This window comes from Phaethon aethereus (genome assembly GCF_964289735.1).
Source record: "Phaethon aethereus genome assembly, chromosome: 2".
Classification (NCBI taxonomy): domain Eukaryota; kingdom Metazoa; phylum Chordata; class Aves; order Phaethontiformes; family Phaethontidae; genus Phaethon; species Phaethon aethereus.
In genome coordinates, this window is record NC_138582.1 from 39,690,289 (window position 1) to 39,743,766 (window position 53,478).

Here is a 53,478-nt window from a genome sequence, read left to right on the forward strand (position 1 = left end):
CACGGACCATTAGAAAATTACCTGCTGCTTTGCCGGGTTATCGAGCCGGCTCGGGTGCCAGTAGTGACCACAGGGCACCAGGGCAGTGACAAGGTAAATCGTGTAGCTGAGTGCAGCGGAGAAGAGGGGAGGAGAAGCGAGACCTCATTTCTTTGGAGCAAGGAGCTGCTAAACTGGCTCATCCTCCTTTTCAAACTTCACCCTCAACAACCTTGTTTTTATCGAGAATGTAATACCTTCAGTACCCCACAAGATGGTCCAAGACTTGAAGGAGCACTCACAAGCAAGTCAAGCCAAAAGCCGTCACTTATCACAGTAGTCTGGCGAAATCACCGCTGCTGAGGGAGGCAGGGTGGCAGTGCGTGTTCGGGTAGGGCTGCGGTGATTAGCATCTGCCTCCAACAGCTCCTGGCATTTTTCCCTGGCAGCAGGTTAGGTAAATCCCATCCTGCTCCTAAGGAATGGAAAGAAGGGTCATTCATGTTTTTCCATGCTCCCTAGTGTCCAAGGCTGGCTAACTGTGGGTTGTTTTGTTTGTTTGTTTGTTTTTGTGTTTTTTTTTTTTTTCTCCTAATGAATCTAGGGCTAAATATGCAGAATTTGTTTTCAGTAGCCGGGCTCTCTTTGGTACAGACCTGTTGTCCTGGCGTCAGGCCAGAAATCAAACAGCGATCAAAGGCTATCATCAGAAAGAGCCCAGCAGCTCACTGACACCCAGGTTATTATCAGTGATGGGCCAACACATTTGGCGGCCGTAAGGTCACTGAAGGGCTCAGAAAAGCAGGCAGCAAGCGTCACCAAGGAGTCCTGAGTCTGGATCCAAAATGTTAGTAATCTGTGAGGTGCTCCTGGGCTCTCCCTGAAAAAGCAAAACTTACTTTTGCATCTGATTGACAAGGAAAAACTGGAAAACAAGTTTTGGGATCTTGTGGCCTTTGCAGAGCATACCAAATGACCAAGACCACAGTCACCAGGGCACTGGACTCCAGTGGTCTCACCAACACGGTGCTTTGTATGGATTCAAAGGCAAAGCACATCTTGGCAGTCCAAAGAGAATTGTCTGAGCTGCAGGAAGAAAATACGGGGTACAGATCAAGAGTAACTCAGGGCTTGGGGCAGGAACTAACATGCAGGTGTGAGTCAGGCACGTCGTAACGGGAGAGGTATCGGTGTGACAGTGGAGTGGAGGTTACCTGGAAGACAAGGTGCTGATGCTATCTTGGTACCTTCAGAGCTGCCCTTATCCTTCTGACCAGACCAGCTCTGCGCTGCGCCACACAGCCTGTCCCAGCCCTGCAGGCCTTGTCTGTCTGCTCCGGGGTCCTTCTGCGGAGGCAGGACCAAGTGTGGGGTGAAGGTTGTAAATCTCTTCTGCTACAACATTGTGAAAGCAGAGGCAGATCCCACCTCCTCCTCCCAGCAGCTGGGATTCCTCCTCCAGACATAACGGGAGCAGACAGGCGCTGCTGGAGTTTGGGGGAACAGAGTTTAGGAGCGAAGGGGCATGACACACCTCCCAGCATTTGGGAGCCGGATGATATTCCGATGTTTTTATTTTTTTCCTTTCGGCATAGATATTGCAACAGGTGACATGATGTGACTTGTTCCCGGCTTGAACTTGCAAAGCTCTTCATCACGGTGGAGTAACATCAGATAGGGAGCTTGGACCCAGATACCGATGGGAAAATGGAATTTCCACTGCACAACCTCCACCCGCTGCTGGAGAATTTCAGGGTTACCCCCCTCCCACCCAAAAAAACCCAACAGCGCAGCAAAGATTAGGGACGGGAGCAGCATCGGAGGCCCAAGACTCGGGGACCAGGGTATGCAGGACTTTGCTCCTGCCCAGCAGCCACACATTTTGGCGGTGTTGGGGGTCGGGGACGCTCCGGGAGGGAGCCCCGAAGGGGGCGTCCGCGACCCTCAACATCGCCTGCGCTGAACAAGCCTGCCGCTAGGGGCCAGTGGCGCAATGGATAACGCGTCTGACTACGGATCAGAAGATTGTAGGTTCGACTCCTTCCTGGCTCGCTGGCTTTATTTTACCTGCACATCCTACTGAGCATCCTTGGGCCCTTTCAACGGTGTCAACTCCATCTCCATAGAGCTTTATTCTTAAAAAATCCTGCTAATTACATGGATCTTTCCCAAGCCCACTGGGAACCTCTAGCACCCAAGTCTATTCCCAGCATCTTCCAGTTTCCCACTGTTATGTTCCAGCTCGGCTGACCCTGGAGGATGCCCACTCATCCAGCTCCTGCTGCTGAAACAGGGCAGGTTTGGCTGCTCTGGGGAACGTCCTGGAGAGCTAAAAATCATGTCTAATTGTGGGACATCAGCTGAGAGAGCTGCTGTTTAGCTGAGTGATAACTGGATAGATCTGGTGACCCTGAAATCCCACTTAAGCCAGGTGAAGAGCGGGTACAAATAGAAGCACATGTTTACAATATTCAAAATAGGTACGCTGATAAGAGTACCTCAGTCAAGAAATAATAAACTTTCAGATACTAACAAAATCAGGAAAGATACTCTCTCATTTCCAGCAGTTTCCCACCTTTGTGATCAGCAGGACATCTTGTCCACGCACATGCCACATATCTCAAACTCCATCCATCAGCCAGCACCTCATCATGCAGGAGCATTTTCACCATCTCTCCTTTGAAATCCTCCAGGCAGTCTGAAAGTTTTTATCCTCATACTTTTAATGCCCCTGAGATTTATTCTATTTCCCCGTTCTCCAGGAGAAGAGACAGATTTTGCCTGAAATGCAAAGAAACCTTTTCTTACAGCATGGGAGCTGAAAATTTCTTTTTTGGAGCAGGTGTTCCCCCCTGTACCTGTCAGGCTATTTAACAACCCCTGATGCATCTGTTTGCCTGCCCACCTCACTGCGGTGACCCCATGTATCAGAGTGAAATGTCTTATGAATGGGTTTTTTATAATCTCCGGCATCTTTCATTATTAAGTGATACAAACGATGGAATAGGATACATACACCACAGCTTGTTATCTGCCCTTGCTGCAGACCAGATACAGAAATAATCAAGCACTTGCAGCTGACCGGTTGCCAATATTTTGCTCCTAAATGAAGTATTTAGCAAGCTACATCACCATCCAAGCATTGAATAGACTGTTATTGTTTCAAAAAGAATTTAGTACATTTAAATACATGAGCATGTCCTAGAAGAGTGGGAAGCTGAGCCAAGCAGTTACACTAGTGTAAGAGGGCCATAGCTCTTAGCCTATAGTAAGTCCTGAGACTGGTGCCTACATTTTCTGAGGGTTTTTTTTTCTTTTCTTTCCTGGCTTTCATTCTGTTGTATTTTTATCTTTTCATTCTTTTTCTCTGCCTTCCTTTTCACTTACGGGTAATACACAGTCACACAGAAACCCATGCATGTCAATACTTTCTGGGTGGGTGGGAGAGAAAAAGATGTCTCAGAGATGGAGGTGGAGAGAGAAAGGAGATGGACCCTTCTTCAGAAGAAACTCTGGGTGTGTTTTTGTTTTGTGAGCCATCCTTTAGGACAAGTGAAAAGGTTTGCTGCTGACTGAGTGGAAAGGAATGAAGGAGTTCACATGAACTTCTGCAAAAAGTAGGAGCGGAGACACTCATATAGGACTGGGTGAATCTTAACCAAAAAAAATCCAATCTTTTGGCCCTGGTTGGAGTCTGTACCCTGTCCCACATCGGGGAGCGGCACAAGGATGTGCTTTTGGCCTGTAGATTCAGATTTGACTGCTAGTGTGTGCAAACATGTACGGATAGTGGACACCTAAGGAAATGGATGTCCTTCCTCAATTTCAGCTCCCCGGGGTGCCCCTGTTCCAGGCCGGGCAGGTTTTTCACGCCTGGATTTCTCCTGACGCAGTTCCCGGGAGCGGTGCACTGCACCATGCTGGAAGAGAAGGGAAAGGTCGGTGGGGTGGGTGTGGGTGTCCATACACACGCACAGAAGTGTGCTAATTAATAGAGAGGTTGCTGGGGCCAGGGACATGATGCATAAAGTGTGTAACTACAGAGCAGAATCTTGCAGGTCTGATTCCTGCTGAGCTTCCTAAATCTGTCTCCCTGCTGATAATCTTGCTTGTACTATATTCCTACAGATAGCGTGTCTGCCTTTCTCTCATATCTGAAATCTACCCCAGAAAAACACTCTCACACAGAGAAGACTCATTCTGGGTTCTTCTGAAGGAGAAAACTTCCATTCTTCCCCTGCTACACAGACAGACTTGGCCGCCTTCAGACACGTTTACTCTCTCCAAGCCAGGAGTCATTGCCAAGTGTGTCTTTCTGCACACCACATAGCACCTGTAATGCAAAAGAAGACTTGAAGGGAAAAGGAGAGGGGATGGCAATACAACAGAAGAGAAGATGGGGAAAAAAAGCAGAGTATGAGTGTTGGCCCTGTTATTTACAACACCCTAAGCAAGCCCATGTTGTTCTGCATTAAACCCCTTCTGTATAAAGGACGCCTATACCCTCTCCCACTGCCCCACCTTCTCCCAGACCATCCTGTGTACCCCTTTTATGGCACAACCAAAGGCCAGGACCAAACATCACATGGGTCACCTCAAGCCAAGAGATCGTGGAGCACTTTTATCCACTCCCATTGGCCAGGATGCTCAGAGCCCTCATCCGTAAGGACTGTCTGGCACCATGTAAAGCAAAATCAGTAAGGATTAGTTGGCACCACATGAAGCAACGTGAAAAATGAGCCTGTCCAGAGCTGAATTAGCACCCCAAGGATCACCCTAGATAAGAAGACCTAATAAAACCAACTAAGACTGAGCTAAAAATGCCTAATTTTTTGGCTTCACATAGGATAATGCCAAATGTATTATTACAATCTTGTATTACCATTATTACTAATTACATATTGTTAAATTAATTATTATTAATTATATTTATTATTATTATTAAAGAAAATGTTGAAGCACTTCCGAAAGCATCACCGCAACACAGATCTCAGTGTTTACTGCAGGGCTGACACCTCTTTGCGGTACTGTCTTTTTTTTTTCCCCTTAAAAAATAAAAAACATAAAAAGGAGAGATGCGAATTACTTATACATTACATGTGTTTGAAACGGATATAGCTGCCTCTGCCCGGGCGGTGAGGCGGCCGCACCCCCGTCCATCACCGTAGGGGCCGAAATAAATTAAATTCCCCCCGGAAGAAAGAAAAAAGTACTTTGGCGCTTCCTTCGAGCCGGAATCGAACCAGCGACCTAAGGATTCCCGTGGGGCGGTGCCTCTACAGTCCTCCGCTCTACCAGCTGAGCTATCGAAGGGGCCTGGCCACCGCACCCCAGCGGCAGCCCAAGGTGCTGCCCCACCCCGCGCAGAGTTCTGAGCATGCGCCTTGCGGAGGCAGAGGCCGGGAGGAGTTAGCGGCGCATGCGCGCAGCGGGCCTGCCGCGGAAGAGGGGTGTGCTGAGTGGGCGGCGGCGCGGGTGCTTTCTGCGTGCAGGGCCAGTGGCGCAATGGATAACGCGTCTGACTACGGATCAGAAGATTGTAGGTTCGACTCCTGCCTGGCTCGCGCATCTTTTGGTGCCTCGGTTCGCCTCGCCGCGCAGCGTTTTCGCTCGCCCGCGGGGAGGAAAGTCAAACCGACCTGGCCTCTCTCCTTCCTCGGGGGACCTCAGGTCCCCATCACACCTACATAGAAACTTGCAGAGCACAATTCGCTTACGTGTGCCACTTGTTTTCCCTTTTAAATAGACATCTTCTGAGTCATGTATTCTCCAGAAAGTGTTCCAGCGATGACCCCCAACGACTGTTACACCGTGAGCAACAAGCAGAAAAATGAGATGCTCATGGACTTTGCGTGACATGGTGGGGTGCCCTTTCCTTGTGTTGCCTCTCGCCTGCCTGCACACCATTGCACTGTGACCCTCGCCTCGCCCACGCTATCCATGGACATGGCAGAAGAAAGGACAGTGATTCCAAATGATAGCAGCGCTAACAAGCTACCTCAATTATTTATCCATGACAACCTGAATCACTTTTTATATAGTAACCTTGCTCCGAATCCACAGTGGATTCAATGTGTGTGGAGTATTCTCAGATCTGATCCTTGGGGATGCCTTCCTCGCCCCTCCGGGCTGAAAGCTGTACACACTGCATAGCCTTTTACATATGTCGAAAACAGGTTTCTGCAAAATCACACACTTTTCCTTCAACTGCACAACAAGGATGTTCTCGCGTTGCTCAACACTGTAATGGATAATCACTATGAAAATAATAGTCTTTACTCCAGCAGTATCGCTTGCTGCCTTCAGAGACCTCATGGTTATTTCCCGTGATGTCATTTTTAAAGACTAACCGTGGTGTGTCAGGCGAGTGGTGAACACACTGCTCCTCTCCTAGGGCCTAAAGGATTTTCCCCCATGTAATTTACTGGTGTGTTAACTGGGTTAATTCGTTGGCCCAGTTAAGGCTTTGGACAAGGTGTATATTTAGATTGTTTGAATTAAGCCTAGGTGGTGTTTTCCGGTTCCTACCGTTGTCATTTTTGCTTTGGGAGATGCAATAATCCAATGACGTGCCTGGCGTATATACGGTCTTGAACAATGAACTCAGATGAAAAGCTTTAAACGCCTTCTCTGCGCGACAGCAACCAAGGAAAAATTTGTACGAGCCAGGCAGGAGTCGAACCTACAATCTTCTGATCCGTAGTCAGACGCGTTATCCATTGCGCCACTGGCCCCTCGCAAGTATGGGTCTTCCTCGCCCCCCGTACACTCAAGAGCCGAGCGCAGCGCCCCGCCCCGCAGCGCCCCCGCGCGCACAGCGCGGCGCGCCCCGCCGGCGGGAGGTGCTCCCGGTGGATCCTGCCCCGCCCCGCGGCGAGCCCTTGCCAATGCTAACGGCCGCCCTGGAGTCCTGAGCCCCGCGCATGCGCCGCGCAGCGCCTACGCCAGCCGTGCTGGGTTCTTGGGGAGTGGCGGAGGCTGCTGAATCAGGCCCCTTCGATAGCTCAGCTGGTAGAGCGGAGGACTGTAGAGGTATTGCTCCGCGGGAATCCTTAGGTCGCTGGTTCGATTCCGGCTCGAAGGAGGTGTTATAAGTTTTTCTTTACTCTGCCGGTGCAAAAAGTGCTTTTAAGTAGCTTCTCCTTAACCAGTTGCAGTTACACTTGTTTTTCTCCAAGAGATCCAGCTGCATTGCGAACTGAGCCTCATCTGCTGCCACTCACTGACTTGCAGCAGCAGCTGCTGTGACGGGAGCAGAGGATGTGGTGCCTGCTGCGTGACTGCCAACAGCTCGTTAATCATTAAAGACAAACAAGATGTATGTTGTTCCTACTCCAACTTACCATGAACTGTCACAAAGCAAGTTAGTGCAGGAGGATACCTGTTGAGATCCCTCTGTCTCATCACAGTTAATGAGGATGGTGAAATTCTGAGGGGCTTTTTTCCAGGCCTCCTCTCCCCCAAATGTCTAGACACTATTTTTCCAGAAGTATCTATACATTTACATGCTGCCACAAGAAGAATACGTTTCCAAATCCAGCCAGGTGATACTTAGCAGGTGTTAGCTCTCTCCGCTAGTGGGAAATTGCGTGTCTTCACCAGCGTCTTCCCCAGATTATCGTGTAGGTGCCAGCTGCCGCGCGCTTGCCCCATATTGTTGTCTTCCCAACCCTGGGACGGGTGGCCCCGGCACGAAGGGCTGAGTCTTCTTGTACGAAACTCTATTCTCTGAGAAACTCTGTACCCGTTCATCTGTCTCAAAGTCAAAGGAAGTGCTGGACGTGACGGTTTATCTGACTTCAGTTTGTGGAGAGGAGGATGGGGGTTACTCTCATATGCAGTTTTTCTCCCTGCTTTGTAACAGCACAATGAACATTTTATTTTCTTTAGGAAACAACAGCAGAGAAAAAGATCAGTATTTTTAACTGTGTTCAGTTTTGCATGCTTCATCATTTTTCGTTAATGATTTTATTCTAAAAAGAGGCAGCAATGTAATTCTTTTTAATTGAAATCATGCCCGTACTTTGGGTGTTAATTCTGAGGGACGGTAAGCAATGAAATTAAATGACATACAATTATGTTTGATGTTTTTTGGATTAAGCAGAGCGGTTTATCTTATGAACTTTTTGTAGGGAGAAAAGTGCACAACCTACCTAAATAACTGTCTGTGTTGACGGTAGGCCTAAATCTTCTGTGATGTTTCTTCCATTCGGTATTTTGAGTGAATCTGGGTATGAGTTAATACCCAAGCATGCAAAAGGCCAGCTCTTTGAGAATACATCAAGCCAAAACAATTGCCCCTTGTCCATTTTTCAAACGCTTGGGCTTTGGTGGTCACGGAGACTGGATACCATCCTAGTGAAAAATATTCCTGTCCCGTAGCAGGCCCAGGCTGTCTGGCACTCTGCACTGGCTCTTGGAGAGATGCAAAACCCCTGAGCGAGATGCCGGCCCCGGGGCAAGTTGACGGGACGTCTACCGTTGTCCTCAGCAGCACCACGGTTCCACTCCCTGCCCGCGCCCTTTGCTGGGGGAAATCGTTCCGTATGGGAACTGATGTCAGTAAAAGTACTGCGTTATATCACTTCATCACACTGTTGATTTTTTTGATGCAGGCAGGCATTCTGCGTTATATAAAGGACTCGCAATGTGCGGCTGTAGCTGTGGCTGCTTTGCATAGGTAGGTGCGTCTGCTGCAATCCAAGACCAAGTTCCTCTTTGGGGAAACCCTGAATTGCCACTTGCCACTTGTCAGGGTGCAAAGCCATAATTTCGGACAGCTGTCTCAACAGCTTCTCTAGCTCTTACCGGAATGAAATTGTTGATAGCACAGAAAATAAAGGGAGTGCTACAGTTCATACATACAACCTTTATTAGTCAGAGTGGTTGACAGCAAAGGTAGATTTGAATATATAATACTTTGCCTATGAAAAAATGCAGCAAAACAGAAAAACATTTTGAGCATCTGTACACTTTAATAAGATTAATAGGTGTGCGACTGAACTTTAAACAGAAATGTCATTTAAGCATAGCTATGTTCATGTTAAGAACTCTTCTGAAAAGCAAATACATGAGTAAAATTACATCGAAGAGCTAAGTCCTGAAATCCTTATTCATCCTGTCTCCACGTGTCCTCAGAATAGCTGATCCTGACAGCAGTGAGAGAGGCAAATGCTCCGGTACTCTGAAAACTAAGTTTCTTCTTTGGAATTAAACCATGGGTTCAGACACTCGGAGTTTTAGGCTGCAAGTCCTGGAGAACACACTCAGAGCCTTGGTCACTGTTTTGTTCTGAGGTTTTTGGCTAGCTGAGATAATACATTGGGGCTTTTCTGCAGAGATCCCCATGTCAGTAAAAGGGCTTTGCAAGCATACGGCAGCTTGTCTATACTTGTATCGCCCTGCCAGATCAAGTCATAAATCTTTCCCAAGAAAAACCTCTCATTTAGAAATACAGGAGCCACATCTCAAGCCCATGGAAATAAGTTCCTTGATTTCAGTAAACTCTGGATCTGGCCCATAGAGTGGGGTCTGGACAGGCATCGAAGATGTTGCGTGTGGAAAAATTCCCCAACTGCTTTTGCTAATCTGGGATTTACCTTCCCCTCCCTGGCTTTGGGCCTGATCCGTAGCTGTTGTTGACATCAAGGGTGCAATTCTCAGTGACTTCCATGGGAGCAGGAGGAGGGATTTCACGAGGGAAATGGTTCTACATATAATGTGTAACTTTACACTAGACTTTTCTCCCAATGCCTTTTCCATCTCTGCTGGAAATAGTCACTACATAGCATGTGCACACTTTCACAGTGAACAGACAGTAAAACTTAAGAAATCACTTAGCCTGCAGATCCGTCACATACTACGTGCTCTCCCGACTCCTTCGTTTGGTGATAACATCTTACACCAGAGCAACGACCGTGCAAAGGGGAATAGCGAAGAAAGCCAAAAGATGTGTGGGCGTGAGTGAGTGCTGGTGTCCCCCGGCACGTACCCAGCGGGCTGCGCTCTGCCCGTATCGCAGCACTAGCACCCCAACGCACAAGCCGTCTGATCTGGCCACCCGGCGGGAAGGTTTGCGGCACTCAGCTACCGCTGGGAACGTGCCTTCTGGGGTCATGGCTCCTCAGCAGCGGGATGGTGTCACCAAACCCTTCTTCCCTGGGACCACCGGGATGGATAGGCGCATCCCCCTGGCACCACTGGGCAGGCGGGATGGCAGCCTTGATTTACATACATATGAGTGGCCTCCAAAATTATTTAAAACACACAACTGAGGACAAAGAGGAGCCCAGGGCAGGAGGGGAGCGAGTGCCTGTGCACAGCCCCAGCCATGCCAGGACTTCCTCTCTTCTCTGAAGCAGAAAAACAGGACTATTTCTGAGGGCAATGTGAGCATTAGCTGGCCCCAGTGACGGCACCTGGAGAAGAGGTATATAACCTGAACTGGAATTAATGGCTTTTAAAATGTCCATGTGTTAGGGGAACTTTAAAGAAATGTTAAAAGTACTATTTCTTGACTTTGGAGTTATAGCTAGCGCTATGAAACACACTTTTTCCCGTAATATTTAGCTGCCACTGAATGACATTTCATGTGAAAGGTGAGAATAGAAGGAAGACAATAATGTTTCACAATCTCAGAATCCAATTTTAAGGAAGGGAATAACACTTTTGACTAGCTATATATTCACTGGTGTACATAATTTAGTGGTACCTTACATCCCGCTCTGGACTGCAGCATTGTGATTAGAGGAAAAATAGCCAATGCACAGAACTGACAATGATTGATGTAACATGATCAATAAAGAGAAATTCAGATGTCTAAGGCTTTTTGTGTCAAACCAGTGAAGTGCGATGTTTAAGATCTCAGAGGTATTTCTTTAGTTCTTACAAATTAGAGGCCTAATTTCTTCATGCTTGCTTAAGCCACACCACACGTATCTCCACCGATTTGTGCAGTGGTACACCTGGACGTGCAACTCATCCCTACCTCTTTATTGAAAATCACACCATGTGCTCTTAAAGACCCTGTGCATGAGGCAGAGGGGAGGACCCAGGCTCACCCCGATGAGCCAGGCTGTGAGGAGGTCGGTTGCTCCTCTGCTGCTTGCCTGCCCTGCTAAGTCCTTGCTGCTCCCGCAGCCCCGGTGCCAGCGATGGCGCGGTGGCTCCTAGCCTAGTGCCAGCGGGGCAGCGGGGCTGGCAGCCAGGGGCACGGTGGAATAAGCAAGCCAGCAGAAAGCTGTTGGCTGGGGACCAATTTCCAGCACATTGCAGCTGCATCCAGAGAAGCTGGGGCCGCCTGGCATAGGCAGCAAGCCTGTCCAGGCTGGAACAGGGGAGCTTTGCCCTGGGGCTGTCACCAGCTATGGGGAGAGAAGAGAGGCTCTGGGGCAGCCCAGGGCCAGCCTCCCCCTCCGCAGGGTGTTTGCCCACCGACTCCCGGGTTTGCGACTTGTGCATGGGAGGACACAGAGCCTATGTGTGCTTCTGGTGCTAGACGAGGCTCCTGGATTTGGAGTGACCTGTGTTGTAACCATGCGCAGAATGATCCCTGAGCGTTTTGACCTGGCTCAGGTTTATAATTGTCAGTGCTGGGTCCCAGCAAGCCACTAGCTGCTTTCCAAAGAGCGCTTCCTCCCTGGGAAGGACAGCCCCGTCCGTCTTGCCACCGACTTTCCCTCTGAGGTCTGCTAAAGAGAATTTCTAGGGCTCCGTCACAGGAACTTTCACATCCAGCAAAACTGCTGCATGTGAGGAGACAGGGAGAGATGGAGCTGGTGTCCGGAAAGGGGCTCAGGGCTGTGTCTGGGAGGTGAAACCCCAGCTGAGGGCAGGAAGGAGAGCAACTATGCCAAAGCGGGTATTATTAGAGGGAAAGACCATGCCGAGCCTGGCAGTTTGAAGCCATGGGAGACCTGCATGTTTTTCTGTAGAGCTCTGTACTGGCCATTAGTATCTTCTTGCAGGGTGTAGATATCAACCTACTGGAAGTGGCCTAGAGGGAGATTCTGCCTTGATAGGAAATTACTCTCGGGTTACTCTTGATTAGCTTAAAGACAACTACAAATATAGGCTTCAGATCTTATAATGTGTTTTTTCTTGCTGTGACACTCAGTGGAAAGCACCAACAGGTCGTGTTTGCCCACACTAGGAGTCTGTGCGATAGCTCCGATGGCTGTCCCCTATTAGCTGTGTCTTCTCAGTTGCATTAGTTGGCTGAAGCACGACAGGAGTTTCTCCATCTAAATTGGAGAGGAAGACAAAAAATACTTTAAGAATCCTTTGCTTGCTACCAAAGTCAGATGTCTTGTTAGCACCACAACATTTTGTCTGCTGTTGCAGCTATGGCTTAATCTTGGCTTCACAGGCAGCTGTGTGTATACCGAAGAGGCAGCAACGTCCACACTGAGTCTACAAACGCTTTTACTCCTTGTCGATGTGTAATGGCAGATTTCTGGGTGACCATTGTTAAGCTGGATGTTAGCTGTACCTGGTGCTTTGCAGAGACTGCGAGATAAGGGTCCCTGCCTGTTCCAATCACAAGTGCTTGTTCCTGCAAATGTCTGAATATAATGAGCAATGTTCTGAGTCAGCAAGCACTAACCTTGACAGTGTTTGTGAGAATGGGCCAGAAATGAGTCTTGAAGAAGGCAAAGTTAACAGTAAAGAAAGAAGAGAGTTAAAGGAAAAAAATGCATGAGCAGTAATATACTTGTGAGGGAAGAAATCATATATATCCTGAAAGTCAGCTAGTTAAATAAAAATGTTAAATTGCATTTTGAAGTCTTATGTAATATATTTACAATAGGATTTTGAGAATTACTGTTTTAATGAGTTTGGAACTGCCAAAACCTCATATTATCACTATATAAAACCTTACTGCTTTGTACTTTCTCATTCCATGCAGTTATGTGTTTGGTTTCCCAATATATCTGTAAAAAATGTGTTTGTTGTAGAGTGGAGGAAAGTGAAGTCCTTACAGAGTTCCCTGATGGCTTTTGTGTTCCCTCTGGTAATGAACAAGGTTTGGCTGCCCTTCTCTTGGGCCTCTTTCCAATCCACCGTTTTGTGGGGAGGAGGAGGGGACTCAAGACTCAGAAACTGACTTTTAAAGGTTCAGCCATTTCAGTGAAGTGTTTTCATATGAAAAATTTTGGACCATCTATATCTTCATACTAGCACAGCCTTCACAGTAATTGATACAAATGATGACTTTTTTGCCAAATGACCGAATGTTCAGAAAAAACCTCATCTGACATTTCCTCCCATTTACAAGGCAGTTGATGGGATGAATCATGGGCAAAGATGTAATGTACAGGAGTAGCTTAACCCAGAGCAGGAATCTAACTGCATGCCATACGGCTTCCCCTCAGTGGGGGTAGAACAACTTTGATGCTGTCAAGGTGAAAGGCAAGAATGATTAAATGCCAAGCAGCTTCTCTGTATGGGCAATTCCATATTTAGACACAAGGTCAAAGACAGACATGTTTCATAACCTCTAAAAGGATATGAGTAATTAATGCTTAGAGCTCAGCTCGGGCTCAGATAGTTTGGCGGTTCCAATCCATTTTTAAAGCACTATGTATTTTCTAGATTTCTGAGCAGTGCTCCCTCCCACCCTCTGCTGCCTCCAAGTTGTTCATTTTATGGAAGATCGTTGATGGAGGGCAGAGACTAGCAGTTCATTTTGCTGTGATCCCCAGATGTGCAACAAGGGACTAGGACCCACTGCAGATACGTTGCATTGCTTCCAGCTGATCTGCAGACAGCTGTGAGCTGACACCTTCCACAAGTATTTTGCTGCCTGCACCCTTCTAAAATTTATGACTTTTTTATACCAGGGACTCATGGTATAAAAAAGTGTACAAATATAACCTGCTAGTGGAGAGCTGCAGAATGGAGGTGCAGCAGAATTCACAGTTTAAACTGTTTTCTATAGATAGCTCTTGCTCACTGTTCGCCTACATTGGTATCATATGGAGTGCGGAGGAGACAATGAAGTGCTAAAAACTTATTGCTTCTGAATTGGGAAAGTATTTTGTTATTCATGTTCTTTTTTCTTTTTCTTTTTTTTTTTTTCTTTTCCTTTTTTTTTTTCTTTCAGATTTCATTTTATGTAAAATGAAGGTTGGTCTAGAAATGCCTGGCTTTGTTTTTACGATGATAACCAAACAGGAGAGGAGAACAAATCTGCCAAACTGCTTTGACTGCATCATTACAGCCCGAGGTACCAAGGCAGTCCAAATCCCAAAGGGACCTCCTCTGGGACCACAAAAGTCAAGAAAAGGTTTGCCATCAACTTCAGTGGAAGCAAAATCTGGCAACCTGTTCCATGTGTGCAAGTGAAAGTGATGAACCATTGCACGCGTCTGTGCTGCAGATGAGCCAGTGACACCTCCCTCTGCCAGTGTATTTTTGCAGGTCAGCATAACATCATGGCATGATACCACACATTACCCTACTTTACACTTTTTCAGTGTCATGTTTAATCTGAAACGCTAAAAAATTTCATGTTTAAAATGTAACAATCCAAGTATAAGATTTAGTTTTTGGTCTTTAATTGTACATTAGGACAGTCTTTTTGCAGTACAAATCAATAGTCATAAGAAGAAATTACTGTAACCTAAGTACAGGCCAGGTCTTGCAAATCTGTAATTTCCTCTAGTTCTGATGGTAATGCTACCCATGGCAATACGTGCTGTAAAACAAATCTCTCACAGCAGATACACAACTACCTGAGCACTGGAACTAGTCAAATACATTTGAATAAAACTTTCTTCTAGAGGAATATGCCATTTCATCAGAATTGAAGTCTTTGACATGTTTGGGTTGATTTCAGGGACAACTCACTTTACTTTTACATTTTAGGGAATAGTTCATTGAATTTTTGGCCTCACATATCTTTTTCCCTAATAAATATGTTTGATAGTATGTTAATTTGAGGAATGAAATAAACTCTGTAACACCTTTATTTTGTTAAGGAGAAATGTGAGGGACTCTGGAAATTATTACTGTTGTGCCAATTCAAAAAGATGAAGTCTAAATTTCGACTCCCACAACACACATATTCCCTCTTCTGTGCAGTACAACCGGCTCCAAGCAGCTCCCACTGAGCACAGCAACAACTGGTGGAGACCAGCTCTCAAAGATTTTTAGCATCAGGAACGGTGATGTTTTATTGATGTTACATTCCTCAAAAAAGCAATGCCTGACTAAAAAAGACTTGGACAAATTGAAGTATGGCCTTAGCTTGAGAATCTACATTTTGACCTTAGCAAGAAAGTTCTGGCTAGCAATAATACTGGGAACAGCAGGAAGCGAAGAAATTAATTACCAGCTAGAATGCTCAGTCTGTGGGCAGAGGGCATGTGAAGAATTTGGATCCTAATAGGATTTCCTCTTCCAAAATGAAATCTGCTACAGGAGTGATTACAGTCTGTTTCTTAATTACCTACAGGAACATTTCTATTATTTACATAAAGGAAGCCATGAGTATTCATTTCTATGTCCCAACATTTGAAAATATCTGGTGGAAAAGCCCAAGCTTTGCCATTCTAAGTCAGCCTCATCTTTTTGGCCAGCATCCCTAAAATGGGGGGGAAGGGAGAGGAGAAAGTGCAGTTTGCGCTGGTTATCATTCATTTTTCTAAATGTAGTGTCTGTTTTCCTTTCAACTGCAGAAAAGATGCTCACAATATCCTTTTTCATGAAGTTTTTACTTTTATTCCTGATATGTTGCTCTCTTTTAATCTAATTTTAAAAAATAGAGAATTCTACTCTACTGAAGCAAGCTGATTTTGAGTGGTAGGAAAATGTAGCAAGACTGAAGAGAAACGTAGGAAAGGTAGAAATATCTGGTTTTCTCCAAGCCCTACCTATATGCTTAACATTGTCTTCAAAATACGTAATTCCACATTCTGATAATTTTTCTGACTGGTACTTTGCTAAACATTTAAAATTATTTTTAAAGATTGATATCTCAGTGAGAATTGGTGGGAGTAAAGGGACAGGAAGGTGGCCTAGAAACTACTGAACCAAACAACACTTAAACACCACTTAAACACCACTGGTGCTGGAAGGAGGGAGCAATTTTTTACCACTGGGGAATTTTGTGCTGGATTTTGACAGAGAGCAAAATAACTGCCAATTTACAAAAAAGGCAGAACCAAAAAAGTTTTTTCCTTCAAAGTTCCATCTTCATGTTTCAAACTTGGCTCAACCCATAAATACCAAGACCCATTTTAAAAATGCAGTTTTCAGGTGCATATTTCATAGTGTATATTATACTTATTTCAAATAATGCATTGTGGTTATAAAGCTTTCACTAAAAATTTTTGTTGCCTGTGCAGAGGCTGATCAAGTATCATCAGTTTTTAAGCTGACTGTATTTACCTTGATATGCCTCTAGGCAAAACCAATTTAAAAACATCACCACATATTGGCTTATCAGCTATATAAATAGCATTTGTTTCAACTACTACAAGTGTTTTGTTACATATTTATGGAAGAGTAAATTTGTGTGAAAAGTTGGAGGAAAAAAAATTCTTCCTGCCAAGGGAACATGACATTTGCAAACTGGCAGTGCTAATTTAAGCATAATAAACTTAAGAATGTAAGACTGTAAGGCCTTCCATAACAATGGAAGAGAAAAAGATTGAGAAGACTGCTTAGGTTCTTCCTCATGAAAAGCATAATCCTAATCATAGCTCATATAAATTTGCCACTGAAAAGTGGCCTAGGAATTATCCTGATGCCCTGGCCTCTTATAGCTGGAGCAAGGATCATTGCCTCTCTCATCCTGTCCTGCAGGTGCCCAAATCTAACTGCTTTGAGATGTTTCTGCTTCCTCTGAAGATGAAGGCAAAACTCTGCCCCACTTCAGCAGACTAGGACAGGGCTCTGTTCAAAATACGTAATCCACTCAAGTGCCTAATTAGGAAATCACCACCATCAGCCTTTGGTATAGCCAAAACCTGCAAGTACAGCCGGGGGATGCAATGATGCCGAGAAAAGTGGGTGACCTGCTGCAAAGAGGGTCCCGCTGCCCTCAGCCCATCTTCCTGGCTGGGTGCTCTTGCTCCCTTCTTTGAGCCACCATTAGCACTTGGCCTGCCCCACCGTGAGGCACGGCAGGGATTTAAATGGGCAGAGAACTACTCACATTTTTGAGAGGATTAGTTTTTGCCTGGGTCATACCCAAGATCTGGCTCCTGCTAAGGCAGCACAATTGCTACTGCCAGTGCAGAAGAGAGCGAGCAGCTTGGGGGCTGGATGGGAGAGGGGCAGAACAGCGGCAGCTCCCATGCAAACTGTCCGAGGTCACGGCGCAACCTTACTGTTGGAAACTCTGTGTCTTTTCTTGAAGCCTTTTCTTGAATGGGCACAGTTGGCCTGTCACAATCAGCGATAGGTTTTACATGAATGAAAACCAAATGACAGCTTATTCATGCAGATCTGATGTGGCAAGCACCAGTGCAGGCAGAGCCTAATGATAAGCACAGGATCCAGGATATGAAGCAACGTGGGCATGGGGGCTAGACAGTGGACATCGTCTCTTAAGATTAGCCCTGAGACTTCTAATATTTAAGTGTCTCATAAGAGATACAGGAGATTGTTAGTGCCGTAAGTTTAGTTTTTCATTAACACACAACTTGGGAATTTCATCAGGTCATGGTGTTGGCTAGAGTGAATTGGCATGTCTCCACTGATGTCTGGAAGCAGCCCCAGCATCGTGAGCAGAACATCTGGCCTACAGGCTTTGAAGATTATTTTGAACAGCTTTGCCACACAGTAAGCCCCTATAATACACACCTCTTTCCATGTCGTTCTTAATTTGCTCTTCCAAGTCTTCTGGAGAAACACAAAACTCGTGCTCTTCCCCTTCGGGTGCTTTGGGTTTACACTTTCCACAGCAGCAGTTGAAGCAGCAGCAGAGACAGCAGCAGAGGTAGCAGCACGTCAGCAGGCCACAGACTGCAAACAGGCCCTGGGTTAAACACGGTGGGAGGAAAACCCCATGAGCAATGACCTTCCTGAAACTCGTGGCAGCCACTTACAGGTGAAGGCAGAGAGTCAAAGGAACTCCGGTTCTCAAGTGCTTGGCACTCAGAGGAGTCCAGCTGCTGGCCAGGTGCCTAAACAAGGGCCAGATCTTCTGAAGTACTCTTCACCCACCAGCTCCTACTTGCCACTCAGGACTACGTCCACAAAGAAGACACCAACCAACAGGCCCCCGCATGCTCAACATTTGAAAGTCTGTCTTCAGCCTGTGGCCCTCAGAAGAAATTTTCAGGCTGTATGCAAAACCCCACCCACCTTAAAATGACTCATTTCCATCTTAAAAATGACTCATTTGCCCAAGATTGTTTTTGCAAACACTTATTTATTGGCAGGTTCTTGTCAATAACAAAGCTGAGAGAAAAAGAAGGAAAGACCCAGATGCATCCTGCATAACTTCAGGCACTGAACTAAGACACCCAAATTAGGACTGTAGCCCCGGTGGGCTCCCCATGTAGTCAATGGGAAGATAAAAGCCCCTCCAGAGGGTGATTCAGGCCCAGGAGGATTTGAATCGCCCATTGGGGGTGTCTCTCTCTCCCCATTAGCCTGTGCAGGAGCACACAGGTGACAACTCCTAAATTAGACTCTTCTGGCTGTGGCTTCTTCATCTGGGGACTCAGGCAGCAAGAATTTCCCACCTACATTGCCCTCTGCTCACTCTTGTCCCTGTGACATGAAGCATGGAGGCTTCAGCCAAGCCAGCACAACTGCCTGGGGCCAAGACCAGAGATCTCAGCCAGATTCAACAGCCAGAAAACTGCAATTTACAGAGCTTTTCTTCCTCCAGACCAGGTCACTGCCTGGGTTCACAGCACAGCTCCACAGCAGTTTGCGCTGGGGGCTGCGTGCCATGTGGCAGCAGTGGGACGGGGGGCTGCAGAAGGGGAGCCCTTAGGCTGGCATTGCTGCCCTGTGCTCCATGGATGCATGATGGCAGCCTGGCTCCTGGCCTGGGGCGGATCCAGGCCTGCACCCAGATGTTTGTGGCAAAGGAGAAACCTCCATGTGTCCTCGTGGACATAGTGGTGTAAGAGTAAAGGAAAGCCAGTGACAATCCTGAAAAGGGAATCAAGGCTAATATGTGGAATATGTATGTAAAGCCAGCACAGCTTTGTGGCCACCAGCTATATATGTTAACCTGAAGGTACAGCCAGGCTTTAGCATTATAGTTATACAGTCTGCCCTTTACTGTTATATTCATAGGAAAACATGCCACTGCAGAAGCAAGCAAGCACAAACATCAGGATATTGTCAAACTTTGACAATGAAGCTAGGTAAGTAATACTCAGTTATTTATGCATGTCTCAGGCAATGTTAGTAGGGGCTGACTGGAGCATCTTTGAAACTAATAAGACTATTTACATGCCTAATATTAATACAGGCATGTATCAAGAGTGAACAAGGTGGTTTTAAATGAAAAGGAGGACTCCGACTTTTTCTTCTAAAATGTTTTCCTTCCAGTGGACACTCAAAACTATTCAAAATGCCATAACCTTGAAAATAAGTTATCTGACTGTTTATCATCTATGCCGTAATGGAGAATAAATCACCACAATGGATAGAATGAAAAAAGACAGAATAAAAGTTTATAGAGGGGAAAAAATACTTGAATTTTTTCATGATACCTTAAATGTTTCAAGATTTCTTGTGCTTATATTATTGTAGTTGGTAAATCAAGAAACAATTTATTGATGTGATCAATAAATTGTCTTCATGGTAGAGGGAGAACTGCTTTTTGCTAAAACAGTTAAATGAACAACTAACTATAAATGGCCTCTGCCTGCCAGTGGAGAAGCAGTTAATGTTCCCATTACCCATGACAGTATGTTCCCAGTTTAATATGCCTGCTAAGAAGTCTGGCAGTCCAAAAAAAAAAGTAATTTTCACTTTGCATTTCTCCTTTCATTTGAGTTTCCTTACTTCTAATGATGCACCTCCTCACAATTGTCAGATTTTCTGAGTATGAGTGTGATAGGGAAGAGGATTCACCAGGAATGTTCGTAGTTGAAGAGGAAGATAATGAGCAAAAGCTGTGGTCCCTACTGTCTTCTACCAGAGTGGAGGAAATTAGGTGTCCGGAGATCATCTGCAGATGATGCCACAGACTCAAATAGTGTTATGATGGCCAATATAAAAATCTGAAACTGGCTCAACATTTGTGCATGATCTAAAAAGAGATGAGGAATAGTGAGCTCAGCTTGCAAAAAAACACTTGGTGGCCTGTTTATACTTTGGAGGTGGCAAGATTTTGGTTTGGAGAAGGGATACAGAGACCACTTGTGACAATCCTCAAATGAGTCTATATGCATATTTTGGAATTTTTTTGCACAGAATTCTTAAAAACCAGGAAGCAGTGATTACTTTTGCTGGGATATTTATCATATCTCGTCTCACCTCTGGGAAACAGCTTCCTTGAAACAATCCACACATTCCTCCTTTAGCTGTTAGGGACTTAGTAGCTTCCCTCTGTACTCTCCAGTGCTCTCTTTATGAGTCAAAGCCACAGCAGTTATTTCTGTTCCTGATTTCTAACCGCAAAGGATTTTATACTTCATAAAACCTCCATTAGAGATTGGTAAGCAGAAGAGGAAATAAAAGCTAAAAAAGCAGCAAACAGTGAAGAAAATCTTGTTCAACAAGACTGTTAAAAGAGTCAATACTTCTGCTCTCTCGGCTTCTAAGGCAATGCTTCCTGGCATCTGAACCATGACAAAGAGGCTGGAGGAGAGGGTGGACAGCAAAGAAAAGAGGGAATGAAGGCAGTGGCTGTGGTGGGGAGTCCAGCCTGCAGCAGGAGGCAGCTACAGCAGCTGCCCGCAGGCAGCCTCCAGCCTACTTCTGAGGGTGCACCTGCGCCTTTCCACATTCAGTAGTTGCTTTCACTGTTCTGCATTTGAGCAGCTTCCGTCTCGTCTTGATTCAGCAGACAAATTATGGCTTCTCAGAGCCACAAATTGCCCAGGTGACCTCCCAGTTTGAAAGAGGACCGCGGGGCAGTGAAGCACTGGCCCAATCTGTGCTGAACACAGGAATCCATGTTGCATGGGTCTCAGGTCAAAGCTGTCATAGTGTGATTGCCTCACACAGTACAGATAATTTTTCTGTGTGTTCCAGCAGAGTCCTTGCTTTCCTGCACTTCTATTGCTGGAAATAGGTGGGGACAGCATGGATTTTGCACATTTGCAATTCTGTTGTTTTGTTACATTTCTGTAACATTTTAATATTTGCTGAAACACTCAAATCTGACATATGCAAACATCAGAGGACAGCAGTGACATAAGAGAACACATGAACACAACTCCTTGAGGACTAGAACAGCCCATGATGTGTTTTTCCTTGAGCAATATGCCAGTTTTTGATGTATCATTCTCTTCCTTTCCTACTCTCTTCCTCCACTCCACCCTTCTCACATTTTTTTCTACTTCCTTTCTCTCACCCCCTCACCAGGGCACATATATGACATCATAATCACAGAGTGTTATGTATTATTATTGCTTACTTACACCATGTGCTATATATAGCAAAGAACACAGCTAAATTTGTACTGTAATAACTTATTAACTGGTTGTCACATAAGTGGGACTTCTCATTTTTGAACGATGAGTCATTTTTATTTAGTCATTGCTGAAAAGAAAGTAAAAATTAACCTGGAGCACTAAATTAAAATCTAATTAATGTCTGAAAGTGTTACAAAACATGCACTCTATATAACTATTTACCAGGTTAAAAAGAAAAAGAAAACATTCTGTATTAGCAGTCTTACAAGCTGATGTTACATTCTGCCACTGTTGATTTTCCAGATAATGTTGTTGTTTAATTAAGCTTTTAGTAGCAGTTTAGGTTCAGATCCTAGTATTTGTTAAGCCTGTAGAAAGACCATGTTTTTCAGGGGGTTCCTTGTGCATGTAATTGTCTGTGTGCGTTGTAACACTTGATTTCCAACGGAAAATAACAGCTTACCTTTGCCCACCAGCTTGAGAGCATGAAGTAGGTGTTAACATTTTCCTCACCAAACTGTTCTGTGACATAGAGCCCTAATGATCCATACTTGTCATATATGTTTCTCTTGGACAGATCAGTCAGTGTTGCATGAGCATTGTTGATCTCTTTAAATTTTTCTGCAGCCTCTGGATTGTCTGGATTCTTGTCAGGATGATATTTCAGAGCCAGTTTTCTTAAACATGGAAAAAAAACCAAAACAGAAGGAAAATAAAACATTTGTATGTGTGAATGTATACAGACACTTACAAAACATTACAAAATATTTTAGTAGAAATATAATCATTCTGAACAGTGTGTCCAGCCTTCTTTGTTCCAGCTATGATGTATTCAGTGGAATAAAACTGACACAAAGTGATTGAATGTGAAAGTTTTCATAAAAGAGGTGTTCCTATTACACTGAGCATGAACTTTGTGTATTGATACCTAGTCAGCTACCATATTAAAGGAGACAGCGTGTATGCTGAAAGCACAGATTGCAGCATAACGAAACACATGCCTTTGTTGCATTATGATTGCCAACTGATTTGCATCATTTAGCAGGTTTCAACAAAGATAAAGATTTTTAAAAGGTTATTTAAAAACATGATGATCACTCTGCTTACCCCATCAACATTTTCTTCTTTATAGCGAAGGAAATTCCATATTTGATTGCCTATCAATATTATATTAAAATCTTGTAAACAGTATCTGTGTTTACAGAAGCCCAGACAGAGATGATGGAAAACACAGTTAGGAGTGGCAATAGAAAGGGAGCATAAGGTGGAAAAGCATAGTGAGTTAGCCCCCATTTCGAGTGCACCTGTCTTTGGGCCTAATTCCCCACTGTCACCCTTCTGAGAGAGTCCTGGAAGCTGATTGTCAATTGTTTTGGGCTGTTTATGCTCATGGGAAGACTTTGCTCGGTCAGGGCTCGGTACTGTCTTTTTCCCCTGACTGTATGCAGCGCTACAGCATCCGAGGGCAGGTACAGCTTGAAAGGAACAGTGTGGGACTGCGGGCTCATGGACAATGCTGGGGAAGTACAGCTTGGAGAAGAAAGGGTTTGCTTCCAACCGTTTTGGAGCACTGGTGGTGTGAGTTCACACATACCTGCAAGACAAGCATAGACAGCAGCATATCTTTCAAAAAATCTCCACTCCCTTTGAAGAACTGGCAATCAGATTTTTCCAGGACATTTATTTAATGACTAGTGCTGACCTCTAGTGGCATCAAAAGTGGTTTAGTAGTGGTTTAAATTCCATAATCCTCACCGCAGTCGAGCTATGTTGCATTTTGTAAATATTCTCTCTGAGTGTTTCAGGAGCTAGCCATGACTTACACCAAAAAATATTGTTTGTGTTGTGAAGGCAGTGTGCCCACATTTCTTCTAACAAATTTAGCCTCAGAGTAGGGTCTTGATTTTCCAGTGAAGTCCCAGTACAGGTTATTCCCCCAGTAAAATGTAAACGCTTTGCTCCTGATGACAGTTCCTGCCTTGGAGACATTCTGACAATATCAAGACTGATATGAGCCTGTGAACAGCCTCTGCCAATGATCCCTTCAGTTCTGTACACTGAACTTAATTAATCTTCTCATAGATAACAAATAACTCCTTAAACATGTCTCTAATAGCATGAAGGGGTTCACGTTCCATCATATTTAATATTCTGTGCCTGTGGTACCTTAAACATAAATTTTCAGTCATAATTAAAGTGTGGTACCTTAAACATAATAAGAGATTAAATAGGAGAACTGGAAAAACAAGCTAAGTCTTGCATGACTAATGACATTATGTGCAATCCAAGTATTTAAGTAGCTTATGCAATATATCCCTTTTCTTAGCTGAAAACAAACCCCAGCAAATAGATTTTAAAAAAAAATTTAAAATGGGAGAGGTATTACTTTCAAAACCCAAGCGTGGTTGCAGGCATCAATCTTCAGCCTTCCTTTCTTTTTCCACAAACCCAAGGACATCTTCTGTTCACTCCATATACCCAACAATGTCATGAAAAATAAGAATTTGAGCTAAATGTAGTTTTGAAAAGGCAAAAAACATGAGTTGCACACTCACTTTACTTAGTATTGTTTTAGAATACTAACAGGATTATTTTAAACATAGGACAGTTAACAAAAGATGAGCTATAGCCATATTTTGATTTTGTGTGTAAACACAGAAAACTGTTCTCACTAAAAAGAGTGCATTAACAAAACAACTCCCTGAACACAAAGATAACATAAACTCCATCTCATAGGAGTAGTCTACTGAGTAGAGGAATGGCTGCCCATGTGCCTGGAGCTTGAACAGAGGGCAAAAGACAACAGAGTGAAATTGAGTCACGGGAGTTGAAGCAGGATACGAGTAAGCTGGTTTTGGCCCTGAGCAGAGCCCAGCTGTAGAAGCTGATGTCCAAGGAGCTTGTGGAGTTTTTCTGTATTGCAAGTTGGCATGATTTAAAGGGCTAAAGGGTTGAGCAAGTTGATGTGCTGTTGGAGATGAAGCTATTTGCAGCAGGATATTGGAATAGAGCAATGATGCTGTGCAGTGGATAGGAAAGTGTTGGATGAGTGTGTGATGGGTGAGGTACTACAGAAGGCCCCATGATTCCTTCGATAGCTCAGCTGGTAGAGCGGAGGACTGTAGGCTCCCTTGCACGGCCATCCTTAGGTCGCTGGTTCAACTCCGGCTCGAAGGAGTGCCCTTTTGGCTCTGGCCCAGGCCCTGCGGCACCTCTGCCTTTTGGCCCTGCCCGCGGGGCTCCCCTTCAAGGGCTGCCCAGCCTTGAAGTCTTGCCGGAGGTGGAGAAGACGACCAGCCAAGGCTGCCTGGGGTGAACCTTGGGCAGTGGATGGTGGTACCTGAACGCTGGGGTTCTCAGGGGTCACCTCCAGCACGAAAGCCAGTGCGTGCATGGGTGGGTGGGTGGGCGGGGGTGTGAGAGCGAGGCCGATGGAAGGCCCAGGCTTTGGGTGCAGGGCTGCCAGCGTCGGGGTGGGGCCCTGGGTGGGGAGAGGACCGCAGGCAGAGGCCGTGGGCAGGGGAATTAGCTCAAGTGGTAGAGCGCTCGCTTAGCATGTGAGAGGCAGCGGGATCGATGCCCGCATTCTCCAACGCTTTTCCTTCCCCTTGCCGGGACACAGGCCCTTTGCCTGGGGCCCTCCCTGCGCTGGGGGCCACGGGAACTGGCAGTGCCCCTGGCGGCACAGTAGAGGACAGCATCCCGGGCCGTATCTATGGCACCATGGGCTCTGGATTGAGGGCAGGCATTCTCCACTCTTACGCGGCACTTGATTGAGGGCATCTAGAGTAACGTGCCCAAGCTTGGGCCTCTGTGCAGGAGACAGACATTGAGCAAGTGCAGTGACCTCGGAACAAGGCCACTAGGACGGTTGGGAGCAGGCGCGCTTGCCCTTTGAGGAGAGGACAATGAATGTGGGCTTCTCCCGAGCCTGGAGAAGAGAGGGCTTTGGGGGAGATAAGCAGCAGTTTATCAGAATGCCCGTCAGGACGTTATTGATTCAACAGGTCGGCCTTTCACAAGTGGTCATGGGAAGGGGAACGCGAAACAACGGGCCAAAACTGAAACCGGACAGGTTTGGCTTTTTCTCCCCTCAGGACACGCAAGTAAGAGGAGGAGAAGGGTGTCGGGGAGGCTTGTGCAACCCCTATGCTTGGAGGTAGGCATGGGCTGCCTGGCGGAAGCCGTGAGCAAGCTGCTGTGATCCCTGAGCTGAGGGTGCTTGGAGGAGGACGCTGGAAGACACACGTGCTGAGGTCTCATGCAAGCTGATGTCTTCGACAGCTCTGTCATGGAGGCAGAGCGGGGAGAGGGCCCTGCCGGACCACCAAGCGCTGTGCTGGTGGAGCGGAGGTCTGCAAGCTCCCTTGCATGGCTCCCATTAGGTGTCGTCCGGGCTCTGCGGGCCCTAATAGGCCTGAAGGGCCCTGACCAGCCTCACGTGGGGCGACCACGTCCACCCATGGGTCCAGGAACTCTATTTGCGTTCCGCTCTGGGCCTTCACACTCTTTCCGAGCTGTAGAGTAGGAGACCTGGTCTCTAGCTCAGCCGCGGCCATGGCCATGGCCATGGCCATGGAGATGTCCATCCACGGAGACCCTAGTTCCGGACGCTGAGGTGGAGGCAGATGTTCTGGCCTGGCCTCAACCCTGTCTGGTCAGTCTGGACCTGCCTGGCGCTCACTGGACGTGACCGTCCCTCTGACCTATGCCGTGACTTCCCGGCATGGAGCTGTCCCTGCCTCACCGTGATGACAGTGCCTTCCGTTCTGGACGGTCGCTTGGCGCGAGGCACCATGGCTGGGTCTGCCCCGGTCCGGTGTTGTGGGGCGGAGCCGTTGTGTTCAATGCGCGTCGAAGAGAAGCCTGTCTCTTTTCCTGCTGAGCAGAGCCGTGTTGGTGTGTGGGAGTGGTGTGAGAGCTGAACGGCTGGATGAGAGCGTGATGAAGGCGTGAGGCGTCAAGGCCCCATGATTCCTTCGATAGCTCAGCTGGTAGAGCGGAGGACTGTAGGCTCCCTTGCACGGCCATCCTTAGGTCGCTGGTTCAACTCCGGCTCGAAGGAGTGCCCTTTTGGCTCTGGCCCAGGCCCTGCGGCACCTCTGCCTTTTGGCCCTGCCCGCGGGGCTCCCCTTCAAGGGCTGCCCAGCCTTGAAGTCTTGCCGGAGGTGGAGAAGACGACCAGCCAAGGCTGCCTGGGGTGAACCTTGGGCAGTGGATGGTGGTACCTGAACGCTGGGGTTCTCAGGGGTCACCTCCAGCACGAAAGCCAGTGCGTGCATGGGTGGGTGGGTGGGCGGGGGTGTGAGAGCGAGGCCGATGGAAGGCCCAGGCTTTGGGTGCAGGGCTGCCAGCGTCGGGGTGGGGCCCTGGGTGGGGAGAGGACCGCAGGCAGAGGCCGTGGGCAGGGGAATTAGCTCAAGTGGTAGAGCGCTCGCTTAGCATGTGAGAGGCAGCGGGATCGATGCCCGCATTCTCCAACGCTTTTCCTTCCCCTTGCCGGGACACAGGCCCTTTGCCTGGGGCCCTCCCTGCGCTGGGGGCCACGGGAACTGGCAGTGCCCCTGGCGGCACAGTAGAGGACAGCATCCCGGGCCGTATCTATGGCACCATGGGCTCTGGATTGAGGGCAGGCATTCTCCACTCTTACGCGGCACTTGATTGAGGGCATCTAGAGTAACGTGCCCAAGCTTGGGCCTCTGTGCAGGAGACAGACATTGAGCAAGTGCAGTGACCTCGGAACAAGGCCACTAGGACGGTTGGGAGCAGGCGCGCTTGCCCTTTGAGGAGAGGACAATGAATGTGGGCTTCTCCCGAGCCTGGAGAAGAGAGGGCTTTGGGGGAGATAAGCAGCAGTTTATCAGAATGCCCGTCAGGACGTTATTGATTCAACAGGTCGGCCTTTCACAAGTGGTCATGGGAAGGGGAACGCGAAACAACGGGCCAAAACTGAAACCGGACAGGTTTGGCTTTTTCTCCCCTCAGGACACGCAAGTAAGAGGAGGAGAAGGGTGTCGGGGAGGCTTGTGCAACCCCTATGCTTGGAGGTAGGCATGGGCTGCCTGGCGGAAGCCGTGAGCAAGCTGCTGTGATCCCTGAGCTGAGGGTGCTTGGAGGAGGACGCTGGAAGACACACGTGCTGAGGTCTCATGCAAGCTGATGTCTTCGACAGCTCTGTCATGGAGGCAGAGCGGGGAGAGGGCCCTGCCGGACCACCAAGCGCTGTGCTGGTGGAGCGGAGGTCTGCAAGCTCCCTTGCATGGCTCCCATTAGGTGTCGTCCGGGCTCTGCGGGCCCTAATAGGCCTGAAGGGCCCTGACCAGCCTCACGTGGGGCGACCACGTCCACCCATGGGTCCAGGAACTCTATTTGCGTTCCGCTCTGGGCCTTCATACTCTTTCCGAGCTGTAGAGTAGGAGACCTGGTCTCTAGCTCAGCCGCGGCCATGGCCATGGCCATGGCCATGGAGATGTCCATCCGCGGAGACCCTAGTTCCGGACGCTGAGGTGGAGGCAGATGTTCTGGCCTGGCCTCAACCCTGTCTGGTCAGTCTGGACCTGCCTGGCGCTCACTGGACGTGACCGTCCCTCTGACCTATGCCGTGACTTCCCGGCATGGAGCTGTCCCTGCCTCACCGTGATGACAGTGCCTTCCGTTCTGGACGGTCGCTTGGCGCGAGGCACCATGGCTGGGTCTGCCCCGGTCCGGTGTTGTGGGGCGGAGCCGTTGTGTTCAATGCGCGTCGAAGAGAAGCCTGTCTCTTTTCCTGCTGAGCAGAGCCGTGTTGGTGTGTGGGAGTGGTGTGAGAGCTGAACGGCTGGATGAGAGCGTGATGAAGGCGTGAGGCGTCAAGGCCCCATGATTCCTTCGATAGCTCAGCTGGTAGAGCGGAGGACTGTAGGCTCCCTTGCACGGCCATCCTTAGGTCGCTGGTTCAACTCCGGCTCGAAGGAGTGCCCTTTTGGCTCTGGCCCAGGCCCTGCGGCACCTCTGCCTTTTGGCCCTGCCCGCGGGGCTCCCCTTCAAGGGCTGCCCAGCCTTGAAGTCTTGCCGGAGGTGGAGAAGACGACCAGCCAAGGCTGCCTGGGGTGAACCTTGGGCAGTGGATGGTGGTACCTGAACGCTGGGGTTCTCAGGGGTCACCTCCAGCACGAAAGCCAGTGCGTGCATGGGTGGGTGGGTGGGCGGGGGTGTGAGAGCGAGGCCGATGGAAGGCCCAGGCTTTGGGTGCAGGGCTGCCAGCGTCGGGGTGGGGCCCTGGGTGGGGAGAGGACCGCAGGCAGAGGCCGTGGGCAGGGGAATTAGCTCAAGTGGTAGAGCGCTCGCTTAGCATGTGAGAGGCAGCGGGATCGATGCCCGCATTCTCCAACGCTTTTCCTTCCCCTTGCCGGGACACAGGCCCTTTGCCTGGGGCCCTCCCTGCGCTGGGGGCCACGGGAACTGGCAGTGCCCCTGGCGGCACAGTAGAGGACAGCATCCCGGGCCGTATCTATGGCACCATGGGCTCTGGATTGAGGGCAGGCATTCTCCACTCTTACGCGGCACTTGATTGAGGGCATCTAGAGTAACGTGCCCAAGCTTGGGCCTCTGTGCAGGAGACAGACATTGAGCAAGTGCAGTGACCTCGGAACAAGGCCACTAGGACGGTTGGGAGCAGGCGCGCTTGCCCTTTGAGGAGAGGACAATGAATGTGGGCTTCTCCCGAGCCTGGAGAAGAGAGGGCTTTGGGGGAGATAAGCAGCAGTTTATCAGAATGCCCGTCAGGACGTTATTGATTCAACAGGTCGGCCTTTCACAAGTGGTCATGGGAAGGGGAACGCGAAACAACGGGCCAAAACTGAAACCGGACAGGTTTGGCTTTTTCTCCCCTCAGGACACGCAAGTAAGAGGAGGAGAAGGGTGTCGGGGAGGCTTGTGCAACCCCTATGCTTGGAGGTAGGCATGGGCTGCCTGGCGGAAGCCGTGAGCAAGCTGCTGTGATCCCTGAGCTGAGGGTGCTTGGAGGAGGACGCTGGAAGACACACGTGCTGAGGTCTCATGCAAGCTGATGTCTTCGACAGCTCTGTCATGGAGGCAGAGCGGGGAGAGGGCCCTGCCGGACCACCAAGCGCTGTGCTGGTGGAGCGGAGGTCTGCAAGCTCCCTTGCATGGCTCCCATTAGGTGTCGTCCGGGCTCTGCGGGCCCTAATAGGCCTGAAGGGCCCTGACCAGCCTCACGTGGGGCGACCACGTCCACCCATGGGTCCAGGAACTCTATTTGCGTTCCGCTCTGGGCCTTCACACTCTTTCCGAGCTGTAGAGTAGGAGACCTGGTCTCTAGCTCAGCCGCGGCCATGGCCATGGCCATGGCCATGGAGATGTCCATCCGCGGAGACCCTAGTTCCGGACGCTGAGGTGGAGGCAGATGTTCTGGCCTGGCCTCAACCCTGTCTGGTCAGTCTGGACCTGCCTGGCGCTCACTGGACGTGACCGTCCCTCTGACCTATGCCGTGACTTCCCGGCATGGAGCTGTCCCTGCCTCACCGTGATGACAGTGCCTTCCGTTCTGGACGGTCGCTTGGCGCGAGGCACCATGGCTGGGTCTGCCCCGGTCCGGTGTTGTGGGGCGGAGCCGTTGTGTTCAATGCGCGTCGAAGAGAAGCCTGTCTCTTTTCCTGCTGAGCAGAGCCGTGTTGGTGTGTGGGAGTGGTGTGAGAGCTGAACGGCTGGATGAGAGCGTGATGAAGGCGTGAGGCGTCAAGGCCCCATGATTCCTTCGATAGCTCAGCTGGTAGAGCGGAGGACTGTAGGCTCCCTTGCACGGCCATCCTTAGGTCGCTGGTTCAACTCCGGCTCGAAGGAGTGCCCTTTTGGCTCTGGCCCAGGCCCTGCGGCACCTCTGCCTTTTGGCCCTGCCCGCGGGGCTCCCCTTCAAGGGCTGCCCAGCCTTGAAGTCTTGCCGGAGGTGGAGAAGACGACCAGCCAAGGCTGCCTGGGGTGAACCTTGGGCAGTGGATGGTGGTACCTGAACGCTGGGGTTCTCAGGGGTCACCTCCAGCACGAAAGCCAGTGCGTGCATGGGTGGGTGGGTGGGCGGGGGTGTGAGAGCGAGGCCGATGGAAGGCCCAGGCTTTGGGTGCAGGGCTGCCAGCGTCGGGGTGGGGCCCTGGGTGGGGAGAGGACCGCAGGCAGAGGCCGTGGGCAGGGGAATTAGCTCAAGTGGTAGAGCGCTCGCTTAGCATGTGAGAGGCAGCGGGATCGATGCCCGCATTCTCCAACGCTTTTCCTTCCCCTTGCCGGGACACAGGCCCTTTGCCTGGGGCCCTCCCTGCGCTGGGGGCCACGGGAACTGGCAGTGCCCCTGGCGGCACAGTAGAGGACAGCATCCCGGGCCGTATCTATGGCACCATGGGCTCTGGATTGAGGGCAGGCATTCTCCACTCTTACGCGGCACTTGATTGAGGGCATCTAGAGTAACGTGCCCAAGCTTGGGCCTCTGTGCAGGAGACAGACATTGAGCAAGTGCAGTGACCTCGGAACAAGGCCACTAGGACGGTTGGGAGCAGGCGCGCTTGCCCTTTGAGGAGAGGACAATGAATGTGGGCTTCTCCCGAGCCTGGAGAAGAGAGGGCTTTGGGGGAGATAAGCAGCAGTTTATCAGAATGCCCGTCAGGACGTTATTGATTCAACAGGTCGGCCTTTCACAAGTGGTCATGGGAAGGGGAACGCGAAACAACGGGCCAAAACTGAAACCGGACAGGTTTGGCTTTTTCTCCCCTCAGGACACGCAAGTAAGAGGAGGAGAAGGGTGTCGGGGAGGCTTGTGCAACCCCTATGCTTGGAGGTAGGCATGGGCTGCCTGGCGGAAGCCGTGAGCAAGCTGCTGTGATCCCTGAGCTGAGGGTGCTTGGAGGAGGACGCTGGAAGACACACGTGCTGAGGTCTCATGCAAGCTGATGTCTTCGACAGCTCTGTCATGGAGGCAGAGCGGGGAGAGGGCCCTGCCGGACCACCAAGCGCTGTGCTGGTGGAGCGGAGGTCTGCAAGCTCCCTTGCATGGCTCCCATTAGGTGTCGTCCGGGCTCTGCGGGCCCTAATAGGCCTGAAGGGCCCTGACCAGCCTCACGTGGGGCGACCACGTCCACCCATGGGTCCAGGAACTCTATTTGCGTTCCGCTCTGGGCCTTCACACTCTTTCCGAGCTGTAGAGTAGGAGACCTGGTCTCTAGCTCAGCCGCGGCCATGGCCATGGCCATGGCCATGGAGATGTCCATCCGCGGAGACCCTAGTTCCGGACGCTGAGGTGGAGGCAGATGTTCTGGCCTGGCCTCAACCCTGTCTGGTCAGTCTGGACCTGCCTGGCGCTCACTGGACGTGACCGTCCCTCTGACCTATGCCGTGACTTCCCGGCATGGAGCTGTCCCTGCCTCACCGTGATGACAGTGCCTTCCGTTCTGGACGGTCGCTTGGCGCGAGGCACCATGGCTGGGTCTGCCCCGGTCCGGTGTTGTGGGGCGGAGCCGTTGTGTTCAATGCGCGTCGAAGAGAAGCCTGTCTCTTTTCCTGCTGAGCAGAGCCGTGTTGGTGTGTGGGAGTGGTGTGAGAGCTGAACGGCTGGATGAGAGCGTGATGAAGGCGTGAGGCGTCAAGGCCCCATGATTCCTTCGATAGCTCAGCTGGTAGAGCGGAGGACTGTAGGCTCCCTTGCACGGCCATCCTTAGGTCGCTGGTTCAACTCCGGCTCGAAGGAGTGCCCTTTTGGCTCTGGCCCAGGCCCTGCGGCACCTCTGCCTTTTGGCCCTGCCCGCGGGGCTCCCCTTCAAGGGCTGCCCAGCCTTGAAGTCTTGCCGGAGGTGGAGAAGACGACCAGCCAAGGCTGCCTGGGGTGAACCTTGGGCAGTGGATGGTGGTACCTGAACGCTGGGGTTCTCAGGGGTCACCTCCAGCACGAAAGCCAGTGCGTGCATGGGTGGGTGGGTGGGCGGGGGTGTGAGAGCGAGGCCGATGGAAGGCCCAGGCTTTGGGTGCAGGGCTGCCAGCGTCGGGGTGGGGCCCTGGGTGGGGAGAGGACCGCAGGCAGAGGCCGTGGGCAGGGGAATTAGCTCAAGTGGTAGAGCGCTCGCTTAGCATGTGAGAGGCAGCGGGATCGATGCCCGCATTCTCCAACGCTTTTCCTTCCCCTTGCCGGGACACAGGCCCTTTGCCTGGGGCCCTCCCTGCGCTGGGGGCCACGGGAACTGGCAGTGCCCCTGGCGGCACAGTAGAGGACAGCATCCCGGGCCGTATCTATGGCACCATGGGCTCTGGATTGAGGGCAGGCATTCTCCACTCTTACGCGGCACTTGATTGAGGGCATCTAGAGTAACGTGCCCAAGCTTGGGCCTCTGTGCAGGAGACAGACATTGAGCAAGTGCAGTGACCTCGGAACAAGGCCACTAGGACGGTTGGGAGCAGGCGCGCTTGCCCTTTGAGGAGAGGACAATGAATGTGGGCTTCTCCCGAGCCTGGAGAAGAGAGGGCTTTGGGGGAGATAAGCAGCAGTTTATCAGAATGCCCGTCAGGACGTTATTGATTCAACAGGTCGGCCTTTCACAAGTGGTCATGGGAAGGGGAACGCGAAACAACGGGCCAAAACTGAAACCGGACAGGTTTGGCTTTTTCTCCCCTCAGGACACGCAAGTAAGAGGAGGAGAAGGGTGTCGGGGAGGCTTGTGCAACCCCTATGCTTGGAGGTAGGCATGGGCTGCCTGGCGGAAGCCGTGAGCAAGCTGCTGTGATCCCTGAGCTGAGGGTGCTTGGAGGAGGACGCTGGAAGACACACGTGCTGAGGTCTCATGCAAGCTGATGTCTTCGACAGCTCTGTCATGGAGGCAGAGCGGGGAGAGGGCCCTGCCGGACCACCAAGCGCTGTGCTGGTGGAGCGGAGGTCTGCAAGCTCCCTTGCATGGCTCCCATTAGGTGTCGTCCGGGCTCTGCGGGCCCTAATAGGCCTGAAGGGCCCTGACCAGCCTCACGTGGGGCGACCACGTCCACCCATGGGTCCAGGAACTCTATTTGCGTTCCGCTCTGGGCCTTCACACTCTTTCCGAGCTGTAGAGTAGGAGACCTGGTCTCTAGCTCAGCCGCGGCCATGGCCATGGCCATGGCCATGGAGATGTCCATCCGTGGAGACCCTAGTTCTTTTCATTCCCCTTGCTGGGACACAGAACCCTTGCCTGGGGCCATGTGTCCTCTGGGTCTGTGGAGAAATCATGTTGTCTCCAGCCTTTACAGAGGAGTACGACGTCCAGGCATGTAGGAAGAGCACCATGGGTACTTTAAGAGAGGTTTTGACTTTCATTCTCTTTTCTTGGCAGTTGTCAAGTATCATCTCCAGTACTTTGTCTGTCTTTGAGCTCGAGTACCGGAAAGACATCCAGGAAATTTAGCAAGCTCAGTGGAGAGCCACTATGAAGCTCAGGCTCAGGGAATGAGGATTTTCTCTTTGAGGATGGGCTGAGGTCAGTGGGAGCTTGTGTTGAGCTTGGGGAAATATCAGATTAGAGGGCCTATGCACGGACTTCCAGCTCATAGGAATAGGCTACTGAGTAGAGCGAGGGATATGCTTAGCGATGTCCTGAGGCATCATTCAATCCGAGTTCTCTGAAAGCTCTGTCATGGCAGCGGGGTTGTTAGAGGCCTGTGTGTTGTCATTGCTGTGGGTACCGTGTCGTTACCCAAAGGAGGAGAGCATCCATGGCTGTATCAGGTGTTGCACAGACAATTGGCATAGGCATAGGTGAGCAATTACCTCTGTTTGGCTGTCATTAAACATCATTTAGAGTATTGCACACATTTTCTTATAGAATTCTGTGTCACCTGTGTAGTCTCTCACAGAGGTGTTGATGTTCTCATTTTTTAGTAAATGGTCTATTAAACTGGATCTTTTCAGACTTCTGAAGAAAACAAGAAATAAGGTATTTCTCTGCATATTACTTCACTGTCAGAGTAGAAAGCAGAACTCAAAATGCTGTTTATGTATTATGCCAAAGAAAGTTTCTAAAGATTATTTTCATAGAGTATTGAAGATAAAGAGATCTCCTTTAAAATTCTGCTGATGAGAAGCCTGGTAGCTTTACTCCTTGATAAATTAGATTGTGCCAATCTCCAAATAAAAGCACAGAGTGGTTCCTCTGTCATGTTTATTAAAAAGTAAATTTTGCCCTGGGTTGTGGTAGTATGATTAATACTGAGTTAATTACTAATGGCAGGAAACTCAGAATCAGGTATTGCTGGTTTTATACCTTGTACTAAAGAATACCAGTTCAGCAGCAGATTTTTGGATTAGCATAAATTAAAACATAATTAAAGCAAATCTACGAGACTGACTCATCATTTTATCTTGCAAATATTTACAGCTACTCCATTAAAAGTAAATCCCTCTGACATTTCTACTTTAGTCAGAAGCAGCCTTTTTTTTGCTATAATTACTAATAAAGATGGATAAAGCACCACTGTCAGTTTTACCATAGACCACTGTGTAAATCATCCGTATTCATGTTCAGCATTAAGCAAAGTTAATTCCATTCTACATTTTTCCATGACAACTCTCTCCTTTAGGGATTAAAGAGGGCCTCCTTTCCAGAAAATTAAATGTAAAAGCAACAGGAAAACATGAGGTTTGACACAGAAGATAGTTTCTGCAGCCGGGCTATACTACAGGGACACAGAAGGTGCAAGTCATGAGTGAATTTGATACTGTAGTAAGTTTATCCCCTAGTGGTATAGTTATGCAAGACAACAGATCCATAAGATGTCAACAGTCTTCCTTCCATTGTGTGGAGTTTGGACATTCACTACTTCTGCCTGCATTCAGTATATGCCTTTAGGTACAGAAAGTGGGAGAGATGCAATTTGTTCAAAACCACAATGGACAGAATCCCAGAAAAATTCAATCTAAACAATCATGCAAGTAGGTCTATTTCATAACCCCTTTTTCAGCTCAAATATATTTTTACATTTGATAGGAAAAGCAAGCTGTGTTAAAGTTTGACTGGTAACACAGTGCAACCAACAACACCCAGAATGACGTTGTACTAAGAATTTAACTATATTTCTTAAACCTGCAAGTACATGTCTGGCATATTGTGATGTCAAGAACATCTATTTCACTCATGACATTTAAAGCTCTTTCTCCTTCAATAGCAGCAGAACAGATTTAAGAGCAAAATGACCCATAAAATCTTCAAGTCTTACTTCTAGGACTTGTTACATTTCAACAATAAAATACTTTTCACCATTTTGATAACTTGTGTTTGAGTAAAACTGATCTTAAAGTCCTCTTTTCTTTTTCAGTAGAGATCCTACCATTTCCTGTGTCAATATGTTTTGGTGGCTGGTTACACTCACTGTTAAAACCATATTCAGCTGAAATTGCTTTTAGATTCCAAGCACTGGTTTTGGTTATGTCTGCCTCCATAAAGTGAAGAACCCTCTTACACCTAGCATTTTTCGCCTTCAAACATATTACACACTATATTCAAATAATCTATCCATCTTCTTTATGATAAGATAAATTGAGCCAGCTCCTCTTACTCTAGGTCTTGAATTCCTATTATAGCACTTTTCTGCATTGGCTTTACTTTTCAACATAGGTCAGGAAAAGATGTTAACACAAGAACTGGGTGCAGTATTCAAAGACGGCACTTTGTAAGCATACTCTGCATTGTTTTATCCTAACAGTTAGACCTCTCATTCATCTAGATTAAAACATTTTAGATGAAGCACACATTTGTGGGATGAAATCAATAGATTCACACTGCATCATCTCTGATTCCTTTCAGGCTCACGGGGCAAAAATAAATTGTAACAATGAATAGTGCAGATAACTCAAAAGGTTTTACCATCATAATCATGCCTGACACAGAAGCATTTTTAGACATGTTGCAAAGCACATTTTACATACCTGTAGGACTTCTTAATCTCATCGTGTGTTGCTCCCTTCTCTAGGGCCAGGATTTCATATAATGCTTCCCCTGACGTTGACAAAGCACGTTGCCTTTGTTCAGCCATGTTAGCAGTGCATTACCAAAGCTCCTAATGTAGAAGAGAATTTAAAATAGCAGGCACTGCAAGTATATATGGATAGTATTTATTATTGTTCATTTTAATAGATTTTACTCAGGTAGTAAAAGGTTAAAAATACATGAAAGTGAAACTAGAATAAAATCTCCTCTAAATTATCCTCCATCCCTTAAGATATTTTACAGTTATTTGAGAAAATGGAAAAGCAAAAAACAAAGGACAGAAACTCTTGTGTTAGGTATCACTGTTCATATTAAAGGCTTGATGCTCTCACTGAAATGAATGGCTGAATTTCCTACAGCATTAATGCCTGCACATAGTATTTCCATCTACTTGTATTTGTGTTTGTTTACATCTATCTTTTCTAAGACTTAGAAGAATAATTCTACTATTTGTTAAGGCTACTGGATTCATGCAGTGGGGTAAGAGCTTTGTGCCTCCGAGTATAACCTAATGCAACACAGTGGTGAATTTTGCTTTCTCAACAGAAGGACTCAGATTCAGCCTAACCAATTTTATGTACCTAAGTTGAGTGATTAAGTTGGAAGCCCAGTCCAGCTAGACTCCTTATATTGTCAACAGGCAGAGACACATAGTCAGATGAAAACTGACCAAGCACTTTGTCCCTGTTCCCTCTGCTGCATTCCCAACTCATGTTCGTAAGGACAGGTGGAACGAATCTGGACCTAGGCTAGGAGACTAGATACCAAGAATTGACCTCAGTATTATAAAGGTAACCATTTGTTGCAAACTTATGCATGGGAAATACTGACATCAATCCGTTTCTATTTGAGATACAAGACTTCGGGCTGAATTCATGAGTTTGTAATACATTTAACAAGGTCCCCTTACAATACAGTGCAAATAAAAGCTAAGCATAGGCTCATAGATTTAGTCCGCTTCAGATCTATTGTTCATTCCTTCTTTTATCACAGAGGCAAAGCAGACAAACAAGTGATTCTCCACTGAATGGCTCCACTACCTCCTTACAGTTCATAGTTCATCCTTCTGGATTTGAAGAACCAAATATTTTTAAACCAGACCTAGCTAATGCTAGGCAGTGACATGAAGAAACCTATATAAACTGTAATTTAAAACACTAGATACATATACCTGTCATTCGTAAGAGAAAGCTGCAGCTTTTTGATGGCAGACTTGCTGCAACAAAACTCTTATCACAACCTCTTTATTTCTTTGTATGTTTCACCCTTCTCCAAATGTTGAGAAGTGATGACAGAAAAAGCCTAAAAGTGAGCTGTAACCCCAGCCATAAGAAAAATTTCTGAGAACCTGTTTTTTTAGACAAGACTACGCACTCTGTTATTTCACCCTTCTCACTGCTGAGCTAGAAACACTATCTTGCCATTATTCATATATTATTTACTAGGCCACATTTTGGTTCAGAACCAGCCATGTAACACTTTTAAGCTCTTCAGCTTTGTTCAATAACAAAAAGAAAATAAAATACCATGTAAGTACACACGGAAATACAATCCACTGAGTAATTCTGGCACATAGTATTTGATTTACTAAAACACCTAAATTTATTCATATTTATTCATATTTACTTTGATGCTTTCTTTTTCTGACAAGCTAACACAAAATTTAGGGTCTTGTGATTTGAAAATTTGTGTCATACGCAAGCCATCAACTAAATGGACTGAACTTTTGTTTTTAAATTAACAATTAAGAATGAAATTATATATAAGCATCTAGATATTACTTTACCACCTGCAGTAGTTTCAATGCTACTTGTTAATAATAGTATGCCCAGAGCATATTTAACATAATCCTCGGATCTATCCTGATCACACTGGAATCATGCAAGGTGCATCAAGCCTGTTAATGTACGAGATAATGGTGGGCAACCATGTGAAGTCACAGATATACATCATTATTTAAAAATTCCATTACGTAATCCTGATTAGCTACATGGCAACCCTGAAGCATAAGACAAAATTAAAGTTATGATGGCTTTTATTCTGAAAAACTAAAAAGTCATGTAATTTGTACTTTCTCATTAAATAATTTTAATAACCTCGTCAGCTATGGAAATTCAAACTCATTAGCCTATTCAGTCTTCTAGTGATTAATCACCTTGAAGGACTAGCTACTCAAAATTCTTTCTTATTTAAAGCAGTCCTATAAAATACTAGAAGTACAATGAGATGACACGTCTCTAGAAAAAGTTATGCTCTCTTTATTAAGGAAGATACAACAGTTACAATTTTAGTACTAGATACCTTCCTGATGGCTGAAGGTACATTAGAATCCTATTTTCAAGCTATGCATTTCCGTACCAGTAGAACAGAGTCAAGAAAATATTGTTTCCTTCCTTGAAAGACAGTAAAATATATTAAAAGACAATCCAAATTCTGATAACAATTCCCCATCTCCTAAGAGGATGGGATGCCAGATAACTTCAGCAGTTTCTGCACAAATTTTATACTATCCAGGATTAACTATCTTATACAGGGGTTGTAATAACATGTCTTTTTTCCTACTATGTCCATAATTCATTTGGATTTGTGCTGAAAAATAAAGCAAAGCGATTCAAATAACATACCTGCTTCAAAAAGTGGTGGAACACAGTTTGGCATGTATAAATTCACAACATCATCAGTTCAGTATCTTGATGTCTTTATACCAACATAAGGCAAAAGGAAAGAAGCAATTGCCACCAGAAGCCTTGTTCCACAGAAAGCAGCTGCTGCTTTTCATCCTTCACAATCAAGGTTAAAGAGGTCAGTGGAGTCTGATTACTCCTTTTGTTTGTTTGTCCAGTATCCAATTGGTTATCTCTCAGGAAGATGTATGAAAGAACAAATAAAACATTCATGAGCCTAAAGACTGATATATCTGAGAGTTAAAGACACCAAAAAATATGGAATGACTCTGTATTTAGTCAGTTGTTTTTCTGTGCTTTACTCTTGATGGGGTCTTCAGTTTGTCTTTTTTCCCATGCAAAGGTATTAAATTTGTTTAAAGATACAACAGTCTTGCTCTAAAGTTCACTTCTTTGAGACCAGTCATGCATTAGGTTTACTATATAGTCTATTCCGGAACAGGATTAACTGAAGAAGTCCCTTTAGGACTCCTTCTGCGTTCTTGTAAATTTTTATATCAAAACAGAAGATGTAGGGTGTCTTCTCTTACTCTGATGGAGCTTCTTCTCTAATTTATACCATGAAAAAGTCTGGAGAGCCATTTGGAATAGAGAAGACTGTAAATGCCAGAGGCTTAACAAACCAATTGCTCTTGGTATGTCATCCTTGGAACCAAATATTTCACCTTTTGAACTGAAAAATTGATCAACGAATTCCAAATAATATGTTTTTGTAGTGGGTTGACCTTGACTTGCTGCCAGACCCCTACCAAGCCACTCTCTCAATCTCCCTCCTCAACAGAACAGGAAGAGAAAATAAGATGAAAGCTCATAGATTGAGATAAAGACAGGGAGATCACTTACCAATTACTGTCATGAGCAAAACAGACTCAACTTGGGGAAAAGTAATTTAATTCATTGCCAATTAAAATAGATTTGGATGGTGAGAAACAAAGACAAAAATTAAAACAACACCTCCCCCTCACCGCCCTGTTTCCAGGCTCAAATTTACTCCATTCCCAACTGGTCTACCCAACACCCCTGAGTGGCACAGGGCAGGCGGGGAATGGTGAGTTGTGGTGAGTTCATAACAGCTCCTCTCTGCCGCTCCTTCTTCCTCACACTTTTCTCCTGCTCCAGCATGGGTCCTTCCCACAGGTTGCAGTCCTTCATGAATTGCTCAGTGGGAGTCCTCCATAAGCCACGTTTCCTGTCAGGAGAACCTGCTCTTCTGTGGACTCTTCTCCATGGACCACAGTTCCTTTAGGAAATATCCACCTTCTCTGGCATGGGATGGATGGGCTGCAGCAAAATACCTGCTCCACCATGGACCACCATGGTCCTCTCCACAGGCTGCAGGGGAATCTCTGCTCCAGCGCCTGGACCACCTCCTTCTCCTCCTTCTTCTTCTCTGACTGTCGCAAATGAACAATTTAGGCCACTTAAAACATCACCGCCAAAGATATCAGAAAGCGAATGATTTTAATCCACCCAAGAGTACCAAGAAAGCTGGCGGAAGAGCTTGCCAAGCCACTCTCCATCATTTATCAGCAGTCCTGGTTAACAGGGGAGGTCCCAGATAACTGGAGGCTTGTCAATGTGACGCCTGTCTACAAGAAAGGCTGGAAGGAGGATCCTGGGAACTACAGGCCTGTCAGCCTGACCTCCATACCGGGGAAGACCATGGAGCAGTTCATCTTGATGGTGCTCACAGGGCATGTGCAGGACAACCAAGGGATCAGGCCCAGCCAGCATGGCTTCATGAATGGCAGGTCCTGCTTGACCAACTTGATCTCCTTCTATGACCAGGTGACCCACCTAGCAGATGAGGGAAAGGCTGTTGTCTACCTGGACTTTAGTAAAGCCTTTGACAGCATCTCCCACTGCATTCTCCTGGAGAAACTGGCAGCTCGTGGCTTAGACAGGTTTACTCTTCACTGGGTAAAGAACTGGCTGGATGGCCGAGCCCAGAGAGTTACGGTGAATGGCGTTAAATCCGGCTGGCGGCCGGTCACAAGCGGTGTTCCCCAGGGCTCGGTTCTGGGCCCGGTCTTGTTCAATATCTTTATTGATGATCTGGATGAGGGAATCAAGTGCTCCCTCAGTAAGTTTGCAGATGACACCAAGTTGGGTGGGTGTGTTGATCTGCTGGAAGGTAGGAGGACTCTACAGAGGGATCTGGACAGGCTGGATCGATGGGCACAGGTCAACTGTATGAGGTTTAACAAGGCCAAGTGCCGGGTCCTGCACTTCGGTCACAACAACCCCATGCAACGCTACAGGCTTGGGGAGGAGTGGCTGGAGAGCTGACCGGCGGAAAAGGACCTGGGGGTGCTGGTTGACAGCCAGCTGAATATGAGCCGGCAGTGTTCCCATGTGCACAAAAAGGCCAACAGCGTCCTGGCCTGTATCAGAAATAGTGTGCCCAGCAGGACTAGGGAAGTGATTGTAGCTCTGTACTCGGCACTGGTGAGGCCGCACCTTGAATACTGTGTTCAGTTTTGGGCTCCTCACTACAAGAAGGATGCTGAGCTGCTTGAGCATGTCCAAAGAAGGGCAACGAAGCTGGTGAGGGGTCTGGAGAACAAGTCTTATGGGGAGCAGCTGAGGGAACTGGAGTTGTCCAGTCTGGAGAAGAGGAGGCTGAGGGGAGACCTTATCGCTCTCTACAACTACCTGAAAGGGGGTTGTGGCGATGTGGGCGTTGGTCTCTTCTTCCAAGTAACTAGTGATAGGACAGAGGAAATGGCCTCAAGTTATGCCAGGGGAGGTTTACATTGGATATTAGGAAAAATTTCATCACCGAGAGAGCGGTCAAGCATTGGAACAGGCTGCCCAGGGAGGTGGTGGAGTCACCATCAGTGGAAGTGTTCAAAAAACATGTGGATGTGGCACTTTGGGACATGGTTTATTGGGCATGGTGGCATTGGGTTAACAGTTGGACTTGATGATCTTGAAGGTCCCTTCCAACCTTATGATTCTGTGATTCTGTGATTCTGTAATACAAACTTGTAAAAAGCATGACTTAACAGTATTCGATGGCAAGGTCCACTCTCTTACTTACTCAACATGGAAAAGGTATACAGAGAGAAATAAATTGGAATGATTTACCTGTGGATTGAATTGGGTTAATGTGGTTTGTGTATACTGGGGACAGAAAGTAGGGGAAACCCTCCTGTTGAGTCATGAGGTTCAGACTGGACTGAAATCCACCCCTACTCCCAGACTTGGTCAATGGTTTATGTCTAAGGATTGGGAAAAAGGAAAGAAAGTGAGAAGATCTTCCCGTTGAGTCACAAGTTCAGAGTGGACCAATATCCACCCTTAGTCCCAGACTTGGTCAACAGTTTATGACTAAGGTTAGGTAAAGAAAGTAAAGGAATGCCCTCCTATTGAGTCACAAGGTTCAGAGTGGACCCCCTTGCTTTCTAAATTCCTTCTCTGAGAGGAGTCTTGGTGTGGCTGAATCCACTTCTAGTCCCAGACTTGGTCAACGGTTTATGACTAAAGGGATAAGCTATTGGGGATTATGGTGTGGTGATATATTTTGTGCTTGGCGTAGCTTTAAGATGGCAATTTATCTAATACAAAATAACAGCAATCAAATTCACTAACGCTATTGAGATAAATCACAGTATCAAATCCTATAAAACTTAGCAGCATAATCAACCTAAACTTACTAAGATTCCCTAACCACACATGCATATAGGTGTAGAGATAGAGACACATGAAGAGATGTAGAGAAAAGAGATAGATATGTTCAAAGGTACCTGTTAAATATCCCCCTCAAAGTCAGTCAAATACTCCCATTGAATGCTTTGCATCACTCAACGGGTGCACAGTTGAGCCTCTGAGTTGATCACGAACTTCAGGGTTCATGGACTCTGAGAGGTGTCCCACTCAGAGGGAGGTGCTGGTCGCAGCCCACTGTGGTCCAGGAGAGCTCAAAGGGTCTCACTTGGGACCACTATTTATAGGACTGGGAGATGATTGACTTTAGGCATCAGGGAGTTTCCATAATCCAGTCAGGTGATTTTCTCAAGTTTTAACGGTACCGCTGCCAGGATTGTCTGGAGATAATTGATCAGTTCTCTTCTTGTTTCGTACCTTGTTTAGGCAGTCGCGTCCCTGATACACTCAGTGCCATTCTCCTCCTTGGCTACACAAGAGTGCTTGGTACGGTTGAGGAGTTCTCAACCACCAAACCCGTTGGTTGTAGGCCAAGGCTTGTCAGGCAACTTAGAGCGGCCCAGGTACAAGATGAGGTGTGGGGGGGAAATTCATCACCACCACACTGACACCGGTGTTGCAGAGTCGTTTCTCACACTTTTTCCCCACTCGTCACTGACGTGCAGTATTTTGCTCTTTCTTAAATATGTTTTCCCAGAGGTGCCACCAGCTTGACTGATGGGCTTATCTGTGTCCTGTGGTGGGTGGAGCCAGCTGTCTGTGGAGCCAGCTGTATCCAGTCCCTGACCTCCTCCCACAGGGACCTCTCTACAGCATCCTGCTACCTAAATCTTGTCACAGACACCCCATAAAATTTTATGTAGACTCAAGTCCTGCAAAAGGATTAATGGAGCCTTATAACCCAGTAAAGTCTGCTTTGGCAAGAGTCAGTGTGTTTGTGCTTGGATTCTATTGCAAGACTGGAACTATAAATCAGTATTTAAAAAAAAAATACCCAAGTGTAATTGATTACAATCATATAAAAACACTATTTATGTAAAAGGAAGCAACAATGTGATGGCTGATAAAAAAAATTAAGTGGATGCTTTTTAATGTGAAGCATGTGAATTTAACATTTCTCTTATTCTTAGGTATTTTCCTTAATTTCAAACATTCCCTCATATTTCAACTTTGGATGGGGACAAGGCAAGGCACATTTCAACCTAAAATGTGAGTGTTTTTCATGGTTATGAGAAGTCAAAATTGCATAGTCAAAATATGCTTTCCAAGGACATTAACAACAGAGTAGGTAGAGCTAATTGTATTATGTTGTATGAGCACAATAAACCAAATTATTCAATCAACTTTCTTGATCTCAATCTTTGAAATGACTTTATCATTCTTGCAAAACAAACCAAGAAGTACACTTTTTAATCTAAGAAGGGGAAAAAACATAAAAGGAAGAAAATAAAATCACTTTGAGGTTACCCAAATCCTCTGTACTTATATACATCCTATTATCAAGAAAAACAACACTGTTCGGCAATCCTGTCACAAACCTGGACCTACACTTCTGTGTGAATACAGCTCCCTCTGGTGAGTTGAGCTAACAGTGCTCTGTAACCTGTGTTGCTTTTCTTGTGAGCACCCTTGTTCTGTTTGAAGGAAATGGAACACAGTCTCTACAAATCTAGTTTTTTCCTTTAGGAAAAAAATAATTTGGGGATTCTATAGCCTAATCCTATATTCTAACGAATCTCTAAAGACTCAAACTTTAATGAATTGTCATAACTCTTTTGTCAGATCAGCTATATAATTTAGAAGAATGAAACAAATAATTTAATACCTGTTTGCTCTTCTCATTAATTTTTTTGTTGTATTGTAACACCTAATAGTGCGCCACAGCCCCACCGTGGCAGGCAATGCAAAACTAATAGACAGTCCTAGTCCCAAAGGACCTTGTATCTAAAAAGTTTTACTTACACTTTCATTTATATGTTGCATGCATTTCCAAACAGACAAATCAGAACATGTCTGCAAATGCAAAGTTGCATATCAGTCTATAAAGAATTTGAAACATGGCCCAGAGAGCAGGAGGTCCAGAGTTGCTTCAGAAGCCTCCAGTTACACAGAGCTAAGGGTTGAAGAACTCTGGGTTACTCCCGCCTTTCCTACCACCTATCCCTCCTTTTCCTGGCTCATAGCAAAGTTCAGAAACTAAGAGCTTCGAGCTGAAAGACATACATGCATGAAAGGACTGGCATCATTGCTCAACAGTGGTGTGAATTTTTGGCTTCCAAGGCAAGGAAAGACAATATTTAAAAGCTGAATTGTTTTCTTAGTTTGTTGAATCTGATGGTGTTAATATTGACATCATCAAAGCATGTAGGAGATAAAGTAGTCAGAACACTCCTGACCTTCATGGAGAACCTACAGCTTCTGACTCTTTCTTCCAATGATTTTACTCAGCGGAACTTGGGGACTGAAATAAATGATCTTGCTGATGTGCTTTAGTAAAACCAGCAGGTTTTGCCCTCTACTCAGCACTGGTGAGGCCACACCTGGAGTGCTGGGTCCAGATCAGGGCCCCCCAGTACAAGAGAGACATGGTCATACTGGAGAGAGTCCAGCAAAGGGCCACAAGGATGATGAAAGGACTGGAGCATCTCTCACATGAGGCAAGGCTGAGAGAGCTGGGACTGTTCAGGCCAGAGATGAGAAGGGTCACAGGGGATCTTATCAACGTACATAAATACGTGACAGGACGGTGCAAAAAGGACAGAGCCAGGCTCTTCTCAGCGGTGCCCAGCACCAGGACAAGAGACAATGGCACAAACTGAAACACGGGAGGTTCCCTCTAAACACTTTTTCACTGTGAGGGTGACCGAGCACTGGCACAAGTTGCCCGGGGAAGTTGTGGAGTCTCCATCCTTGGAGATATTCAAAAGCCATCTGGTCATGGACCTGGGCAACTGGCTTTAGGTGGCCCTGCTTCCTTTCCCCAAAACTTGCCTAGTGTGATTACTATTATCACTAATTTCTGTGCCTTGTTCTGCCAAAAAGGTGGTAAGAACATTAGCAAGGATGTTGGAATTTATCTTGGTGACTGACCAGAAGTGACAAGAAAAAGGCGGCAGGTGAGGAGACTGAAACAAGAGCTCTTGCTAGCTGGTGACTTTTCACAGGTGAATGAATAACAGTCTAGAAAAGAAGACCCAACACAAGTAAAGCATGAGGATATGAGTAAACTATGGTAGCCTGATGAGATGAGAGAATACATACACTGAGAAAGGGTGTATACAGGGGTAGTGTGTACTGTTTTTTCACTCTTTGGGCAGGATCTATTTTTTGTTTTATTTTTTAATATTGTGCTACGGTGATGTCAACACTAATAACACCCAGCTGAACAAGCTAATCAAAGGGCAAAAGACTGAGCAGGTAGAAAAGGATGCTTCTGCCAGGATGTGCTGGGCCTCTGGCTCAGGAATAGGGATTGATTTTTGTTAAGAACGGGAGAGTACTTCTGACATAGCTATGCTCCAAAATGTTCTTCTTGGCATTTCATTTTAGTCAGTTCTGCTTCACATGCTCCTAGACATCTAGTGCCCTGTCTGAACTGTACTGCATGCTACCTGTCAGGTATTCAGAGAATCTCATAAAGAAGAGAGAACTGGTTTAAGGTCCTTTCTTCAGAGTGAGCCTTTTTAGATCTCAGACAAGCCCAGCAATTCTACAGCAAGAAATTACGTTCGTCTTGTCACATTTCTCTGTTACAGAATAGTTAGTCATTAAGGCTTCAAAAATAATAACAGAATTGATTTAAATAATATGATTGCATTGCATCCATTTTTAAATACATGTAACTATATTGTAAGGAAGGTATTCCATCTGGTAACCCATCTGCAATTCCATCTATACAAGAAGTAAGAATTCATAAGAGAACATTCATATATTTGAATTCTCTGAACATATTGTGACCTTCTGTTACTATTCACACAGAATATCTCAATTTAAAGATATGTTGGGTTTTTAATATCTTTCAACAACTGCAGTATTGGAAAAAAGTAGCAAACTCAAGATGTATGAACCTTAAGTGAACAGTCAGTTGCACATCCAAATTGCTCATGCCTTTACGTGGCCAGTTTGACACAGAGAAGCAACCCAGAACTGTAACTTCCTAGCTCATTCCAGTAAATCCGGTTCAAAGGCTTGGTGGACTGCCTAAGTGACAGGATATAAACATTTTTTCCCTAGAAATTAAATTAGAGGCTTAAAGTGATGTTTTAAGTAACAGTAACGTACTTAACTCAACAAGATACTCAGTGGGACACTGGGAATTTTATTTTCATATGCAGTTTACGAGAAAGGTCCATTTATCCTCCCTAATTTAAAGTGGGTCATGGAGGTAGCCATAACTAAGACGTACATCATAATTATCTGACTTCAATTTAAATTTCTTTATGAAAAGCGAAGGACAGGAAGCCCCTAGTTTTATACAACTGACAACTCAGAGGTGAGTTATCTAGGACTTCAAGTAAAAGTGAAGTAAGAGAGTCCCGTCATTTCTTATTTAGGCAGTGCCTTGGCAATTTATTTTGCAAACAGCTGTAGCACTTTAAGGCAGTATTCTATCACTTCTTATCGTAAGTTAACAAACTCTCAGTTCTGGTAGCAGAGATTCATTTTAGCACAAGCTAATCAGCTACAGCTAAGAATCAGGAAGATGAACTTGAACAGTATAAGTGCTTTGACCGATTTCTCAGGTCATTTTACCAGAAACAGATTAAGAAAGAGCAGCACCACATCTTCTCGGTACCTGCTCTTTGGGAATCCACAGCTGCTTTCGGTCCTCCCCACCCGGTACAAGTAAAAGTTCTCTCCACTTGTTCCTCCTTCACACAATTTTCTTGAAGAACCACCCTTTGACATGCCCTGCAGTCTTTGTCTAAGCAAAGACTTTCCTCAAATCCCCAACATAGTCCTCAGTTCCATCCTGCACCTATCCCCCCAACTATTCTCTCCCAAATTCCTACAAACCGGCTCCTTACCTACATAGGTCCCAGGAGGGAGGGGATGCAGCAGGGGAGATGGCAGTCAGTATCCATTTCTTTATAAAGCTTCATTAATCCTCACATAGGATTTATTACCCTGTCTCAGAAATGCTCATTTAATTGATGGCTGAGAAAGGTAGAGTCTTTCTAAAGTGCTGATAAGTAACTATCTTAACTTATCTAGATCCAGAAAGGAATGTTTGTTCAGCGGTTGAGCTAAAAAACAAAGAATTAAAGCAATATGCAATCCCAGGAGTAGATGAATTACAGATTACTGGATGAGAAGACAAAAGTCTCAGATATATTTTTTTTTCTGAATGTCACTTACTGGGAGAAAGTTAAAATTCCTAAAAAGGTATTTAATCAGCATAAATATTTCACCAATAAAGTAAAGAAGCAAAAACATAAACATGAATGCTATTTTCCACATACTAGGTGTAGAAAAAGCCACTGGAAATATTTCCCAATAATTCAACAGACTAACATTTCAGTAAATTAGTAGCTTCATTGTTAACCATTCATCACAACTGTTCTTAGGGTTTTTCCCCCCATATTATAACAAGACCTTTCAGCTGGAAAATACTCGGAGTTGAAACTCAAAGTCTGAATGCGTGAGCTTACTGTTGGCTGCCAGCAAAGGAGCGGTCCAAACTTTCACTGATTTTTTTTTTCCTTCCCCCCCCCCCTTAGTTTTCAGTTAAACCAGCTTGCTAGTCTGACTCACTCCCTGACTGGCATCATTACTAGAGCTGATGCAATGGAAGTGGTGACATCACACCTTTTCAGTAGCAGTAAAGTCTTACATTGTCTTCAGCTCACCGCAAAACCGCACCTTAAAAAGCATATAGGGGCCAGAATACCATGCAAGTGTGAAGCACAAGTAAATTCTGTGGAAAATAGCACGAATTAGGAGAATTACGACTCCTCCAGACTAGTCTGTGGCGATAGGATAGGCCAATGTTTGACAGCATATTAAATATTCTAGAGGCTTCTGCTGCCAGCGATACAGTGCCACGGGTGCGTGACACGACGTGCTGTTCCCGTTGGAACGCTCTCTGCCAATTCAATTTGTTCAAACAAAACTTTGAGAGGTTCACTTTGCCCCGGTGGGATGTCGGTTGCCCACACAGCCCTAACCCTCTGTGGTTCCGGCACCGCGTGTTCCTCTGCAACCAGGATAAAAGCAGATAGGCGGCATAAAATCCTCAGGAAGCACTCTGCTAATTTGACAAAAATGTAATCATGTGCCCACACCTGATCCAGATCAAATTTGTAGTGCTGGGTGATGTGGCATGGCCCAGAGCCAGCGGTAATGATCGTGGAACCACAGCGCTCGGCTACGGCTTCTCCTGCAGATGAATTACCCGTACGGGAGACTGTAAATACGGAATGGGACCTATCGCTGTGGAAACAGCTTGTGCAGGCTCCCCAGAACATGCCCCGATCCGCACAAAGGAGACAGCACGTAACCCCTTGCCAAACCACCCTTCTTTCTACCCTTAGAGGGAGGGTGCTGGGTTGGCCTCTGACTGAGAGCATTAAGCAGGGGAGGGGAAAAAAAAAAAAGGAAATTACATGTCTGAGGTTTTTCTTTCGGGCAAGTCTCTTGCAAAAATAAAGGAGTGTACAAATGTCTCTGTTTCCCTGCCAACTTTTATAAGAACTAATTAAGACCAAGGAGAGCTTCGTTTTCCTGTTTATTTCATGCACAGAACAGCTAATGAATTTAACCTATTGATGATTTTGCAGTTGCCTGCTTTAATTTGCTTATGATTGAGAAACAAAAAGTTAGTGTAACAGCAATGAGTTGCCGAAGCCGCGGAGCGGTCACGGCTGTGTGATCCAGCTGTGTGATCAAACTTCATTAGGCAGCTGTGACAACAGAGCACGGGTTGTCCTTGGGAGCCAGAAACCAGAATTAAAATTATGGCTGTCACTTAGTAGTTTCTTACTTCCAAGTCGGCCGATTTGTCCACAGTAAATTCAGCATAATCGCAAAGGTATCGAGTGCTGGCATTTATTACCTGCTAAAGAAGATCATGCACTTTTCAAATTTATGATTTATCTGTTGATAGCAATAGAAAATTCAGGCCATAAAATTCTCTTGGTAATCACTATCAATAAATGAAGAGTTCTGCTTTACCAGAAAACAATCTTTGGAGGTAAATATTCACAGGCCTTAGCATAACTCATATTTCTTAGTTCAGGGAAATCGATTACAAGGCGTTTATTATATTGAAGAGTCCTATGCACTTTATGGAAATCATACAGAATTCGATAAAGAATTTTATGGCTGCTATAAAACCCACAAAATAATTTTTAATGTCCTTTTGATTCAGAAGGTGAGATGCCAGCCCTCTATAAATCAGTGACAGAACTCACAATTGAGATGGACAGAAAATGAGCACCCAATCATTTGCAGCTCTTAGTTATAAAATTTTCCATAAATTACTCTACGTGACTGGGGAACCTTACAGGTTTTACTTACATTAAATTCTATGGGGTTTTTTGGGTTTTTTTCCAAAGTAGTGGGGAGGATGATTCACTTCAGGGGAAGCGAGGTACTTTATTTTCTTGCTTTCCTTAAAAAAAAACTCTTGGAACTTTTACATGTTATTTCAAAATATAATTTCAAAACAATTTACAGATATTAGACAGGGATTCCCAAAGTGTGGTATCCTAGCAGCGGGGTACCTAGGCTACTTAAGGAGGTGTGTGCAGTCCTCGGGAACTCTTGCTGCCCTGCTGCAGCACCGGTCCCCAGCCAAGGTTAACCCTGCATCAGCTTATGCATGAAGCTTTCTACAGTTCTAATAAATGGAAAACAGAGTATCGAACAGCAGTCAACTCTCCAAATTTGCACTGTTAGGTGTTTATTCTATTCCAAAATCACAAACCTGGAGATGTGAAGCTTTTCCTGGGAAGCTGGGCACAAGCCGCCTCCTTTACAGCCAGTAGAAACTGGCCACCAGCACCCTCTGGCTGGAATGTGGCAGCGTTATAAAGACTTCCAGTGTGTGCATGGAGTCTATGCCATACAGAAAGGAGAAGTGAGTTGCTGCGGTATGTAAGTCGTAGCAGAGCAGAACAGAATCCATATTATGTATTACTTGATGACAGTCAGTGCATGCTGCTGCTGTTCGTTCACATCGCAATCTCCTCTGCTGGTGCTAGGCAGCAGAGGACTTCGTAATCTTTCATCGTCAGCTTTTGATGTCACAACTCAAAACAGATGATTTGCAATAACCTATTTCACCAAATCTTCCTTTTCCTATTTGCATATTATTTAAAAGTCACATGCAATTTAAATTAATGTAGTTACTAATTACATGAAAACCCATGTTTGTTCCTACGTTTGATAAATGGCAATTAAAAATACATTTGCATGATGAATATTTGTTTGGTTTTTTCCAAGTAGTGTTTAGAAAGGTCTAGTTCATCAACCGTTTCTGCAAATGGGCATTCAAGCATATAGACCAGAAAAAATGTCAAGAAAACAAAAGTATATCTGAAAATAGAATTACAAAGCAATTATGCTTTGAGTTCGGACATTGTTTGGGAGCATAGCTTCACAATCTGTATTTTTTCCTGTATCTTGCAATAAACCAGTCACTTATAAGGCAAATGGTATTGATTTGCAGTGTATTAGTATCAGTTCTGGCTTCTAACAAATTAAAGTCAATTCTCCCACTATCTAGGAATTGATTATTTTGGCTACAGATGCAATGATGTGTAGCTTGCCCACAGATCATCCAGTTCAAAATCAGCAGCAATATAACCAATCTTTCACCAAATTAATTTATTTGGGCCTATTGGTTCTCAAATACTTGTGCTCTGCAGTAAAATATTAGGATCTTTCTTTAGAGGCTTTACACGCTTTTTGTCTTTTTAGACAAATTACAGGTACTACAGGATATCTTTTTTCTACATTTTTTGTGTAATCATGAATTGAGTGTATAAATAAAATCTCCTGCATACAACTGAGCAGATGTCATGGCTTTCCTTGGTTTTAGGTCTTCTATAAAATGGGCTGTCTTGCAGGTTTTGAACAATTTGCAAACCAGTATATTTAAGATTTTACACATTTTTGAATCAAACTGCTTAGTAAAGAATTACATTAACAAATATTCAGAGTCCAAGGTGAGATTAAACATTGCTTATTTTCTTAGGCCTATACTTGTAAAAAGTAGTCTACAAATTTCTAGTCATGTAATTTAATCTAGAAAACTGCTGACATGGTATTGATTTATGTAGATTCAACTGATGTTTGACACATGACTAGAGGGTGTTCTCCATAATCCCTACTCAGCAAAGCATGTAATTACATGCATAAAATTAAGTATATACTTTGTAACGCTAATACTTTATGCCAATTAACCCATATTTTTGCTGCAAATTCTGCTATGCCCGTCTTGTATCATAAACATGCTACATATGTATTCCACATATGTCATATATTCCACATATCTGTTATATATTTCAATGTTACACATATATTTCAAAGAATATCTTTATGTGAGATTTTAAAACTAATTTTCTAAAATGAACTACTTTTTGAATTATATAGTATCTGAGTACTCCTTTACATAATCCTGATTTACACCATGTAGGTGAGTTTTTATGATAGAGACGATGTGGTCCACCTGTGGGCTGACTCCAAAAGGGGTACTCCCATCGCCAGTTCTATACCTGCACCTTGTACCAGCTGTGCTGTTTGGCTGGTCCCACTTTCTTGAGGGGGGGGCTAAGGTTCATTTTCTGCCAGCTTAGTTCCCTAAACTCTCTTGATTTACCCTAAAGCTGAGCACCAGTACTGGTAGGAGCAAACAGCCAGGAGGAGTGAGATGGAGGGGCTTGGCCCCTCTGCGCAGCAGCGTCTAGCTTAGCACAGATGTATTTTAAAACCACATTTCCAGTCCGTGCCACTCCATGAAGAGGCTCAGCCTGTGTGTTTTAGTGCACTGTCCCCCGCCTCAGCTTTTAAACAAAAGACTCATCTCTAATTAAATGCAAAGCTGCTCTTAAGAAATTGATCTAAAAATCTTCTCCTCATACTCAGACTGGCTTTTATCTGAACATAAAAGTCAGTGTATCAGAGTTAATGCTTTTAGTATGCACTTGTCTTACAAGAACAATTTTCTTTCATTAGGTCAAGACAAAGGAATTCAGGAATTTCTGTAAACTAACCCTCCCATCACTTTGTTGCATTTTTGTTGACATATTCCTTTCAGTTTTAATTTGATTATGCACACAGAAATTTAGTTGAGTTGTAAATCAGGCAGGATTGCAGCTACCTTTTTGCTATTGTTAAAAACAAAAGGTCTAGCAAAGAATAAACCTAAATAAAACCAGAGGTAGTCTTTTGAAAGTAATGAAATCTCGCTGCATTTGCTCAGGTAGTTAATGGGAAGACTGGCAGAATGACAGATGTTTTTCCCGATTTTCAAGGAGAAGTCATGCTAATGCTAACCCCAACACATTCTCTCCTTCACAAAGAAATGTCAGGATGCTACATGGTGGAAAAACATGAGCTGCTGCAAATACTTAATCCTCTCACTTCTATTCATTTGAATGG

The 53,478-nt window shown here is 46.1% G+C and overlaps 1 protein-coding gene across 1 annotated transcript; it reads right to left on the minus strand.

Annotated features, from left to right (window-relative positions):
- Positions 1 to 12,126: 12,126 nt before the first annotated feature.
- DNAJC5B (DnaJ heat shock protein family (Hsp40) member C5 beta) lies at positions 12,127 to 36,566 on the minus strand (the record flags this gene model as incomplete). Its single annotated transcript, XM_081996830.1, has 4 exons — positions 12,127 to 12,221; positions 17,791 to 17,965; positions 22,000 to 22,213; positions 36,460 to 36,566. The coding sequence occupies 4 exons, from the start codon at positions 36,564 to 36,566 to the stop codon at positions 12,127 to 12,129; spliced, it is 591 nt and encodes a 196-aa protein (XP_081852956.1).
- Between the last annotated feature and the right edge of the window lie 16,912 nt (positions 36,567 to 53,478).